The sequence below is a fragment of the Oncorhynchus nerka genome, linkage group LG22 (assembly GCF_034236695.1).
Source record: "Oncorhynchus nerka isolate Pitt River linkage group LG22, Oner_Uvic_2.0, whole genome shotgun sequence".
Taxonomy (NCBI): Eukaryota; Metazoa; Chordata; class Actinopteri; order Salmoniformes; family Salmonidae; genus Oncorhynchus; species Oncorhynchus nerka.
Window position 1 is genome coordinate 28436291 of NC_088417.1, and position 72089 is coordinate 28508379.

Genomic DNA, 72089 nt, shown 5'->3' on the forward strand with positions numbered 1-72089 from the left:
GACCAAAAGTATGTGGACACCTGCTCGTCGAAAATCTCATTCCAAAATATTGGGCAACAATATGGAGTTTGTCTGCAATAATAGCCTCCACTCTTCTGGAAAGGCTTTCCACTAGATGTTGGAACATTTCTGCGGGGACTTGCTTCCATTCAGCCACAAGAGCATTAATGAGTTCGGGCACTGATGTTGGGCAATTAGGCCTGGCCACAGGTGAGGCTGAAATAGCCAAATCCACTCATTTGAAGGGGTGTCCACATACTTTTGCATATATAGTGCAGGCAGTAAAGACAAAGAGAGGAAACCACAAGACACATTTGTCAGACCAACCACATCTACCGTATGTCTTACAGGCCATGCTAGTGAGAGCCCCTTGCTCTGGCTCGATACCCCAATAAAGCTCTGTTTTCAGATGAGACCAGTGGGACCACTCTGCTGGTGGTGTTCTCTACTGCCATTTAGACAGAATAATACGAAGAAAGAGGACCATGTTACATAGAGAGGAGTGCGTTTGTGGATACAGTAGCTAGCTGCCCATAGAGAAAAGGTGTCATTGCACGTACAGTGCAATACAGTACAGTACATGTGTCAGAAGGTGAACATTGACAGGTTCTTTAGGATCTGGGTTGAGCAGGCAGAGTGCAGTAGAGACAAAACACAAAAAAGAAAAAGCATATACAATGGACCCCTACTTTACAACTGCCCACTCTGAGGCCCAGATCTTGCCGACTACACCAAATATCACACAGTGGAAAAGTGACAGGTACCTTAGGATCTGGGTTGAGTTGGCAGTGTGATCCCAGCTTCAGCCCAGCCTTAGCCCCAGCTCAGCCAAACCCAGCCCCAACCCAGCCCATACAGCTCCTCTCCCTGCCTTGATCCTGACCTTGCAGGTCCCTGGGTGCTCCAGCATGGGTCCTGGATGGATGGGGTGACCCTGCTTGCTTAGTCCCCAATCCCCTCAATGCACAGCACAGCCCCCCTCAAAACTCGATTCAGTGATTAATGAGCTTTAAGGTGACAAATCGCCCCTGTGGCTCAGCTGTGGGATCGAGCACTAGGGCGCTTCATGCGTTGGCCATCGCCACCCATGCAATCCATGCTGCAATGTTTCTTTTTTTTTATCCTCATTTTCTCTCTTTGTTTCTCTCTCTTCGTTCCACTTTCTCTATTACCCCCCTCTCTCTGTCTGTCTCCCTCTGTCTCTCTCTGTCATTCTCTCTTTCTCTCCCCCTCTCTCTCAAAGTGACATCACAACAAAGCAGAGAATAAAATCTCATTTTTCAACACTTTTGACACACTAATTTCATCTGACAGAATGCAATGTACTCGTGTGCAGCCTTTATGCTTTCCCATTAAGTGTTTTTGTGGAGGTTTTGTGTTATTTCAATGTACTCAACCCATTTTCAGCCCAAATGGAAAACTCACTTGACTAATATTATGTTGGCCATTGAGGATGTAACGCATAACCCCTATGCGTTATCAAAGCAATAACCTTGATATTTACACTTCCCAACCCTTGCCATAATATTCTAATATCCTGGTTCTATTTGCTCTCTTAACGATGGACGTATTTTAATAAACAGAGTGGGTGGAGAGGTGTGAGCTGGCAATGGGGACATTAAAAGCTATTCGCACAGTGGCAACGAGGATGTAATCAGAGTGTACACAGACACATATACACACACAAACACACGCACGCACGCACGCACGCACGCACACACACGGGCAGAGGCGATTCGCCGGGTAAAGGTTAGATCTGAGAGAAAATTGGCTTTTCTATATTGAATAATTAATGTGATCATCTTCTCTCTGATGGCCCTGCTCTCATTCGCTGGGACACTGCTTCATGTTAAACAAACAGGACATCTGATTGGTCAGGGGGAGAACTTAGGGGTTCTACGATATGCTGTCAACATTATACAAGCTCAGGGGACTCCAGTGACACGTAAAATGTTTGCCACTTGGCTAGCTGAGCTAAAGACATAGTTCTTTCACCTGAAATGAAATAGGCCACAAACAGACAACATCATTATTTGTGAGACTTTTAAATCAGTGCCAAGGTTTCAGCTTTGTACTGTAACAAAACTCCCTCTTTCTCTCTTGAGATAGTCCCACATATGCTTCCAGGATAAATGTCATATCTCTCTCTATGTGCAGCCGGGCTGGGCAGCAGGCAGCCTCAGAGACAAAGTTATTACAGAGGCAGAGCTGCCAAAATGGATGACACTGTGGTGGGTAGACCACTTCTCCCTTTTATTTCTTAATAAAAGGATTTCTCTCACCGACGGCTGATAGATTTCTGCCTGTTTCTGCCTGGAGAGAAGCAGAGGAGAGGGGAAACCCGAGGAGGATATGTTTCCTGACAGTGGGTCTGTCTTCTTAATGACACAGACTTCAACATAACCTTCAATAGCCGCACGCTGCACATGGTGCCCGGGCAGAGCCGCCCTCTTCACTGACAGTTTACCCAGGTCCCCCGGCTCCAATAAATGTCATGCACTCATCACTCTCTGACCACCGGCCAATTTGAAACCCCGACTTAAAGGACGAGTCATAAATCGGAACATACAGACCCCATTTTTCGCTCTCTCTCAGGTCTATCTATGTGTGTGTGTGTGAGTTTGGCCTGAGGAATCTCCACCTCTCCACCATAATATTCCATATGTTCATTCTAGCTCCCTCCCTCCACCTCCTCCTCCTCTTCCACCTCTCTCTCTCTTTGTCTTCTCCTTCTTTATGGCCAGCATTTAAAGCCCTGATGGTCTCACTAAGCTAGCATTTGTCTGGAGGGCTTATGGGGTGTTGGAGGGGGTGGGCAGAGGTAATATTTACCATGTGTGAGGGACTTCATAACTCACCACTGGTATAGGCAGTTTTCTTAGAGTTGATGGGGTGATATTAGAGGCATGGTATAGGCAGTTTTCTTAGAGTTGATGGGGTGATATTAGAGGCATGGTATAGGCAGTTTTCTTAGAGTTGATGGGGTGATATTAGAGGCATGGTATAGGCAGAGTGAGACACTCTTTAGATAAGGTTGAGGGGAGGTTAGGGGCATGGAGGTATGAAGAGGTTACCGCAAATGACTATTTCCCACTGCAGGAATGACCTGTGAGATAAACAAAGATGATAGATTATTTGAGGCTGCCAAATATAATAAAAAACAAGAGCAGTAAAACCTGAAATCTGTTTTCTTGATGAACGATCCACACACTGGTGACCTTACTTATAGAGATCAAAACTACATTTCAAGGAGTGACACTTGTTACCCATAACCCTCCGTTTAACTTTCCATGGCTACGTCCAAAATGACACCTTATTCTCTGCACAGAGTACTACTTTTGACCAGAGCCCTACTTCCATGTAGAAACCTGTACATGGAACCCAAAAGAGTTCTACCTGGAAGCAAAAAGGGTTCTACCTGGAACCAAAAAGGGTTCTCCTATGGGAACAGCCGAAGAACACTTTTGGTACCCTTTTTTCTAAGAGTGTAATGAATAGGGTGTCATTTCTTCCCCAGTACTCTCTCCCCATGCTCATTTTCCCTGGTCGTCAGGACCTTGGCTGTCAGAGGGTTGTTGGACGAGTGCAGCCTCTCACAGTGACAGGTATTCATGTGTGATTAATGGGCCAGGACCAGCTCTGTGTGGGTGAGGCAGAAGTCCTATCAAACCAGAGAAAATCACAGCAATTAGTGACTGACTGATGAGGTCACTCACCATGCTGTTTCCTGCTGGGGGTTTAGAATATCCTGTTCACCCTGACACTACTCAGAAGGACTATAATACACCACAGAGACACATAGATAAAGGCTTTGTCCATCCTGTTTGGCTTGCATGTGTTTCCTGCAAAGCTGAAGACATTTGTTTAGTCTCTGAGTCATTCAATTATAAGAACCCAGCATTCAAAATGCAACACAAGCAATTGACAAAATGAGAGATCCATCCTATTCTCATCCATAGGGATCAGGCGTGTGGGGGGGTCGACATGGGAGCGTAAGGTGTTTTTAAAGAGGAACCAAAGAGCAATCTCCATTCCTGTCACCTGTGTTCTGACCACCCCAGAGGGCAGGGGACACGGGCGGACCTGGACATCTGACCCACAGATTTAAAATGGAGGCTTGAACAAGGCCCTTCTATCACCAAGGGTCCAGAGTGATGAACTACACCCACACCTCCATGAGACAGCAACAATACATCCCTTCAATTCCTCCCTCCCTCTGTCCATACCTTCCAATACCTCCTTCTCACTCTCTCGCTCTCTCTCTCTCTCCCTGCACGAGTGTCCAGCCTTCACCTAGGTTTACCCATTCGACTCACCCCCTTCAACTCTCCACCCCTTCACCTCTCCACCTCTTCTCCGATCCATCCATCCCTCCACCCAGCCCACCACCTCCTCAACCCCTCCTTAAAGACATCGCGGAGATGCAATCATTTCCAAACTCCTTGTGAGTGATCCCCCAGCCCGAACGTATGCGTGTTAGGGTGTTAGGGTATTCAGGCCTACGGGTGGCAGATGACTGATAGCGCTGTGTCTGCGAGGGGAAACTGAATGATGGCTGTTGGACCACATGGTAACAGAACAGAGGGTGTGTATTTAGACAGAGCTGGGGAGAGGAAGGATAGAGCAGCAGTCAAACCTACCCTGTCCTGCAGCTCAGATCCTACAAGCACAAGCAAGATTATTAGACTTATCTAACATTATCATACCTTGTATCATACCTTTCTAAGGCTGATATGTCATTATTTTGTAGAATCACTTCATGCAACGTACATTAAATCTGACCTAATTAACACATTATAAATGCATTAATAGAACACCATAAGATTTGCACGGTAGGTAGTCTAGTGGTTAGAGTGTTGGGCCAGTAACCAAAAGCCTGCTGGTTGGAATACCTGATCTGACAAGGTAAAAAAATCTGCCGATGTGCCCTTGAGCAAGGCACTTAACCCTCATTTGCTCCAGGGATGCCGTACTACTATGGCCGACCCTGTAAAACACATTTCACTGCACCCATCTGGTGTATGTGACAATAAAACATATTTGTTGTTAGTCGGTATAAGTGATCCAGTATATCTGAGTAAGTTGGGGGAGAAAATGACTATGAGTACTCTGAGTAGTCTTTTGCCAACTCACACCTGGCCCTGGCCATTGTAGCAAACCATTTCCTTCCAGTTGAAGTGATTCGGAAGAACCTCCTGTGTGCAATCAGGTCCGCCCACACAAACAAACCACAACAGACTGTTTACAGGACAATAATCATACTCACATATTGGTAATTAGGTGTCAACGGCACCCTCAAGTCTAGCAACCCTCTGGAAGGTATTGATCCCTAAGCTGTGGTAAACAACACAGAGTTAAATGGAAGACACAACCACCAGTAGTCATAATAGCTTTAATCCGCCTTAAAATTCGGGCTGGACAGTTATCAACCAGACGGAAGGGGGCGGGAGAGGGGGGGTTCTGACAGCGCTTTTGCCGATGACGACTGACAGGCGAAGGTTTTGGAGCACTGGTTGTGGTGTTGGGGAGGAGTGAGGCATTGTCTCCTGGGTAATGCTGGCCTACGGTAATGAGTCCTCAACGTGGCTGTCTCCCAGGCTCCCGGCTTGTCTGGAGGAGGAAAGTTTATTACAGGGGCCGTATGTATCAAACATCTCAAAGTACTGTAGAAGTGCTGATTTAGGATCAGTTTTTTCCTTTGAGATCAAAATTAATAAGATTACATGGACAGAAAGAACCTGATCCTAGGTCAGCCCTCCTAATCTGAGATGCTTGATACATACGACCCCAGCCCAGCTTTGCAAGGTGGCTGTGGGATTGTTGTTTTTGAAGTTGTGCTGTTGGGTGCACTACAGCACCCACAGAGTAAGGCCCCCATTTGGGTTTCTCCCAAAGAATAGACACGCACACATATGCACATGCACACACCCCTCCCCTGCCACACCCCCTCCAATAGGGTTTTTAAAATCTCTGCCTCGGCCCAGCCCTCCTCGATTTAATAAGGAATTACAATTATTTGTCATTCTAATCTGTCTAGTCAGACAGAAGGAGACGTAAAGACGACGGTAAGGCCATGTTGGACAACAGGGCGTGTGTATGATTCATCACTCTGTCCTCCGGCCCCAGATTAATATTTGAATGTAATTATTACTTCCCTAGCCATTAGCGTACTGGCTAAATGAAATCATGTGAAAGAGGTATTTCATTAAAGTTACCACAGATGGGGAAAGGAGAAATCACTGGAGAGGCGATCCCAGTCCTAGATGACCGATGGGACCCTACAGACAGACATGGAACACTCAGGGTTCTGGAATGCTGTTCTGCATTTTAATGTGGAACTGGTATGATCGTTGCAGTGTAGCCATGGCTATAAAACATTCAGAAGGACATCCCTTTATTATTTAGGCCACAATAAGCAAGACATAAATCAATGACTAGATCGAAATGTTTGGATTGAATTGGATTTTATACAAACACTTCTAATGTGGAAATATTGAGTCATTGAAAGGGGTCAGCGGCTTTATAAATAGGCTGAATGAAATACAATGTACAAGGTGAACAGGTGTTGAGAGCCACAAAAAATGCATTATAGTTGAAATATTAGAAGACCAATATAACTTATTTTAAATAAACTTGATTCATAAACATTTTCTAAGGAATGTATTACTTTATTTTTCTTCTTTAAAAGGACAACAAATTGTATTTAAAACTGTTAGCCTTTCAGACAGACTGTTACTGTACCTATAATACATACGGTAGATATTTTTTTGAACAGAGCTGCAGTTCAATCAATTACAAAGCTGGCACCCCCACCACTGTGTGTGTGTGTGTGTGTGTGTGTGTGTGTGTGTGTGTGTGTGTGTGTGTGTGTGTGTGTGTGTGTGTGTGTGTGTGTGTGTGTGTGTCAAACACACTCAGTGGAAGAAAGCCAAGTGGTGTTAGCTAGCTGGAGGTGACAGCTTAAACACTGTCAGGTATGTTTGTGTCCCACTGTGTTAAAGAACACACACCACGCTGCATGGCTCTATACTCACATATCATTTGCACTGCTGCTATAAGGGCGTCAAAAGAACGAAGACATTTTGTAAATGAGAGGTTTGGGGAGGATCATATCAATAAATAGATCCATACCAACTCAGATGGATCTCAAGGGGCATTAACACACACACACACAAACACACACACAGAGAAGCCGTCACAGTATGAATGTGGTGATCTGAGGCAGGGTGATCCTTAATGCTAGTGACTGGGTCACATGGTCATATGTAACGGAACCCTCCCGCTCTAGAACCATACTAGCTCCATTCTCCACTCCTCCACTGAGCTAATGTTCTGTCACAGCTAATGAGAGTGGTGGAACCAGAGTGATGGATCCGCTCTGGCATCTCCTCACAGAGAACTAGCATACACTCAGTGTAGTGGAGATAGAGATCTCTGCTCCTTAGACTCCTATAGGGAGGTGTTGTGTGTCAATGTGTATAATACAGGGAGACACATTCGCTAATTACTATTAGCTTGTGTCATGTTAGGTCCTTTCTTACTTTGAGCCAACGGTTTGTGAAAGGAACCTAGTTCTCTTCATATACTGTAAAACATTATGCATCAACTATATTTAATTGTGAATTACACCAAAACAAATCCTAACAGTTTAACCATTAAGGCAAGGTAGTATGTGGGTTACAGTCCACAACAATAACACTGCCTTGTATAAAGCGAGCAGACACTTTTTACAAGGTTGGTTCCCTTCCGGCTAGAGGGGACAGCCTGTTTTGTCCTTGAGATCCTGGACCCAGCGTGGCTCTCATACTCTCAATGGTGATTTATAGATGGTATTGTTGTGCTTCTCAATATTGTTCAATACACAGCCTGTGATTACCTTGTCCCCCTGCCACTCTGGACCTTGTCATGGCTTCCTTCCAAATGGCACCCTATTCCCTATGTAGTGCACTACTTTTGATCAGGGCCCATAGGGTTCTCGTCAAAATGTGTGCACTATATAGGGAATAGGGTGCCATTTCGGACCTAGCACCAGGCAGACATCTCAGACAGGGACTATAAGGCCCCTGATGGCCCTGGGGCCCCTTGTCAAACTGATATGTTCTGTTTTAATGGTGAAATTGAGCATATCAGTTTAGATTCCAGGCTATGGGTTTTTGGGGTCATTTCAGTTTTAATAAGAGGGAATTCAACACTGTTTGTGTTATGTGGGCAGGAAAAGGGAATGCACTGTCATGGGCCTGTCCTGTCTAACCATGTAAAGCACCCGTTGAAAGGGCACATACAACAACGTACACATGAAGATATGCACACAGCGTAGGAGCATATGCACTCCAAAATACTGATGCCACAGGGAAGGAGTCGTAATACAATCCTGTTCCCCAAAAAAAACTTAGTGAACGAGAGTTTGGCCATGCTTTCAAATGATCTGTAACTTGACACACCTAAAACAAAAACTATTTGCATGTGTTACAACATACACATTAAATAAACAGCTGTTAAATTGGACTGGATGGACTATGAAGTGGAACCGCGTTCATCCACATTTGGATGGAGGACAGGACGATGCTAACTGTCAGATGGACATAAAACTGTCAATTAAAAATGATCTCTCAGAGCCTATTCATTTTGAAGTCAGTTCCACGACCACTATCCCAATTTAAGCCCTGATATTACCGTAGTGTCCGTGTTAGCTGAAGAGCTGTTTCAATTCAATCATTATATTGGATAACACAGTCACAGAAAATAATAGTCTACTTACTATCAGAATGAAACAATTCGTTGATCTCTTTGAGTACACATCATTCGGTTATGTTACACTTCTTCAGAAAGCAGGGAAATCTATGCCCTTAAGCTGTGAAGCGTGGTGGTTCGTATGTGCTGGAAAAATGAAAAATCAAAGCAATAGTCTTTATGCAATGCCTGCTCTCTTCCTAGTCCACTTTCTCTATCCATAGTGAAATGCATACGACTTTTCTTTGAAATATTGGAATTGCTGTGGTTTAATGATAATAAAAAGTCCATTTGTGCAGATAACCGTAACAGGACAAAGGAGCTTGCAGACACTGCCACCTATTGGCAAGAGAGGAAAGCTATATGGCTAAACTAAAGCATAGATTGTCTAACTCCCAAATGGCACCCTCTACCTATAAAGTGCACCCTGTGGGCCTATGTCAAAACTAGTGCACTATATAGGGAATACGTTGACATTTGGGATGCAGACATAGACATTGATGTCCGTGGCAAAGTGTCTTCTAGCAGTGATCTGAAAAGCCTTCGCTGTGATGGATGGCAAAGCCCAGCTGACCATATTGCTGTGCTAATAAAAACCTGCCCTGCAATTCACATAGCTCACTGTGTTTTTTTTTTTTTTTACCCAGGCACCATTGCTTTTAAGAGGAAAACTGGTTTAGGTGTCAAAAAGAACGATGCCCCTCAGAACGCGACTCACCTCAAGAGGTATAGAATGAAAGGAGAACTATATTTACAACTACGTTTTCTCCCGGCTTGAGACAGCAGGAAAGACCTTACAGATGAAACTTTTACCTCACTACTCCTTACTTAAACCTTTTTGACTTCATTGCTTCATTACAAGATGGGCAGTTACCGTACAATAACAATCATTTTAAATCGATAAGTAAAAAAAAAAAAAAATAACAAGAATAAAAAGATACAGCATAAGAATGAATGGATCAAATAAAAAAAAGAAGACCTTTAAAGAAAACAAAAGCAGTGTGTGTATAAAATGTGGTGCTGCTAAACACTGTCAGATGATGAGGAATATGATCTGACGGTGAGCAAGCTGTTGCCATGCAATATGAACCATGGGCCATCATGGTGTCAGTATACAGTGCAGTCAGCAGAGGACCGCTGGGTACACAGGAAGTCACTCGTTATCTCTTTGTATCCAGGGGCATCTGTAAGGCCACTTCCTGTTTTAATTACAAGGAGAACGATTAGTGACAACATTTTATAATTCATGTGCAGATGATCCAATATATGTATTGGAGTTAACCATCTCACCTTCCATGAGATTATAGAGGTTGCAGTAGTTTGTGCCGTGATCTCTAATGGCATACCAGCTCTCCGAGACAGACATGGCCTGCAGAGAAAGAACGATTCTGGTTAGAAGAAGTGTTTAAGACCAGAGACATGTTACGGTAGTGTTAGCTGCAGATAACCCACAAAAAGAGATGTGATCCCTAAATACGCCTAGACATTATATTATTGTCCTTATATGTCATATGGATGTATAGAAATGACAACAGGATCAGAGAATATCCCTCCTACCGAGACATGACAGTGGGTGAAGAACTCAAAGGAGACCAGACGGAACGTCAGGTCATCGACAGTCTTCTTAAATGGTGTGGTGTGTTTGGCTGCTATGAAGTGGATAGAGGCTGCCTGGAGCTGTGGAGCAGAGAGAAAGAGAGAAACAGAAAGAGATAAAGAGAAAGAGATAAAGAGAAAGAGATCAAGAGAGAGAGAGTAGACGGGTCATAGTCTGCAGTCGGAAATATGCAACACACATAGGGTTGTAAAACTACCAGTATTTTACCAAAGTTACTGGAATGTTCTCTACTTTTGGTCATTAACAGGTAATCTATGGTAATCTATGGTAACTTTGGCAATTTATACTTAAATAACTGAAAATATATATTCATATAAAATATGAATTCAAGAGAAAACAGCTAAATTAATTTTAAAAAAGCATCTAAACAATGACAATTTCAAATGAACTTTTCCAACAACTTACTTTTTTTGACAACTGCCACCAGTTTGGCACCAAAACATTTACAACAATCACATATTGACAGAGTAAATAAAGTTGAGTAAAAATATAAAGGATAATTCATGGCGAAACCCTCACATTAAACACCAACGGTATTCACTAAGTTGATTTATTATATTTAGGCTACAGGTGGTTGGTGGCACCTTAATTGGGGAGAATGGGCTCGTGGTAATGACGGGAGCGGAATGGTATCAAATACATCAAACACACGGTTTCAAGGTGTTTGATGCCATTCCATTTGCTCCATTCTGGACATTATTATGAGCCGTTCTCCCCTCAGCAGCCTCCACTGATTTAGGATCATGTTTTACAGCTTTGTTACAATGTTTTAGATTCAAATAATCTCAATTTATGATTTTATATATTTGACATGTTTTGAAAATTCCATAAAAGGCTTGTGAACGTTTCAACTTTGAAAGTTACCAGTAATATACTCTTCTTTTGCAACCCTAAACACACACATACGATTAAAAACACACACACACACCATACCTTGTAGAGGCACCTCTGTCCCCCCATCACACAGCTGGACATGGTCCTCCAATGCTTGATCTGAGTGACCAGACCTTCATAGACCTGTCTACAGGGGATCCCAAAATACCTGTAGTAGGACCCAGAACATAGAAACACATCGATGACGAGGCTTAATACTTAGTCTCGTCGGGCCATCAGCTTGTCTAGTTGAGAAGCTTGGGCCCCAGAAGCTACTCATTACTAGTGTCCACCACAGTCATTTCAGGTAAAATGGCACTGGCACCATCTTGTGGATACAGAGGGTAGTGTTCAACTGGGCCTAACAGAGCTGCTAATTCAATTCACAAGTGGTTGTAATAAATCAGCACTTTGTAAAGATATAGATTTTTATTTGGAGCCATTTAGCACAGAGAGCTATAATAAATTATTAGTCATCATGAGGGGCATGTCCATGAGATCATATGTTTGTATTTATTTTATTTAACTAGGCAAGTCCATTATGAACAAATTCTTATTTACAATGACAGCCTACCCCGGCCAAACCCGGACGACGCTGAGCCAACTGTGCGCCGCCCTATGGGACTCCCAATCACGGCCGGTTGTGATACAGCCTGGAATCGAACCAGGGTCTGTAACGACACCTCTAGCAGTGCCTTAGACCGCTGCGCCACTCAGGTATGGGTCAGACCATAAAACAGCAAGAGTGAACAACAGCAACAATTTGTTTTACTAACATCCTGCACCGCAATAAAAACAGCATGCACCATCTGGTCAAAACATAGACATATAGTAATAGCATAGTAATGGTCAAACAGTAGCTTACCATTCTACTTTGCATTGTGCATGGAGAGGTCCCGCGGATGTGATCTTGAGATTTGAGGTCCCAAAAACTAGTGCCACCGCAAGGATCCACCCTGCCAAATGCATCTTGTGAAAAGTAATATTTTTTGAAGCAGTATCCAAGTAACACATTCACAACACCAACAACGAAGTTCTGAGGCCTGTTTTGGGAGACGGATAGAAAATCACAGGATGGTCATGTGCGTTTAGAGGAAAGGAAACAGCCTAAACTCAATTAACTTTAGAAAAAAGATCCATCATTCTACAGAGCAGAGAGAGAGCTACAGAGGGCAAGACTAGAGAGACATCTATGGGTCGTTGAAATGAAAGCACCCACTGTGAACTTGTAAACTGCTTCATCAATGAACATACATTACAGCCATACATTCCAGGCAAGTGCATGTTCAGGGTTCAATAATGAATTGGAGACTCTCCAAAAAGGAGAGGAAAAAGGTTATTCAAGTTGTTGTAAGAGGATGAATAGGACATTCAAGATACAGTGTGGTTGTTGAAAGCTTTTTTGGTGCAAATAAAATCTATTTTCTATATTGGTTAACTCAGTCTTTAGAATATAATATAACTTGTTTTATTCCTAGAGGTGTCTGTATGTGTTCGTTGTTCATGTTTGCCCATGTCTTCTAGAAGGAACTAAATATGACAGAAATTGTAAACACACCATTCAAAATTATGTGGCTGTGAATTGTATCCTAGACCCGCCCCGAAATGTCGTATTCACTCCGCCTCACGGGCGTACTTACCTATCCTTGCCCAGAGGTGTGTAATATATCACGCCCCTTCCAAATCCAACTTCCAATCCGTGGACAGAATTTGCCAGACCCCCTCCTTGCCGCGGTCCTTTCACTATAGAACGCTCAGTGCCCCACGTCCGCGTCATTTTGAAGACACGTAGGTTGTTGAGCTTTTAAATAGATGTAGCCCGAGCCGCGAGCTCGTCACTTCTCTTCATAATGTAAATAATTATCCCCGTGTCCTCCACAACTTTCATCCCTTTGGACCCGTCCATCGGCAGGATAAATATTTGTAGATGACCTAAACTTCCAGTAAGTCACTGACATAACACACATACAGTAGGTTGACAGATTGTCCACATTTATGCCATTATTTGCTTTTACTAATGCTATTTGCGCATATGTTCTCTGGTAAGGATTTTATAGACACTTTTTTTTAAAGTTACAACGAAATCTTCAAGTAAACCAATAAAACATTTATACAGGTATAACATTTCCATATTTGCTTTCTACTTTAGTAGGCTACACTGCACTATACTAGGCTACAAATGTAATACTGTTTTTCTTCCTAATCTATTTCTGTCACAATTATGTTATTGTGTTGTCTTTTGCCAGTCGTTTTTTTCCTCTGGTATTAATGGTTTCGGTTTAATGCCGTGGGAATGAAAGTCATGTGGATTCTGCTCTCAGATCTCGAGTTCTTCACATTCCATTTTGTGAATTAAACCCAGGAGAGTCTGATTGGAACGGGCTAATTATTCACAGATTTCACGTCCGTCACTCGGTCGCGTCATTACATTATTATGAACGTTCTCCAAGCCGCCCTCTATCGGTGGTGGTATAGTGGTGGCCTAAAGAGGTTACAAACCCAGTCAGTCATTCTGGGTGAAGGTAACTACTGTTTTGTCTAAATTACTCTATAATTCCTGGAAATACGATGATATTTCAACATTAGTCAAATATTTAGTAGGAAACCACTTCGTCAGCATTATCATGTCGTCAAATTGACTTGAGACAGATGGCAACGTTGTCATTAGCTAGCAAAGTTTGTCAATACTGCATATACAGTCAATTTGGTTTTTCAACAAATTATTTGCCTCCATGTGAATGCCATTGTATTTCCAAGCAACTGTAAAGTTTGCAGTCAAGAGTTTAGTATAACTGAAGTCACTGCACTATAACGCAAATACTGCATCCAAAATAACCTTTGTTTTTTACTGCAGTACATTGCAGTTGTTCTGCCATTATTGCATCCAAAATACCACAGCCGACTGGAATTACGGAACTTTTACTGCTGTTTCAAAACGGCAATATTTTTTTGTAAGCGCACTCATTGACGATGCATTGAGTAGAATGCTCATCAATCGGTTCAAAACAATAATGTGACAACATACAACCCACGATATTCACGATAGTTGCGTCTATTATAGGCATTGGTTGAAGCTCGGTGTTAAATTTAAATATCCGTATCATATCTAAGCCAATATGACACCAGTATCGATGAAAATTTGCAAAGCAACTTGATTGGAGGTCCACAACACACTCCACGCCCATCGTCATCAGCCGTCCGTCATTTACCGAGAACCACATACCAGATTTGTAATAGGGTCTTTAGCAACTGAGTTAAGAGTATTTCTTGCGCCTATCTAGCTCAAATTCTAGAGGTCAGATTAAAACTGGACTATAGCGTCCATAAAGTGACCATGCGATTTAAAATAAATACCGGATTGACAAAATCAGCTGCTTGCCCCATGCTGGCAGTCATAAGAAGTGTTTGCGAACAAACCTAGGCTACTGTGTGTGTGTGTATAAAAGCTAGCTATCTATATTTTGCCAAGTAAGGGTTTTCCTCTCATAAGGCTGAAGTCATCATGTGTAAACTGCTGATGTAGACACTTGCGTATAATCGGAGTACAACAACTAGCGAACGTCCTTGGCTGCTATGATATCCAATGAACTTTAGCTAGCTAAGTAACCTTAGCCAGCGTAGATTTGTAACGTTAGTTAACGTGTATGGCCAGTTCATGCGCCACAATATATTATACTTTCTTACACAAAACATAACTAATGTTAACTAAGTTTAAAACCAGCACATTTTGGGAAACTGCCACGCTGATCACGTTAATTTGCATTGCACAGGCCAAACTACAGTAACGTTAAAACGAGGTAGCCAGATTTCAGACGGGACAAACACTGCAGTTAGCTGCTATATTCCCTTGACTAAGAACATCCAAGAACACAACACAAACCGTAGCCAAGAAAACAAATAGCTTTGTTAATACGAAACAGTAAATGAGATGTTGAACTGCATATAGTAAATGGTTGAACCCAAAACTAAACTAACAAGTGTAAACACAACTTTAAGCTACACATTATTTTGTCAAGAGGTAATGCACTGTCCATTGATCAGCAAATCAATTGATAAAACAGGACCATGTTTAAAACATGTTCCTGTTGTATCAATTGCTGTGCTGATCAATGAGCTTATGTCAATATTACACAGATAAGTTAACAGTTTCAGAAATGCAGACCGTCTCGATCAATCTGAGCTACTGTGTCCAACACACCACCACGTGTGTTTATGTTGGGTGCCTACTGACCAAAAAAAAAAGTATGTTATGATTTTTTTTGGGATAAAATAAAGGTTTAAGGAAATGCACCACATGCGGTACAACTCACACTATTGTGGAAGCACCTCTAAGATTATGAATTAAGCTGTTTGAATAGGTTTGAATCATAAGCAACCTGCCTACCAATAGTTTGAAGTACAGTACCAACATAGCTACTTTTGTAGGTGAAAGCTAGGTGCTGGAAAACCTTGGTAGAGCATTGTGATGCACGTGTGAATTTCCTGACTTTTTTGGCTTCAGACCCATGCCTCTTCTCACTTATTCCCACTCACTTGTTTTTAATAATGTTCTATTGATCAGTAAGACCACATAGTCAACTCTATAGGAGTACTAGCCAAACTATGCACTACAATTAAGAGGAACTACCAAGGGTGTTTCCAGACGTGTAATCCCAGGATGTAGAAATGCCTTAATCTATGGTGATGTCTCTGTTGCTGTCTACCCAGTCTCTGAAATGATGGAGGAAAGACAAGCGGATTCAGAGAACACTGTGGTGGAGGACCAAGACACATGGCATGAGCTAGCTATAACGGACCCAGTGGACAAACCACACCTGGTACACAAGGTAAAACACACCCATTGCTCATGTCAGTGAATCAGGCTAAACTCTGGTGAGTAGGAAAAGCATTTCCAGAGGGGAAATATGCCGTGTGAATAGGGGCACTTGTTTCATTAAAAGTTGTCCTGCTTACCCTGTTGCTGTTATTATGTGAATGGGAACCGTTTGTTTGCATTTAAGCTACCAGCACAGAAAACCAACTATATAGTCAGTTAGTTGTATGTCGGCCATACATTGCTGTTGTATTACTGTGCTTTAGAAGAGGAAGCTTATAGACACATTTCCCGGCCCATTTCCCAGAATCAGAAAGCTCTTTGTTTCCCTAGCAGTTGATACGATCACATGCAACTTCAAATGCAGCTCATGACAGTTAAAAAAATACGTAATCAAATGGTTATTGTCTACAATATTGCAGATGTCATCAGAGGATTGATTACATAGCAAGCCAGCGAAGCAAGGTAAAATATCACAAATAGAGCTAGATAAAGCCAGAAGAATAAAATACATGTTGAACATAGCTTTGGTTGTTTTCATGGTCATCACTCACTCACTGTTAAGTTTGTCAAGGTTCCGACTTTAGCGTTAGCTATTGTTCTACAGAGATTTTTGGTCGGGGAATGCGTGCGTATCACTCGAGCGTGACGTTGCCTCTCCTCTCCTTCCGAAGGACTCAGAGGACCAGGAGGCTCTGTTGTTGAACGGGGCTAAACATCCTGAACATCGCCCTCTGTTGGTCTCCTTCGCCCTGGAGGAGTTTGAGTTTCCCTCCAGCGTCTGTTTAGAAGAGATGCCCCTCTTCCCCCAGTGGCACCTACCCCTCAAACTGATGGCCATCTTGATGGCGCTGACCTTCCTGTACACTTTTACAAGGGATGTGCTGCAGCCCTTTGTGTCTCAGAGCAGGAGTGACTTCTATAAGATCCCTATACTGGTGATGAATAAGACCCTGCCATGGACGGCCATATCTCTGCTTGCTCTGGTCTATCTGCCTGGGTTACTGGCTGCCCTGCTACAGCTGCACAGAGGTAGGCTACACACGCATACACATACTGTATGTATGGAGGCAGGGACAAACACACACACACACTCGCAGGCATGGGCACACACACAAACATGCAGGCAAGCACATACATATATACCTAAGTATGCTCAAAATCCTAAACTTAAATTTGCCCATTGCTATGTGCTACACATGGTGGTTTTCCTTTGAGACTTAAGGCGTCTGCATGCTTCCCAGCCGAAACAGTTCGGAAGAGTTTGTGCATGTATTCTGATGACATTTTGTGACGTTTTTGTTAGTTTTGGTCTGTTCTGGCACACAACCTGTTTTCTGGAGGCAAGCCGAAGTCTATGCCCCTTCATCGATGATTGGTCAAGAGTAGCGATTCTTCAATAGAGTCTTAGTTATCATTAAAAAAAAAATTGTTGTGGAATAATGCACCAAACATCTTAGTTAGATTTAAAATTACCCGACTAACATCTCCTCTGCAAAAACATCAATATTAATGACAGAATTTTTGAGTTATCTTAGATTCCTTCTCAGTCTTTTGAGGAATAGTCTGGCTACGGCGTCTCAAAATGGACAAACGATTGCTGCTTTTTTCTAGTTTTTCAAGCGAAGGTCTTTTTAAAGGAGTATGCGAGCATACTCGTTCAGTTCGGCTAGCCGCCAACCAAAGCATGCTGATACCTTTCCCCCCACACAACTGGGCTGCCAGTGTTTTATGTTAATGTTACCTCTAGTCTTATTATATCAGGAGTGTGCCATTAAAGACCTATGGCAAGCAGAATCAACAACCTCTGCATCATTCAAGACTGTTGCTTTGTGAGAAGGTGATAAAGTTCACACTTGGCAATTGTTATGTAAATGACATGAACAGTTCGAATCAAAGTTTATTCGTGGTGAACACATTTGAAGATGGTATCACAGGTGCAGCAAAGTACTTTTGTTTCTAGCTCCAACAGTATAGTAATATCTAGACAAAAAAACATTCAAACACAATACACAAATAATATTAAAATCCAAACAAGCGTCTACATTTTCTAGACACTCTTATCCAGAGCAACATGCAGTAATGAGTGGACACATTTTAATATTTTGTTTATACTGGTCCCCCACGGGAATTGAACTCACAACCCTGGCATTGCAATTGCCATGCCCTACCAGCTGAGCCACACGAGATGTCACAGAAGTTAGAGCAGGTCTGCCAGAGCCATGAGACATGGGTGCTGGCCTGCATAGATGGAAACTGAACATTTGGAAAGTGAATTGTCAATGGAAATGCTCGATTAGGCCTACTACCACAAACAATTGGATTTGAAAGTCATTGGAGTGCAAAGTCGTACACGTACTCCCACAAATACACACTGACATGAAATCAGTGCAGTGAGACACACAGTTTGCATAAGCGCAGTCAGAGTGGATTTATTTACTTATTTAAGTTTAGAGAATAAATTAAATCCTATTTATAGTTGTTATGAATTAGCCCAAGGTTATCTTCCCCTGCAGGAAGGTCTACTTTTTCTTGCCTGGCAGAAGAACCTCAACATATTGTGTATCATTGGGTCAACACCAACACCCTAGTCAAAAAAAAAATCCCGTTTGACCTTACTAACCCCCCCCCCCCCCCCCCCCCATCCTTGTCTGACCCTTCCCCTCAATCTCCCCTCCCCCTCTTCATCTCTCTCTCCCTCTCTCTCTCTGTCCAGTCACTATTCGTAAGGGTAATTGGAGCCTTGCAGTGTATAAATATAGGTTGAGGTTCCCTCAGTGCAATGCAATTATAGGGGGTTGAAAATATGCAGCCAGCCACAATGGAATAAGCTTCATAGATAGGATAACACATGGGATTTTTTGGGGGGCATCGGTTTCTCTACAACAAAGGTTGATGGATCATATGAAAAGTACTGAAGTTAGTCTATATTGGGGTTCCAGTGAGAGCCACACAGCCAGGATGTGGCAAGATGGTGTCAAACCAGAGCTAGGGTGTTGGTTTTGACATGATGACACACATTATCTTGAGGTTCTTCTCCCAGGCAGACGAGATGTAGATCCACCATGTAAAAACAACGTTCCCAGACAACTGTAAGCCTTTTGTAGCCTGACAGTTTGTCAGCCATTTTAAAAATGTGTTGGGAAGCACTACTAATCCCCCCCCTCTCTCACACACACACACATCTGTCAGGTACCAAGTACAGCAGTTTCCCAGGCTGGTTGGAGAGGTGGATGTCTATGAGGAAACAGCTGGGCCTGCTAGCTTTCTTCCTAGCAGCACTCCATGCTATCTACAGCCTCTGTTACCCTATGAGACGCTCCTACAGATACAAGCTGCTCAACTGGGCTTACCAACAGGTAGATGGCTACTGGCTAGACCAGGCTTGTATCAAAAATGGCTTTTTTTTGTATAACTTGATATACTATGCGTTTTATACTATGATGAACAGATGGTTGCTTATTTCAGCAGTATGGCATATATTCAATCAAACTCAATCAATCAAATGTATTTAATAAAGTCCTTTTTACATCAACAATTGTCACAAAGTGCTTATACAGAAACCCAGCCTAAAACCCCAAAGAGCAAACAGGGCAGATGTAGAATCACAGTGGCTGGGAAAAACCACCTGGAAAGAGAAAGGACAACTGACTAGGTATCCCCCTACTGAATATATTCAACTGAAATGTGTCTTCCCGCATTTCACCCAACCGAAAGGCAGGAACCTAAAGCAGAAACCTAGAGAGGGACCAGGCTCCAAGGGGTTGGCCAGTCCTCTTCTGGCTGTGCTGGGTGGAGATTATAAGGGTACATGACCATTTAGGCCAGATCGTTCCTCAAGATGTTCAAACATTCATAATGACCAGCAGGGTCAAATAATAATCACAGCGGTTATAGAGGGTGCAACAGGTCAGCACCTCAGGAGTAAATGTCAGTGGGCTTTTCATAGCCAAGCCTTCAGAGGTCAAGAGAGCAGGTGCAATAGAGAAATAGAGAGAGAGAGGGTTGTATATTGGTATAACATTTCAGGACAGGGTAAACCAATTCTTACATGACAAATTACGGTGCCAGGTTTCTGTTGGTATTGAGGTGTGGGAGTTTTGGTATGTGCTGTATGCAGGCCAGAATAAACAGAACAACCTGATCGTTGTGTACTTTTCTGAGTGTGGAATCTAATGTGAATATGAAGAACAGCTATTATTGAAAGCCAACTTTATATTGACTCTGTTGCCCATCTCAATGTGCCAGTTCACAATCAGGCATAGTTGTCAGATGTGACTTTGATACAGTTGGGCAAAAATTATTTAGTCAGCCACCAATTGTGCAAGTTCTCCCACTTAAAAAGATGAGAGAGGCCTGTAATTTTCATCATAGGTACACGTCAAAAAATCCAGAAAATCACATTGTAGGATTTTTTATGAATTTATTTGCAAATTATGGTGGAAAATAAGTATTTGGTCAATATCAAAAGTTTATCTCAATACTTTGTTATATACCCTTTGTTGGCAATAACAGAGGTCAACTGTTTTCTGTAAGTCTTCACAAGGTTTTCACACTGTTGCTGGTATTTTGGCCCATTCCTCCATGCAGATCTCCTCTTGTGCAGTGATGTTTTGGGGCTGTTGCTGGGCAACACGCTTTCAACTCCCTCCAAAGATTTTCTATGGGGTTGAGATCTGGAGACTGGCTAGGCCACTCCAGGACCTTGAAATGCTTCTTACGAAGCCACTCCTTCGTTGCCCGGGCAGTGTGTTTGGGATCATTGTCATGCTGAAAGACCCAGCCACGTTTCATCTTCAATGCCCTTGCTGATGGAAGGAGGTTTTCACTCAATCTCACGATACATGGCCCCATTCATTCTTTCCTTTACACGGATCAGTTGTCCTGGTCCCTTTGCAGAAAAACAGCCCCAAAGCATGATGTTTCCACCCCCATGCTTCACAGTAGGTATGGTGTTCTTTGGATGCAACTCAGCATTCTTTGTCCTCCAAACACGACGAGTTGGAATTTTTACCAAAAAGTTATATTTTGGTTTCATCTGACCATATGACATTCTCCCAATCTTCTTCTGGATCATCCAAATGCCCTCTAGCAAACTTCAGATGGGCCTGGACATGTACTGGCTTAAGCAGGGGGACACGTCTGGCACTGCAGGATTTGAGTCCCTGGCGGCGTAGTGTGTTACTGATGGTAGGCTTTGTTACTTTGGTCCCAGCTCTCTGCAGGTCATTCACTAGGTCCCCCCCGTGTGGTTCTGGGATTTTTGCTCACCGTTCTTGTGATCATTTTGACCCCACGGGGTGAGATCTTGCGTGGAGCCCCAGATCGAGGGAGATTATCAGTTGTCTTGTATGTCTCCCATTTCCTAATAATTGCTCCCACAGTTGATTTCTTCAAACCAAGCTGCTTACCTATTGCAGATTCAGTCTTTCCAGCCTGGTGCAGGTCTACATTTTTGTTTCTGGTGTCCTTTAACAGCTCTTTGGTCTTGGCCATAGTAGAGTATGGAGTGTGACTGTTTGAGGTTGTGGACAGGTGTCTTTTATACTGATAACAAGTTCAAACAGGTGCCATTAATACAGGTAACGAGTGGAGGACAGAGGAGCCTCTTAAAGAAGAAGTTACAGGTCTGTGAGAGCCAGAAATCTTGTTGTTTGTAGGTGACCAAATACTTATTTTCCACCATAATTTCCAAAGAAGTTCATTAAAAATCCTACAATGTGATTTTCTGGATTTTTTTTCTTCTCATTTTGTCTGTCATAGTTGAAGTGTACCTATGATGAAAATTACAGGCCTCTCATCTTTTTAAGTGGGAGAACTTGACCAATTGGTGGCTGACTAAATACTTTTTTGCCCCACTGTATGTGCATGTGAAATTCTTATTTGACTGAATATATGCCATATTTATCAATCCAAAGTATTTTATGAGGCCTTTTTTTACATCAACAGTTGTCACAAAGTGCTTATACTGATACCCAGCCTAAAATCCTAAAGAGCAAGCAATGCAGATGTAGAAGCATGGTGGCTGGGAAAAACTCCCTAGAAAGGCAGGAACCTTGGAAGAAACCTTAAGAGGAACCAGGCTCTGAGGGGTGGTCAGCTAAGTTCCCTGCCATCCAGGGCCTCTATACAGTGTCGGAGGAAGGCCCTAAAAATTGGAATAGATTCAAGCCACCCAAGACATAGACTGTTCTCTCTGCTACCACACGGCAAGAGGTACCAATGCACAGAGTCTGGAACCAACAGGACTCTGAACAGCTTCTACCACCAAGCCATAAAACTTCCAAATAGTTAATGAAATACAGTACCTTGCAAAATAATTCATGCCCCTTGGCGTTTTTCCTATTTTGTTGCATTACAACCTGTAATTTATTTTTATTTGGATTTCATGTATTGGACATACACAAAATAGTCCAAATTGGTGAAGTGAAATGAAAAAAAAGAACTTGTTTCAAACGGAAAATGAGTGCATGCATATGTATTCACCCCCTTTGCTATGAAGCCCCTAAATAAGATCTGGTGCAACCAATTACCTTCAAAAGTCACATAATTAGTTAAACAAAGTCCACCTGTGTGCAATCCAAGTGTCACATGATCTGTCACATGATCTCAGTATATAAACCTGTTCTGAAAGGCCCCAGAGTCTGCAACACCACTGAGAAAGGTGCACCACCAAGCAAGCGGCACGATGAAGACCAAGGAGCTCTCCAAACAGGTCAGGGACAAAGTTGTGGAGAAGTACAGATCAGGGTTGGGTTATAAAAAAATATCAGAAACTTTGAACATCCCATGGAGCACCATTAAATCCATTATTAAAACATGTAAAGAATATGGCACCACAACAAACCTGCCAAGAGAGGGCCGCCCACCAAAACGCAAGGATCAGGCAAGGAGGGCATTAATCAGAGCGGCAACAAAGAGACCAAAGATAACCCTGAAGGAGCTGCAAAGCTCCACATTGGAGATTGGAGTATCTGTCCATAGGACCACTTTAAGCCGTACACTCCACAGACCTGGGCTTTACGGAAGAGTGGCCAGAAAAAAAGCCATAAGCAAACACGTTTGGTGTTAACCAAAAGGCATTTGGGAGACTCCCCAAACATATGGAAGAAGGTACTGGTCAGATCTAAAATGTAGCTTTTTGACCATCAAGGAAAACGCTATGTCTGGCACAAACCCAACACCTCTCATCACCCCGAGAACACCATCTCCACAGTGAAGCATGGTGGTGGCAGCATCATGCTGTGGGGATGTTTTTCATCGACAGGGACTGGGAAACTGGTCAGAATTTAAGGAATGATAGATGGCGCTAAATACAGGGAAATTCTTGAGGGATACCTGTTTCAGTTTTCCATAGATTTGAGACTGGTATGGAGGTTCACCTTCCTTCAGGACAATGACCCTAAGCATACTGCTAAAGCAACACTCGAGTGGTTTAAGGGGAAACATTTAAATGTCTTGGAATGACCTAGTAAATCCAATTGAGTATCTGTGGTATTACGTAAAGACTGCTGTACACCAGTGGAACTCATCCAACTTGAAGGAGCTGAAGCAGTTTTGCCTTGAAGAATGGGCAAAAATCCCAGTGGCTAGATGTGCCAAGTTTATAGAGACGTACCACAAGAGACTTGCAGCTGTAATTGCTGCAAAAGGTGGCTCTACAAAGTATTGACTTTGGGGGGGTTAATAGTTATGCACGCTCAAGTTCTGTTTTTTGGTCTTATTTCTTGTTTCACAAAAGATATTTAGATTTTCAAAGTGGTAGGCATGTTGTGTAAATCAAATGGTACAACCCCCAAAAAAATCCATGTTAATTCCAGGTTGTAAGGCAACAAAACAGGAAAAATGCCAAGGGGGTGAATACTTTTGCAAACCACCGTAGCTACCCAGACCATCTGTATTTTGACATTTTCCACTCTTTTAACTCATCATATACGCTGCTGATACTGTTTATTATCTATCCTGTTGCCTAGTCACTTTACCCCTACCTATATTTAGATTATCTACCTCAATAACCTGGTAACCCTGCACATCGACCCGGTACTGGTACACCGTGTATATATCCAAGATTACGGGAATCTTCCAACAATGTTTTTTTTTTTTATGGGAATTTTTGGGAAAGTTACTGGAATTTTGCAACCTTAGACAATCACAATTATATGAATCAATCAAATGTATTTATAAAGCCTGTCTTAAATCAGCTGATGTCACAAAGTGCTGTACAGAAACCCAGCCTAAAACTCCAAACAGCAAGCAATGCAGGTGAAGAAGCACGGGGGCTAGGAAAAACTCCCTAGAAAGTCCAAAACCTAGGAAGAAACCTAGAGCGGAACCAGGCTATGAGGGGTGGCCAGTCCTCTTCTGGCTGTGCCAGGTGGAGATTATAACAGAACATGGCCAAGATGTTCAATGGTCATAGATGATAATATGATAATAATCACAGTAGTTGTAGAGGGTGCAACAGGTCAGCACCTCAGGAGTAAATGTCAGTTAGCTTTTCATAGCCGATCATTCAGAGTATCTCTACCGCTCCTGCTGTCTCTAGAGAGTTGAAAACAGAAGGTCTGGGACAGGTAGCACATCTGGTGAACAGGTTAGGGTTCCATAGTCGCAGGCAGAACAGTTGAAACTGGAGCAGCAGCACGGCCAGGTGGACTGGGGACAGCAAGGAGTCATCAGGCCAGGTAGTCCTGAGGCATGGTGCTAGGGCTCAGGTCCTCCGAGAGAGAGAAAGAAAGAAAAGGAGAGAGAATTAGAGAGCGCACACTTAAATTCACACAGGACACCGAATAGGACAGAAGTACTCCAGATATAACAAACTGACCCTAGCCCCCCCCGACACATAAACTATTGCAGCATAAATACTGGAGGCTGAGACCGGAGGGGTCGGGAGACACTGGGGCCCCGTCCGACGATACACCCGGACAGGGCCAAACAGGCAGGATATAACCCCACCCACTTTGCCTACCCGGACAGGAAGATCACGTCAGTGACTCAACCCAATCAAGTGATGCACCCCTCCTAGGGACGGCATGGAAGAGCACCAGTAAGCCAGTGACTCAGCCCCTGTAATAGGATTTGAGGCAGAGAATCCCAATGGAGAAAGGGGAACCAGCCAGGCAGAGACAGCAAGGGTGGTTCGTTGCTCCAGTGCCTTTCCGTTCACCTTCACACTCCTGGTACAGACTACACTCAATCATAGGACCTACTGAAGAGATGAGTCTTCAATAAAGACTTAAAGATTGAGACCAAGTCGACATCTCTCACATAGGTAGGCAGACCATTCCATAAAAATGGAGCTCTATAGGAGAAAGCCCTGCCTCCAGCTGTTTGCTTAGAAATTCTAGGGACATTAAGGAGGCCTGCGTCTTGTGACCATAGCGTACGTGTAGGTATGTTCGGCAGGACCAAATCAAAAAGATGGATTTAGTGCTTTATCCGGGTTGCTGGAAAGTAGAGCATTGCAGTAGTCTAACATAGAAGTGACCAAAAGCATGGATACATTTTTCTGCATCATTTTAATTTATAATATGGTAATCTCTCCATCAGGTCCAGCAGAATCAGGAGGACTCATGGGTAGCAGATGACGTGTGGCGTATGGAGATCTATGTCTCCCTGGGTATCATGGGTTTGGGTCTCCTGGCTTTATTAGCCATCTCCTCCCTTCCCTCCATTTCTGACGCCCTCAACTGGAGAGAGTTCACCTGGATGCAGGTGAATCTTTTGACTCTGGAAAAATAAATAATGATCTGTCTGTCTGTATGTCCTTCCATCCACCCGTCTGTCTTTCTATCTATGACTTAAGTGGTCAGGGTTTCCTCTCCAGTATCTATTTATCTCTGTGTCAATGACCCTGTATTTCACTGTCAGTCTGTCTGTTTGGTAGTACCTGTGGAACTGTCTCCTTGTTTACCAATTCTCCTAATGTCTGTCTCTCTGTCCGTCTGTCTTTTCTTAGTAGCTGTTGTGACAGGCCTCCTTTTTGTTTACCTATCTTCTGGTCCTTCTGTCCTGCAGAGGAGTCTGGGATATGCTGCCCTGGTCCTGTGTACAGCCCATGCTCTGGTCTATGGCTGGAGGAAGTGGGTGGAGCCTAAGCACTACGTGTGGTACACCCCTCCATCCTTTATCCTGGCCTCGCTCCTCCCAGCCACCATCCTATTGGTCAAGGCTGTGCTGCTGCTGCCTTGCCTGGACCGGCGACTGGGGCAGATTCGTCGAGGCTGGGAGAGTCCCCGCCCCCCAAGGGGAAGGGGAGTGACTGAGAAAGACTCGCTCTGAAAGATGACGCGTCAACCTGGGATGCAGCAGTGACTATTGATAAATTGTTTCAATTTTGGGATAAGACCGGAAGCTTGGTCTCTGGACCTCAAGGAGAATCGGTGCTGGTTGATGGGCAACATAAAGTGGCCACTGCACAGTTCCACTCTTCTGCTTATTATACAGATATCTGAGGTGACATACTCTGTAGTCTACACACAGTGTGTGCTTACTGAATTGATGTCCTGAGAACATAGCCTGGTTAAGCAGACTGACCGCTGTGCTCATGTTTTGTTTAATTGAGATATTGCAAGATCAGACTGGTTTCACAAGGCTACTGAGGAAGATCAGTTGAAGGTAAAAGTAAAACGAATGACCATCTTGTGGTATGTTTGCACCTAGTCAGGGAAACATGGAGAAACCAAAGCCTGCTCCTCTTAGACATATATTCTATAAGTAAGTAGTTAGTGCATAGTAATGTTATTTAATGTCAGACTAGACAATGGCTGTAGACAATCCCTGTAGACAATGTTAAATGTAGTGCACTATATAGGAAATAGGGTGCTGTTCAGGAAGCAGCCATTGAGAGCATCATCATAATTCCGATTTAAGTAGGCCCATGATAATTTGTATGAATGATTTTGAAGATTACTTTGTGCTTGTTGTCAACTGTATTTTCTCTGGCGCTAGAATGTCCATTAGAATATGTTGTATCAAGACCGCAGCAAAAAGTGCTGAAATATCCCAAAATGCAGTTGAAGGTAGAGGAACTACCCTCAGTTTCAGTCTGAAATAAAGATTTGAACATGATGAGAGTTCAACTGCTTGCCCTTTCATGAGTACAGTTCACTTTTGACATTCACAATTGTTTTGTTTTTTTAAACGCATGACTATAGTTCTTTGTCTGAGTACCAGAGTCAAAGAGGTGATTTAGATGAACGTGTGACACTCTTGTTTATAATTCTTGGTCTGTGCCCTTCCTCGTTCCACTTTATTTTGTTCCACTTTATCCTCAGACTCTGGATAAACATGATGGAGATGTTGGAGAGAGAATACATATGCAAGTCATACTTTGTTTATAATTACTTCTGTATTCTTTATCATTTCTAATGTATAAAAACGTGAGTAATGTTGACAAATATGACTATCCTATTCTAACTGGGACTTGGCCCGTTTTTTGTATGAAACGGTTTGATCTGAGGATGCTCAACTGGTCCTTTTCTTTCATCAAAATTCAACCTCACATGGGATTTAGCCTTTGCAAATGAATGATGCTACTCCAACACGAAAATCCTAAAAGGATATGACCTGTGTCCCTAACTGAAGGAGACCTCGTTTTGAGGACTACCTGCGTTGCATTAGTGCGTGGCGCTACCTCCCCTTTGTGCGTGGTGTGATGCTCGTCGCTGGTACGTGCTCTGCCTGCAAGACAGGAATCCGCTCATTGTCTGTATGCATGACATCGCTGCTGAGCCGAAGCACAGCCACAGCCAGATCCACCTAGGAGAGAGAGGGAGGGGAGTCCGACAGACAGACCTGTGGCGATCAGCTGGCTGGATGTGTGTTATTCGTGCAGTGGTGTCCTTACCAGCTCCATGAAAGGTATGGCTGTAACCTTGCGATTAACGCACGAATTTGCACACACTTGACACGCAGCCTACAATCTATGTGCATACACCTGTGAGCTTCAGTGGGCTGTATTTGTAAAGCGTAATGATGTATTACATTGTATAGTGGAGTCTGAAGCTAAATAATTCCTCTGCGATGTGGAGCCTGGTTATTCTGCACTAGCAGCAATCTATTCTGGATGAGATGAGTCATGTTGTCTAAACCTCGATTGGCGGGATTATTTTTCTAACATTAGGAATACATGGTTTACTGTGAATTATTTTTTAGCATATAGTAAATTGTTTAGTAGCAATAGTTCTACAGGTTAATAAATAGCACATTTTACGAGAAGATATTTCAAAGTCACCAAAGGACATATTGTGACATGCTAGTGCCGTTCAAAAATGTTGAATGTGTAGATTATACTGTATTTCACTAAATATGTCATATGTTAGATAATTTAATATAGTATGATCTCTATATGATAAGATTACAAAATATGGTGACATATTTTGAGAATTCTTTTTTTTATAACCTGAAAGCAACCTATAGCCTACTATACTAATTTAATGTCATGTTGTAGTTGGTAGTCTAATAGGTTAATATAATTTTAATATGAATTAGACAACATATTATCTCATTTGGCTGGTTAGACATACAGTACATCAACTACATATATTAGATTCCACCCTGATGTATCTCATTTGATTGCATCTACAATTTGCAGGCAGTTTGACAATTTAATATAACCAATTAATGTCCCCAAGCTTTGCATCATCATAATGTGTTTCCAGTATTAAAATGTCCAGACCACCAAAGAAGGAACAATCAGCATCCCAAACTAATAACACTCTGCAATGAATGTCTCCACTGTGACTGTGCTTGGCCTAACAAGCTGTTGCTGCATCCTGCAGAGTAAAAGGGAGGAATTCCTTCTTGATAGGCTAGGGAGCCAGGCAGCTGGGTGGATAGATGTTACCAAGGGTACTTCCTCTCTTCTGGTCAGAGAGCAAGCAAACCGCAGTTGACACAGTTGGAGGCAATGTACTACACAGTGAATATTCAGTGTACTTGTATTCTTATAATGTAAAGTTATAGCCAGACACCATCGATCTCTATGCTCAAATCAAGTACTGTACATAACTAACTGACCATATTCCACCATCCTAGAACCTGAGACATCCTCCTAAAGGACAGGAGAGGTCTGGAGCCTAAGGATGGACACCATCTCCATGCTGGGCAGCGGCTGCAGCAGCCCGGCTTACACCGACACAGCCCACCCTACCACCCCCTCCCTGTTCCTCCCCAATGGGGTAAGGAAGAATGGCCCCAGGGACCCTCCTCCCCACGGCCCCCTCCCCAAGCCTGTCGTAGCCATCCTGGGCTCGGGTGACTTCTCCAAGTGCCTGACCATCCGTCTGCTCCGCTGTGGCTTCCACGTGGTGGTGGGGAGCCGCCAACCCAAACGGGCCGCTGAGTTCTTCCCTCATGTTGTTGATGTGACCCACCATGAAGACGCTGTGGGTAAAGCTTCTGTGGTTTTCCTCGCTATCCGCAGGGAGCATTATTCTGTTCTCTGGGACCTCAAGCATCTGCTGGCAGGGAAGGTGTGTGTGTTTGTGTGTGTGTGTCAGGGGATTGGGTTGTGAGCAAAAAGACACATTTCCATTCTTCTTCTTCTTCTAAGGTTCTGGTGGACGTGAGCAACAACCGGCGTGTGAACCAGTACCCTGAGTCCAACGCTGAGTACCTGGCCTCCCTGCTCCCAGACTCTACAGTTGTGAAGGGCTTTAATGTCATATCTGCCTGGGCTATGCAGTCTGGACCCAAAGATGCCAGCAGGCAGGTAAGATGGAAGAAGAGGTCTGTGTCCCAAATGGCTCCCTGTGTCCCATAGGGCTCTGCTCAAAAGTAGTGAAGTATTTAGGGAAAAGGGTGCCATTTGGGACACACAAAGGTTAATTTCAGGAGTTACTTATTCAGAATTAATTCAGGATCAAACACTGTCCCACTCTTTAACTCATTGCACAGTTAGTCATTCATTTCTAACTTATAAATATTGTATTGCATAAACCACGCAGAGCGACTTAGGACTAAATTAGTATTTTTACATAAATAGAATGTCTCCCCTTGTACAGACTTGTTGCAGGTAACAAACCACTCAGTCTATTAAAGTTGGACCCAGAGCTGAATCTGCTGAAATAACATTGTTGGCAGCCAAGGCAGTATAGATGTTGACCTGTCTGTCTAGCATGGTTCCAGATCTCTTACCGCTGTGGTGCCGAACTGGCAAGACCGCACAAACAGATCTGGAACCAAGTTAGGCTAACATCCGTCTACAGAGAAATTAAATGGCAGCATCAGACTCTGCAACAGGATCAGCCAAATGGCTGCTGATAGTCTCTAAGCATCTATTGTCCTAAACACTCGTTTGTTGTGATCTTTTGAACAGCAGCTACATCTCTCTACATCATTCTCAGTTGTTCAATGTCAGTTGTTACAAACCATTGTTGTTGACACAATCTGATTGGCTGACCTTTCAAAGAGGTGCACTGACATTCTCCTCAATATATACCCTCCCCCTACGGCATGATGATGTCATATGCGGGGGACAGATCAAACATGATTATGACATATCACATCTCAGGGTAAAGTCACTGCACCCTCGTCTTTATTCCTATGATATCCTCACTAGAAGGAGTGTAAGGCAGGCTACTGAGCTGGTTAAAGCATTAACAGTCTGGTCTGTGCTTGCCTGGGAGGGAGACTAATTCCTCCAAATATTATGCAAGGATTATAGTGAGACTCTACAACTGAGAAGAACATTTTACGCTGCCATCCTTCTTCAAATAAAACCATTCTAGTCACACACACACACACACACACACACACACACACGCACACAGTAAATGCACACAGTAAATTCAATTAACACAATTGGGAAAATGAAAAAACAAGCTCAATATTATGAACCAGGGAATCAGATTGTGTTTGTCTCAGTCACAAGGGGTAGAAACAACCACAACCATGTTTTCCTTTAACATAATTATATCTGCTAATTATTTGTTATTTCATGCCTATGATTGACAAGGTAAGCCTTCCGTGAGGTTGTTTAGAAAAAAATGTACACATTACATCACATTCACAATACATGCAATGCACATTGACCATGTCATACATATTAGATTGACTGACTGATTGACTACCTTGATTTATTATTGCTTGATTACCCATTCCTCAAGGTGTACATCTGCAGTAACTCTGTAGAGGGCAGACAGCAGATCATGGAGCTGACCAGGCAGCTCAACTTCACCCCAGTGGACATGGGAGCCCTCTCCTCCTCCAGAGAGATTGAGAACATGCCCCTGCGCCTTTTCCCCGACTGGAAAGGCCCCGTGCTAGCCACTGTGGCTCTCTCCATCTTCTTCTTCGCCTATTCCTTTGTCCGGGACATCATCCACCCGTATGTGAAGAGCAAGCAGAGTGATTTCTATAAGATCCCTATAGAGATGGTGAATAGGACTCTGCCCACAGTGGCCATAACACTACTCGCTCTAGTCTACCTGGCGGGCCAGCTAGCCGCGGTCCACCAGCTGTACTATAGGACTAAATACAGGAGGTTCCCTCACTGGCTGGAGGGCTGGCTACAGAGCAGGAAGCAGCTGGGGCTCCTGAGCTTCTTCCTGGGTTGTGTCCACGTTCTCTACAGCCTCTGTCTCCCCATGAGGAGGTCAGAGAGATACCTGCTCCTCAACATGGCCTACCAACAGGTGGGTGATGGACAGAGGGAGGGAGGGTGTGTGTGTGTCAAATCAATTAACATTTTATTGGTCGTATACACATGAAATGCTTGTGTTCCTAGCAACAACAGTGCAGTAATATCGAACAATAAACTCTAAAAGTAAAATAATATAATTAAGAAATATGGAAATATTAGGACGAGCAATGTCTGAGTCCAGAGTATAAATATATATACTGGGTGTATATATACAGCACCAGTCAAATGTTTGGACACACCTACTCATTCAAAGTTTTTTTTTTTTTTTTTTTTTTTACAATTTTCTACCTTGTAGAATAATAGTGAAGCCATCACAACTATGAAATAACACATATGGAATAATGTAGTAACCAACAAAGTCTTAAACAAAATGCATTTCAATTAACAGGTGTGCCTCGTTAAAAGTTAATTTGTGGAATTTCTTTCCTTAATGCATTTCAGCTAATCAGTTGTGTTTTGACAAGGTAAGGGTTGTATATAGAAGATAGGCCTATTTGGTAAAAGACCAAGTCCATATTATGGCAAGAACAGCTCAAATAAGCAAAGAGAAACAACAGTCCATCATTACTTTAATACATGAATGTCAGTCAATCTGGAAAATGTCAAGAACTTTGAAAGTTTCTTCAAGTGCAGTCGCAAAAACCATCAAGCGATATAATGAAACTGTCTCTCATGAGGACCGCCACAGTAAAGGAAGACCCAGAGTTACCTCTGCTGCAGAGGGTAAGTTCATTAGATTTAACTGCACCTCAGATTGCATCCCAAATAAATGCTTCACAGAGTTCAAGTAACAGACACATCTCAACATCAACTGTTCAGAGGAGATAGCTCAAATCATGGTTGAATTGCTGCAAAGAAACCACTACCAAGAAGCACGAGCAATGGACATTAGACTGATGGAAATCTGTCCTTTGGTCCAAATTTGCGATTTTTGGATCCAACCACTGTCTTTGTGAGATGCAGAGTAGGTGAACGGATGATCTCCGCATGTGTGGTTCCCACCGTGAAGCATGGAGGAGGAGGTTTGATGGTGTGGGGGTCTTTGCTGGTGACACTGTCAGTGATTTATTATGAATTCAAGGCACTCTTAACCAGTATGGCTACCACAGCATTCTGCAGCGATACGCCATCCCATCTGGTTTGCGCTTAGTGGGACTATCATTTGTTTTTCAACAGGACAGCGACCCAACACACCTCCAGGCTGTGTAAGGGCTATTTGACCACGAAGGAGAGTGATGGAGTGCTGCATCAGATCTGGCCTCCACAATCACCTGACCTCAACCCAATTAAGATGGTGTGGGATGAGTTGGACCGCAGAGTGAAGGAAAAGCAGCCAACAACTTCTCAGCAGACAGAGGCTTGTGAAAGTATTCACCCTGTTTGGCATTTTTCCAATTTTGTTTCCTTACAACCTGGAATTAAAATATATATTTTTAAGGGTTTGTATAATTTGATTTACACCACATGCCTACCACTTTGAAGATGCAAAATATATTTTATTGTGAAATTAACAAGAAATAAGACGAAACAAAACTGAAGACTTTAGCGTGCATTTTTGCCCATTCTTCAGGTAATTGCTTGCACCACTTCAGGTAATTGGTTGCATCATCTTATTTAGGGGCTTCATAGAAAGGGGGGTGAATACATATGTACGCACCACTTTTCCATTTTTTATATTTAAAAAAATAAAAATGTAAAAAGTCATTTTTTAAATTTCACTTCACCAATTTGGACTATTTTGTGTATGTCCATTACATGAAATCCAAATAAAAATCCATTTCAATTACATTTTGCAATGCAACAAAATATGAAAATGCCGAGGTGGATGAATACTTTTGCAAGGCACTGTATGTGGGAACTCCTTCAAGACTGTTGGAAAAGCATTCCTCATGAAGCTGGTTGAGAGAATGCCAAGAGTAAAAAAATAAAATAAAGAAAAATCCTTGAATGAGTAGGTGTGTCCACACTTTTGACTTGTACTGTATGTATAATGGGAAAAATAGACAATATGGACAGTAATATGGATAGAACATTTAGTATATCTGAAGAATAGTGTTTGTGTCCGGTCAAAGACACCCTTCATAAATGCTGTTGTTTATGTAATTGAGGTCTGTAGATGTTTTATCAGATTTAAGTTCACTTTGGAATCGTGAATCAGCAACAGTGCAGCAACACTGTAACCGTTATGCAGTTTATTCTCCTCTATAATTCTAATCTTGAGAGTGACCCACATGGAAATGATTGGATGTTTGGCCTCAGAGTGACTCATCTATTTGTGCTGTGGCTCCTGAGGCATGGCCATAAACAACACTTACGACAGCCAGCCAGCTGCACTGGGAAGACCACAGAGGGACAAACATCATGCACATACTGTAGATCCTTCGGTTACCATATAGTACACATCTTCTTCTTCACAAACTAATTGCAATGCATCTTTTCCTGATGGTGTTTCTTCTTGTTCATATAAGTGAAACTATAAGCTATGTTCTCATTCCAATTGGGTATTGTGAACAACATACATCTTCCAGTATATGTAACGGTTGTACATCCAACATTTATCTACTGATCTGTGTGGCATACCGTAGTGTGTCATATCTGCCTCTTCACTGGTTTAATCTCAGTTTATTCATTCACGTCCTCCTCTGACCTTCATCTGTCTCTTACCGCAACCCCCGTTTCCCAGCATCCTTCATTCTCACGCACACACAAACCCTTCTAGCTGTGTGTGTCTGACGATCTAGGCCACACAATCAACTGCACTCTCAAGCACATCTCTCGCTGTGTGTTTTGCTTCTCAAACACACCTCTGGCTGTGTGTTTGTGTGTGTGTGTGTGTGTGTGTGAATCCAGGCCACCTCAGCCTGTCCTCTAGTTCAGGCCTGTTACACCCATATGGCCTCTGAGGTGCTCCTGCAGTTGTATTGAAATTGCTTGATATGCCGCATGGGGTTTTTCTTTATTTCACCTTGTGTGGGGCACACACACACACACGCGCACACACACACACTGACACAGCCAGTGGACTGTAGAGGCTTTTGTTAATGAATGAACACTGCCAAATTTAGACCGAAAACTAGGTCTCCTCATTTAGATAAATCAGGCAGCAGCATTTTTGAAGGGATGATATTTAATTTTCTTTGTCATTTTTACTCGTGTGTGTGTGTGTGTGTGTGTGTGTGTGTGTGTGTGGTTGTGAGAGTTTATTTCATGTTAAGTGTTTATTTGTGAATACACTATGCTTGTGTGACTTTGTTTTCTATTCATACATTATGTGTTTACTGAATGTATGTGTGTCTGTGTTCTCCTCTCTGCAGGTCCATGCTAACGTGGAGAACTCGTGGAATGAGGAGGAGGTGTGGAGAGTAGAGATGTACCTGTCTTTTGGTATCATGAGCCTCGGGCTCCTTTCTCTCCTGGCCGTCACCTCCATTCCTTCTGTTAACAGCGCCCTCAACTGGAGGGAGTTCAGCTTTATTCAGGTACTCAGACAGACACTGTTCATGATGATAATAATGGTGATGGTGAGGATGAAGATGGTGACGAGGATGATGAACATTCTTATGGAAAGTTCTCTGATTAATAATACTGACTAAGAAATAATAACAAGCTTTCAACATCTGGGTAAAACATTTGTTTGTTTTCTGAGTAGTCTTCTTCATGTTGTTTGTAATCATGTTCTTACTGTAGATGTAAAAGCTGTGATATAATCTATTGTTGATGCATGCATGTGTTTCTCCCGCTCTCCATCTCCCCAAGTCGACGCTGGGTTACATCGCTCTGCTTATCGCTACGTTCCATGCTCTGCTGTTCGGCTGGAAGCGGGCCTTCGAGGAGGAGGCTTACCGTTTCTACCTACCCCCTAACTTCGTGGTGGCCCTGGCCCTGCCCGTGTGTGTCATCCTGGGGAAGGTGTTCCTGCTGATCCCCTGTGTGGGACGGAGGCTCCACAGGATCAAACGGGGAGCTGAGAGCAGCCAGTTGCGCCAGGACCCTGTTGGGGCAGCAGCACACGTCTCACCAGAGAGGGTCACTATCATGTGAATGAATGGGTGGAGGGGTGGATTGATTGATGGATGGATTGGCTGGATGGATGGATGTATGGATGATAGGTGGATGTGTAGATAGACAGGCAGACGTATGACTGGATGGATCAATGAATGAATTAACTTTATTGATCCTCAGAGGAGAAATTGGATTGTGGAACTGGACTGTGAAGCCAGAGTCCTGGGTTGGTTGGGCCACACAACCAGACTGGGCCAGACTGCAGCATAGCCTATCTAGCTATCGATATTCTGCCAGTGCTCTAGCTAGCTACCACTGCCCTGCCAATGATCGATCAGACATACGTCTTTGCTCTTCAGTGACACTTCGATGACACGCTGCCATGACCAACCATACTGTAACATTTCCAACAGCATTTAATGAGCCCCTAGTTCCAGACGATATATATTAAGGATAATTAGCCTATATGCTATATGCCCTTGAATCTGTGGTTCGGTCAGTGCTGCAAAAGGCACAATGTGGTTCTGTGACTTGTCTGAGTATTGTCTGCAAATTGCCAATTTCCTTGTTGTAGAATTATAATAGTCATCATGGAATTATGTTCAGCCCAAGTACCATGTATTTTTAGATATGTACTTTTAGGAATTATGATATATGTGAAGATAGTATTATATGTGGAATCAATGTAAGAATGTTGACTGAGAATCACACACTTGAGAAAACATATTTCGATGATCTGTGTCACTGTGTTCAACAGACAGAAAAATGTGCCAAAAAAAAAAACATGTATTTTTTACACGGTCAAAAGAAATGATGTAGCAGGTTATTGTTGAATCAAGCTATTTGTTGTCAATTGAAGTCATGTAATTATGGAACAACATTCATGTATACTGTGTGTGTATTGATAATGCAGTACTGTATGATACACATGCATCCTAAAAATGATCATTTCATGACACTATGGTATAAAATGTATTTACTAGTAGTCATACTTCACAACCATCAGTAGTGAATAATGTGACAATCCACAAAGACTTGATCCAGGTGTTTTTATACTATTGATAAGTTTATTTCCTAGTTCTTCTGCTTGGATTAAGAGAGCCTAGTCAGTAGGAGAACATATCAGCTATCAACATGCCAAACAATCTATCAAATTGTCATCGAGTCTGTCCCCCTGTATTAGAGTATGTTGAAAGAGCATGTGTGACAACATGTTTGAAAATACACTGAACAAATATATAAACGCAACATGTAAGGTGTTGGTCCCAGCTGAAATAAAAGATCCCCAAAATGTTCCATACACACAAAAAGCTTATTTCTCTCAAGTTTTGTGCACACATTTTATTTACATCCCTGTTAGTGAGTATTTCTCCTTTGCCAAGATCATCCATCCACCTGACAGGTGTGGCGTATCAAGAAGCTGATTAAACAGCATGATACTTGCACAGGTGCACCTTGTGCTGGGGACAATAAAAGGCCACTCTAAAAATTTGCAGTTTTGTCACACATCTCAATGCCACAGATGTCTCAAGTTTTGAGGGAGCATGCAATTGACAAGCTGACCTCAGGAATGTCCACCAGAGATGTTTCTAGAAAATTGAAAATGAATTTAGTTTTAGAGAATTTGGCAGTACGTCCAACGACGGCCTCACCACCGCAGACCACGTGTATAGCATTGTGTGGGCAAAAAGTTTTCTGATGTCAAGGTTGTCAAGGTTGTGAACAGTGCCCCGTGGTGGCAGTGGGGTTATGGTATGGTTAAGCATAAGCTACGGAAAACAAACACAATGGCATTTTATCAATGGCATTTTAACATGACGAGATCCAGGGGTGCATCTTTCACTGGGGACGGGGGGGCATGTACCCCCTGAAATTCCATTTTTGTCCTCCCCAGTTTTATCATTGGAATGTGATACAAAACTAGGAAATGTTGTGCCTCAGGACCATGTGGACGCCTCCGAGCAGTCGGGTAGTTGTTTGGAGTGTTTATCTGACAGAAGATAATTATATATGTCCCCCCACTTCTAAAACCAATTACGATCCTGACAAGATCCTGAGCCCCATTATCGTGTCATTCATCTGCCGCCATCACCTCATGTTTCAGCATGATAACGCACAGCCCCACGTCGCAAGGATCTGTGCACAATTCCTGGAAGCTGAAAATGTCCTAGTTCTCTGGATCGACTTGACGACAGCGTGTTCCAGTTCCCTCCAATATCCAGCAGAATCACACAGCCATTGAAGCCTCTACCTTTTTATTCAAGGTATCTGTCACCAACAGATGCATATCTGTATTCCCAGTCATGTGAAATCCATAGATTAGGGCCTAATGAATGTATTTTAATAGACTGATTTCCTTATGTGAACTGTAACTCAGTAAAACATTTGAAATTGCTGCACGTTGCATTTATATTTGTGTTCGGTATAAAAATGATTTACTGTGCATTTCTCTGTGTTCACTGTCTTCTGCCGTCTATTACAAAATGTTGCCGATTGTTTAATATATTGATGAATAACCACCTACTCTGAAGAGAAAAGAGGAGACGGAGAGGAGCGCAGAGGAGAGGAGCGTTGCATGCACTCAGGCCAGTACTTCACCTTAACCACTAGGGGTCAGTGCCTAACAACATTGATGGACTTGGTACATCTCTTATGGATTCCCACCCTCTAAACAAGTTATCTCTAACTGGTTTCTCACAGAAAGCAGTCAATTTATTGATACCAGCTATCCTGTCCCCGCTTAGAGCGTCTCGCACACATGCTTAATTCCATCTCCTTTTGATTCACGCCTGAAAAGCAGCTTATCTTTAGAGGCTGGTAAATTCTACTGGACAGCAGTGGAAACAAATGCCCCTCTAAAAGCAGCTACGGCTAATGATTGTGATAATATGTTTTGTATGCATGCTATTCATAGCCTGCATCTTAACATAAAGGAATGGTGAATGTAGGTCATGGACCAAGCATATACATGTGTCCCAATGGAACCCTATTCCCTATATAGTGCACTACTTTGCACTACTATTGTTTAATGTGTAATGCACTATAAAGGAAATTGGGTGCCATTTGGGACAAGAACTATATGATTCTGGTCATGGTGTCAAGTACACTTGACCTCAACCCCCTGCTAGCAGTTGTACAAGCCTAAAGTCTACGATCAGAGGCTGTGTGTTTGTAATACCTTCGATCGTCACCATCAACAATTCGACAACCAGCTCTCCAACTCATCCACCACACACCTCCAGTGTTCTCTCAGTCCTAGTGGAGCAGCTCCTCATGTGAAGTGGGCTGGCTGTACGAGACATTGTCATGTCATTGTGCTTTAGCTATACCAGCCCCAAAGTGAATGCTACTTTTCTATTTCCATTTGTCCCATAATTCCTCTACAAATAATGAGGACGAGTCTGTGGGTAGAGGAGACACACACACACACACACACACACACACACACACACACACACACACACACACACACACACACACACACACACACACACACACACACACACACACACACACACACACACACACACACACACACACACACACACTAGAGGAGCCGCACTTCTACACTGTGTCACGATTTGGGAGAGCGGGTTGGATCGAGCGGGTTGCCATGGACACAAATATGCTTCCTGTCGCCGCGCAGAGACGGGGGAAGAGATTAGTCTTAATTAATGCTTGTGATCAACAAACAACAAGAGATGGGCCTCCTCTTATCCTCCGCCGCAGGTTAGCAACACAAACCCCTAATAACGACAATAATGGGCCCACAATGAAAGCCTGGATGGGTGCTCAACGTTACAATGAAATAACAAGATGCTGCGTTTCAATGGAACTCTGAAAACAAACATTTTTTAGATATATATTCTTCTTGCCAAGCCCTAACCCAGGAGTGCGCTAAAAATAGCATACAACAGTTTTAATATGAGCTCTGCAGTGCATGGCTTGACTCAAGTCTCGGGCAATTCTACACAATTGAAAGCTAATTTCCTGCAATTCTAGCCATGCTGCCTGGGGCAGCGAGATCATTTAGCAGTTTTAAAGCTAATTTCTTGCAATTCTGCACATTTTGCTATGGCGCAGAACGTTTTTAGGCTTAAATTACAGTGCTTTTAAGTTTAAAAAAACGACATTTTGGGGGAATACAATAAAAAATGTAGCATTGATCGAGTACTCTGGATAACAATATCCCTGTGAGCCTCCCGGCCCATGTTGTCCATGTAAGAGGTTAAGAACATACATTGTGGATGAATAATGTTGCATTATATTGCACCCTAAACCCATTCAATGGATCCCTTGTCCAAAATGTGTTTAATCTGTTGTTGCTAGCAATATTCATACAAAAATCTGTTGTAATTATTATAATATTTTTTAATAACTATATTGAGATCTGACCTCTGACCCGAAACCCCTGCCCTAACTAACTGAACAATACTTTTTCCTACTTTTTCCTGATAGCAGGCCCAATGATCAAGTGCAATGACAGGAACGTTTGTGGTCAGCACAAAACAAAGGGTTGCATTCTTCTGATACAAACACTGTTTCCCTGGCTGAAGCGGTACCTATTGGACACAGCTCAAATGGAAGCCATCAATGCCCTGTTGACTGGTCATATTGTGGACTGCCATACCAAATACATTAGCAAAACAATGCAAAACTTTATACTTCATTTTAAATGATCAGACCTTGCTGTGCTTTGTGGATGTTGATTTGCGGTCTTGGACTGCAAACAACTATTTCACTGTAGAGTGACTGTGGGTGGAAGGACACTATTCTGAACAATGGCTCTCTTTATTATTGATGGCTGGCCGTATAGCAGTTCTCACCCACTGTCCACGTAGAAAAGAGAAGGCAGATTATTCCTCTAATTACTTAATCTAGTTACTAAATCTACTATCAGCGTAGTGCCACACATTTTATAGAGCATCTTTGGTATTGTTGTACTCAATCCTCCTCTCTTTCCCTGTCTGTCTGTCTCTTTCTCTTTCTCTCTCTCTCTCTCTCTCTCTCTCTCTCTCTCTCTCCCTTTTTCACTCTCTTTCTCCATCGCCAGATCACTCTTTACAGCCTGACTTCATTTCCCATCTTGTTGAAGTGCGTGGTGTGTCTGCAACAACCCCTGCTCCTCTCTGTTTAGCTGTGGGTGGTTGGAGCGTTGTTTTTTCACTGTTTCCCTCCCGCTCTCATCACTCACTATGCCATGACACAGTTTGTACCATCAGCCCACACAATGTAGAGGACAGCCTTCCTCCTGTACTCAACTGACAACTCCCTCTTTGTCTTGTTCCTCTGATTTTGTTTTCTAGCTCACACTCATCTTGGCATCCATTATGTCTGTCTGTCACTCTCACGTTGTCTTTCTCAATATTTAACTACTTAAAAAAAAAAAACATTTCTCTTCTCTCTACATCTAAACCAACCGTAGTTTGTTGTGCAATTGAGTTCTTGTTACAGCAAACTACATTTAGCGGACCCCACTATACCCCCTCAAGCAGGGTCCATTTTGGCCATGGAGGGTGTTTTTGTTCTGATCTTTTGCCCATCCTCTTAATGAAAATAAAACTGCTTTGCCTAATGTTATGTGCAGATCCATCTTTATCATGCAGGGCATCAAGAAACTTGCCTGCATCCCACTTCTGAACAACTGCCAATAAAGGCAATCAGAGCGTGTAAAGGAGAGGCCCCCGGATACAAAGAGAAAAAGACAAAGAGATGGGAAGAGAGAGAGAGAGAGAGAGAGAGAGAGAGAGAGAGAGAGAGAGAGAGAGAGAGAGAGAGAAAGGGGGAGAGAGCATGTCAAAAAGACGGTCTCAGAGAGGACATCCAAGGGTACATTGTCCCTTCTAGACACAAAAGCATCACTCATGGAAAGTGCTCATTTCAACAATAGACATAGACCCTTGTGCTTTTTGACCCTATAGGCAGTGAGAGCAATAGCAAGCAAAACACCCATTAAAATGTATGCGTAGACAATCAAGCATGGAATATTATGGATATCTGTTGGATGCTAATCTTCAAAACAGGATGTTTGTCACTTTGTGACCAAGCCATCAGACTATACTGCAGTGGGAGGGAGTGGCATTTGAAAGGCTGTTGCTATGTGTGACAGAATCACTGTGACAGTTGATCAGGCAGAGGAGTGGGAGGGTGGCAGCTGCTCCGAACAGCCTGGTGATGAGTAGGAAGGGCTGACCCCCCTGCTACTGCACTAATTAAGATCTTATGAGGATTATTAAAGTGTGCTTTATGGACGTGAGACTAATGTGCTCAAAGGTAACACAATATATTTTGTATAGTAGCTTTAGTTTCAACTATGGCTTTTCTTGGTCTATTTGCTGTCAAGCCCATTGATGGATGGTGTCATTTTAGGAAGAAGGAAATAAACCGCGGTATGCTTCTACTGCTTCACAGCGACTCTTTTCTAAAATATCAAGCATCTCGTGATGAAATGACATAAAATCACTTTCTAGCAAATGGTCTCAGTCGAAAGTAATCTGGCTTATATGTTACAGCGGTCAGATACAAATGCGACTCAGCGTTTGTCATTTCTTAGAGCGGTATCTTAACTACTATTTGGCATATGGAGCCGCTGAGTGGAGGCAGCCAGTGTCGGGTCCAACCCGACGTACCTCCTGAAGAAAATACAACTGGTGTTTTTATTGGAGCACATCAAAGACTGCTAGTTGAGAAAGGTTTGCATGTGATGTATTGGTGCCCACGGTAAAGAGCTCCATCAAATCATCACCCTGAAACAGTTCTATTTGTCAAACTGAAAGCTGTGTGTGTGTGGTTGGTTGGGTGGGTGGGGGGACGAGTGGGTGGGGGGACGGGTGCGTGTTGGGCAGACAAAGAAAGGGAGAGAAAAGCCTACCCCACACACACCTAATATACACAACATTTTTCTAATCACAACCACTAACCCTATAGCATCACCTTCATCCTAATCCCATACCTCAACACTATACTCACCACCAGCTCCTTTCGACAAACCCCCGAATGATTTGTCTGTGTCTGGGTTTATCCAGATCGACAGCCAGTGGAGATAATAATTTTACAAAGTCGGCAAACCATATCAGATCCCCAACTAAAAACATGCAAGTTTTGTATTCTGTTATCAAAAGATAAGCAGCTAAATCTATTTCTGCAAGCAAAGAGATGCCCAACGAGGGTTGTTATTCCACTCTGTTTAAGCTCTTGTTAGTTTAGGCATTCTAGCCAGACTTCATCTCACATCTAGATGTGTGTGGTAAGTTTCATTCTCTCTCTCTCTCTCTCTCTCTCTCTCTCTCTCTCTCTCTCTCTCTCTCTCTCTCTCTCTCTCTCTCTCTCTCTCTCTCCCTCCCTCCCTCTGGGGAACTGTGGGTGGTAGAAATGTTGTTCCGGGCTGTTCTCTTCCTTCTCTCATCAATCGCTGTGCTGTGCCACTCTAACCCAATTTACACCAGCCCACACAAGGAGAAGGACAGGCTCTGCTACTTGCCTGGCAAACTCTTTCCACTCTATCTTGTCCTTTCTCCCTCACAGCATCTCTCTGTTATTCTCTCTCTGTGTCTTTTGGTCTTCCGTCGTTCTCTCACGGTTTGTTCTTTCCTTCTTGGCTGTCTTTTGTCATCTCGTTGGAGACCGTTGGACACAACAGTGCAACATCAGTTTACAACAGCATCAGCCACAACACCTGGGAATTTGTATTATGGGAGTCTTTGGGTTGCAATAAGTGGGAGATGCATTAACATAGCAGTTTCTATTTCAACCAGAGAGGGCAGTGCAGTACATCAGTTACTTTCAATGTCACAAAATGCAAGTGTCAATGTTCTACAGACTTGGTTGGTGCTTCTGATGTGGTGGTCAATAGCCCAGTCAGTGAAAACTGACCCTGGTTAGGGGCAATACACCCCAGAGAGTGTTGCTAATTTAGACATGCAGATGTTGGTGGTGGATAGACTAAGCAGGGAAGACAGAGACACCATTTAGGCCCGCGACTGGGCTTGGGAGGCTTGGGGAGGAGGGGGGTCTGTCTGGAAGCCTCATACGTGTTACTAAGTGAGTCACTTCCCTCCTCAGCCTTATTGACCTTTATGAAAACGTGTAATAAACACCTCAAAGACGTCAATAACCACCACATGAGTCACTGTCACTGTTACCAGTTGGGCTCAGACTGGAGAAATGTATTCTGAACTGAATCAGAAAGAGCAGAAGCAAGTGGCTCTGTGTATAACTCAGCTAAAGTTGAGTTTAACGTCCCTTTCTGGTGTATTCAGTTTAATGATTAGACAAGAGAGAGTTCATAGTTTCAACTCTTCAAACCCTGCTATGGTCTATTTGGACTGAAGAAACACAACTTAAAATTAGCTGATGCTAGATGGCAGTATAAAAAGGTGGGCTCATTTTGGCCAATTCAACTGATGGGCCATGTCTAAAGATTGTTGTGTTTGAACAAAGAAAGAAAGTTTTCTATACTAACAAAACATTTGTACAGGATATTTCAACTATACCTTAGAAACTAGGGATGTGAGTCTTTCCCTTTCAAGACGATTCAATACGTATCTAGATACATGGGCTCCGAATTGTTTCATCATAAACACATTCATTTTTCATTCTGAGCTGGGCCTGTGAACTGGATCTGTCTGAGCTGACCTGTGTGTGTGTGTGTGTGTGTTTGTGCGTGTGTGTGTGTGTGCGTGCGTGCGTGCGTGCGTGCGTGTGTGTAAATGGTGTATGTCCGGGGTGGCAGGTAGCCTAGTGGCTAGAGTGTTGGACTTGTAACTGAAAGGTTGCTAGATTGAATCCCTGAGCTGACACGGTAAAAATATGTTGTCCTGCCCCTGAACAAGGCAGTTAACCCACTGTTCCCCAGTAGGCAGTCCTTGTAAATAAGACTTTGTTCTTAACTGACTTTCCTACCAGTTAATTTAAAAATATATATTATGTAGGCACCTGAGCAGGGCCTTAAGGGAGACTAGGCATCTACCACCAGTACAGCTATCAGACTAGGGGGGTTAATGTAGCCTTTTTTTGTCCATTCACTTTGGAACTGAAATCACCATCACCCACTAATTAACTTGTTATTTTTGCAGATTAAATATTTTAGCTCGTAATGTATCAATATGTATTATTTACAAATGAGCTATGACATAGCCAGTGGCGACCCGTCATTCAGGGCAGGTGTGGCTTGTTTTGAGCCCCACATTTTTTGTAAAAATAAAATACATTTTTGGTGGGGAGGGCTTGCCTGTTTTGCATGTTATTTTGGCATTAATACATATCACATATCGGTTTGCAAATCATGTAAAAAATATATATATCATTGAGCTGCATAAAAACAGACAGGTGTTTCAGCCTAGCTCAGTGCTTTCTGTGGTGGTAGGGCAGGCCAGCAGAAAATAGGAGCATTGCACTGTGATTGGCTCAGTGTTCTGTCAATCATTGGGACACTACATCACCCGCCTTTAGTAAGGGTAGACATCACTGCACCTGTACATAGCTCATCTGTAAATAGCCCATCCCCATAATGTATTTATTTATTTTGCTCCTTTGCACCCCAGTATCTCCACTTGCACATTCATCTTCTGAACATCTTCTATTCCAGTGTTTATTTGCTATATTGTATTTACTTTGCCACCATGGCCTATTTATTGCCTTACCTCCCTTAACCTACCTCATTTGTACACACTGTATATAGACTTTTCTACTGTAGGATTGACTGTATGTTTGTTTATTCCATGTGTAACTCTGTGTTGTATGTGTTGAACTGCTTTGATTTATCTTGGCCAGGTCGCAGTTGTAAATGAGAAATTGTTCTCAACTAGCCTACCTGGTGTTAAGGGATTTTTTTAATCAATAATGACTAATTATGTATACATTTCAATCAGGACTGACTAATAAAGAATACTATTATGTTACTGTATAGATGTATGAATTTTATTTTAATCCCAGTACTGAATATAATGTGTGTAATTATAATCAAGAATTAGAACAATGACTGTCTGTTCCTTGGTAGAAACGAATGAACTTATCGTCAGACTGGCGAGAATGCTTATCTACACAGGGAGGCTTTGGCTTGGTCATAAATGATCTATACTGGTGGTGGTCGATGTAGGAAGGCTTGAGAACTATACTGCCATTGTACCGGAGTGGAGGAGGGACGGGACGGGACAGTTTGAAACCTAATGACGTCATTTTCAGTTTATAACATGTTGTAAATTGTATTATGTTCAGTACTCTCGAGAATAAACGCTAGTGCTTGATTTTGAGACTGGTCTACGCCCATTTTATGCAAATACGTTTCTTACAAATCCTTAGAAATGGGCTGAGTGTATTAATTGAATTGGGTAATAAACATATAGGAATTTAATTCCTCTAACACCTGGTTAAATAAAGGTGAAATAAAATTAAAATAAAATCAAATCAAGAATGTGAGCCCTTTGGGTGCTGCCATAGAGTTACATTAGAAGTACCCTTCCAAAAAGGCTCAAGGTCATTTGACACAGATAAAATGACGTCAATCACGTTATGTCTACAGTAGCTTTGATTGGAATTTTACTTTCAAAATCTTAGCTAGCAGTCATCATCATTAATCAAGTAGACAATCTACTGGCAAATCCTTTTAAATCCTTGTCATATGAAGAGAAATAATGAAGATAAATGACAGATAAAATGTATCGGTGCTCATCGGCCATTGGACATAAACATTGCACAACGAGTTGGAAATCACAAATTCAACAATGAGTTGTTTGGAAGGAATCGGTGACAGTGGCAAACCGCAAGCATCGCAACTGGGAAGTCAGACTGGGAAAATACATTTTGAACAGTCATCCAACTCGGAATTGGAAATCTTTTTCTTTGATGACAAAATTTGACAAACAAAGGAACGCCGCGCACAACAAGGTGAGTCCAAAAATGTCATATAACCTGCTGCATAAATGATGTAATATGCCAGGGAGATATGGTCAGCTATGGTCAGCTATGTTTTGTTTGAATGAATTGAACTGAATGAATTGTTTCGCTGCCAGACAAGGCTCCGCTGATAGCCAAGTGTAGAGGTGGTAAGGATTCCCTCCATTGTGCTGGAAAGAAATCTCTGCTGTTGGGAAAGCTTTATGTCGGCCCTAACACCTCGCAGTGCACCTCGCAAAAGTGATTGCTGTCCTCATTAATATATCAACTTTACCTTGTATATCTAAAAATGACCATATACATTGATCGTTCAAAGCAAAACTACCAAAACTATTGTTGATGCTAAACCTGGACAATCAAAATAAAATATATTAATTGTATGCCCTGTTCAGCAGGTATAGCCAGACGAGAGTTGTGGTAACTTATTTTTATTCCGGTAAAACAGCATTTTCAACAGCAGATAAATAACAATAACCTTTCAAATTACACGGGTTATCACTTAACTAATGAAGCCTAATATCACGCAAGTCATTTTAGCATTTGAATGATAAAGGTGCTGTGCAGATGAGCAAAATCAGGAACAGGCCGCCCCCCTTGCGTTGGTCAGCGCGCGAAGCTGGGTACAGTGCAGAGTTTGACTAGGCTACTGCTATTTGCCTGGGGTTATTCGGCATGCCATAATATGGACTTGGTCTTTTACCAAATAGGGCTTTCTTCTGTGTACTACCCTTACCTTTTCACAACACAGCCGATTGGCTCAAATGCATTAAGAAGGAAAGAAATTTGACAAATTAACATTTAAAAAGGCACACCTGTTAATTGAAATGCATTCCAGGTGACTACCTCATGAAGCTGGTTGAGAGAATGCCAAGAGTGTGCAAAGCTGTCATCAAGGGAAAGGGTTGCTACTTTAAAGAATTTCAAATATTAACATGACACTTTTTTGGTTACTACATGATTTGATGTGTTATTTCATAGTTTTGATGTCTTAACTATTATTATACAATGTAGAAAATAGTAAAAAATAATAAGTAGGTGTGTCCAAACTTTTGACGGGTTCTGTAGGTCTTGAATGGCAGGAAGCTTGGCCGCAGTGATGTATTGTGCCGTATGCACTACCCTCTGTAGCGCCTTATGGTCAGATGCCGAGCAGTAGCCGTACCAGGCGATGATGCAACCAGTCACGATGCTCTCAATGGTGCAGCTGTATACATTTTTGAAGATCTGGTGACCCATACCAAATCTTTTCAGTCTCCTGAGGGGCAAAAGGTGTTGTCGTGCCCTCTTCACGACTGCCTTGGTGTGTTTGGACCATGACAGTTTGTTGGTGATGTGGACACCAAGGAACTCGAAACTCTTGACACGAACCACTATAGCCCCGTCGATGTTAATGGGGGCCTGTTCGGCCATCCTTTTCCTGTAGTCCACGATCATCTCCTTTGTCTTTCTCACATTGAGGGAGAGGTGGTTGTCCTGGCACCACACTGCCAGGTTTCTGACCTCCTCCCTATAGGCTGTCTCATCGTTGTCGGTGATCAGGCGTGATATTAGGCTCCACTGTTGAGTTGTCAGCAAACTTACTTGTTCATATAAGGAACAGTTATAGTTCATATAAGGAAATCAGTCAATGGATATAAATTCATTAGGTCATAATCTATAGATGTGACATGACTGGAAATACAGATATGCATCTGATGGTCACAGATACATAAAAAAAAGGTAGGTGCATGGATCAGAAAACCAGTCAGTATCTGGTGTGTACATCAATTAACTCATGTAGCGCAACACATCTCCTTCGCATAGAGTTAATCAGGCTGTTGATTTTGGTTTGTGGAATGTTGTCCCAGTCCTTTCCAATGACTTTTGCTGTATATTGGCGGGAACTGGAACATGCTGTCGTACACATCGATCCAGAGCATCCCAAACGTGCTCAATGGGTGACATGTCTGGTGAGTATGCAGGCCATTGAAGAACTGGGACATTTTCAGCGTCCAGGAATTGTGTACAGATCCTTGCGACATGGGGCTGTGTATTATCATGTTGAAACATGCGGTGATGGTGGAGGATGAATGGCACGACAATGGGCCTCAGGATCTTGTCACGGTATCTCTGGGCATTCAAATTGTCATCAATAAAATCCAATTGTGTTCGCTGTCTGTAGCTTATGCCTGCACATACTATAGCCCCAATGCCACCATGGGGCACTCTGTTCACAACTTTGACATCAGCAAACCGCTCGCCCACACAACGCCATACACACTGTACACGCCATCTGTTCAGTACAATTGAAACCAGAATTCACCTGTGAAGAGTACACTTCTTCAGCATGCCAGTGGCCGTCTAAGGTGAGCATTTGCCCACTGAAGATGGTTAAGATGCCGAATTGCAGTCAGGTCAAGACCCTGGTAAGTACGATGAGCGTGCAGATGAGTTTTCTGATACGGTTTCTGAAAGTTTGTGCAGAAATTCTATGGTTGTGCAAACCAACAGTTTCATCACCTGTCTGGGTGGCTGGTCTCAGACGATCCCCCAGGTGAAGAAGCCAGATGAGGGGGTCCTGGGCTGGCATGGTTCCATGTGGTCTGTGGTTGTGAGGCCTGTCGGACGTACTGCCAAATTCTCTAAAATGATGAGGCGGCTTATGGTAGAGAAATTAACATTATATTCTCTGGCAACAGCTCTGGTGTACATTCCTGCAGTACCAAATGTACTCTCCCTCAAAACTGAGACATCTGTGGCATTGTGTTGTGTGACAAAACTGCACATTTTTTAGAGTGGCCTTTTATTGCCCCCAACACAAAGTGCACCTGTGTAATAATCGTGATATGATATGCCACACCTGTCAGGTGGACGGATTATCTTGGCAAAGGAGAAATGCTCACTAACAGGGATGTAAACACATTTGTGCAAACAATTTGAGAGAAATAAGCTTTTTGTGCATATGGAACATTTCTGGTATCTTTTATTTCAGCTCATGAAACATGGGACCAACACAATGTGTGTTACAGTTGGATCTGTTTGGCTCTGCTGCGGACCGATGCACTTGTATTGTAGCTACCCTTTTCCTGCAGTCAAATGACCAAATTGCCTTATAGTGGCCTCATGGGTGGAATGTTATTCATATTTTTCATAATTTTATAATTGATAAACAATCAAAAAACATCCGGTGTTTCTATATCAAAGAGTTTTTTATTATAGTTCAGTGTTCTGTGATGAATGTAAAGTGTAATATTAGGATACAAACTCAAAATTGAATACATTTCAACTCTATTTCTGACATTGTACAGGTGTCTTCTTTTTGTTAAACCATGTGTGTGAGGTGTATACTTTTGTTTCAAAGTAGATTTGCGCAAGACGACCAAGAAACCATCCTTTAGCCCACTGCAGTAAATGTAATATCTGAATTGGTGACTGATGCGTATCGATGAATCGTTACATCCCTATAAGAAACCTTTTGGTCCTTTTTCATTTTCTTTTCATTTTGCAGGCAGAAAAAAAGGAGAGCACAGGCATGAGTGAGTCACAGGTCCTCCTTTACGTTTGTCAAGCCTAATGATTGAAACCAGCAGAGCCATGTCAGGGATCACTACTAACCCAGGGCTGTGAGCATCCGGCATCATGGCAGCTCCTGTTCCCAACCATTTGATTCTCAGCAGCAGAGGGAGGAGGCAGAGCAGTGGTGTTAATGTGATTTCAGAGACAGATGTCTTCCTGTGTCTTACACACACGCACGCACGCACACACGCACGCACGCACGCACGCACACACACACACACACACACACACACACACACACACACACACACACACTCCTCCTCTACCAGCCAGGTCACACAAGATCAACTTCAATATTCAACGTTTGTCCAGGTCTCTAGGACGTTGGGACATGACTTCAATACCGTCCACCACTGTTAATTTTGGCAGCTATTTTAGTTTTAGTCTTAAAAATACCTTTTTGTCTTAGTCACATTTTAATAATTTCATCCTTCGTTAGTTGTAGTTATTATCAGTTGACTAAATCGCTGGAAAATGTTTGTCTAGTTTGAGTTGCAGCCATTTTAGTCACATAATATTGTCCGTGAATTTGTTTATATTAAATGACGAATATTTAGGCTACCCCTAACTTCCATCATGTGCACATCAGTGGAGGCTGCTGAAGGAGGGCCCATAATAACGGCTGGAACGGAGCGAATAGAATTGCATGTATTTGACACCATTCCACATATTCCGCTCAGCCATTACCACAAACCCTTCCTCCCCTATTAAGTTTCCACCAACCTCCTGTGATGCACATTCAGATAGTCTTGTCCAACTAGGCCTAATATCCCCTCATATAGCTTACCTGGCAACATTGATATTGTGGCAGATTGTAACCAAAACCAGCCATAATGATCCATATAGGCTACATGTTAAACATTTACTGCTCAGATTTTCTCCCGATTATATCTGTCAAGGGTGGTCAATAAAAGTGGTTTCCTTGAAAAGGGGAGAATTTAAGATGCGCAAAAACGACAAGTATTACTGTACTCCTAATATTTAGGAGTACAGTAATGTAATATAATAGCATTTGTTTTTCCTATAGGAAAAAAGCAACCACAACTGGCATGTGCGGACTGCAGTGTGAGAGCGGCAACACAGAGGAATGGAAAACAGCGCACATGGGAAAATAGAGCTTCTGATGCGAGAAAAGCAAGACAGAGAGTAAACATTGATTCCAGTTGAGGTTAGTTACAAGTCAAGTGTCCTAGCTTCGCGTCAGATCAACACATTGACGAGTGACTGAAGCCTGGGAGCTGTGTGGGAGAGCTGGACAGAGCAGCTCAACCAGACCATGCCACTGAAAGATGTCAACTCTGCCAACGGGAGGATTGCATGAAATATTCTGCTCCTTAGGATTGGACAAAACAGATGAGACGAGGGTTCACGTCAATATAGTTATCATTTTATTTAAATCCAGGGCATCTGGTCTCGTTATTGTCATAGTTTTAATCAGGAAAAAAATAGGTAGTTGACAAGTATTTTTCATCATAGTTATTGTTGACAATTCAACATCGCCGTCCACTAAGGGCAACGTGAGCACCTATTACCATCCAGTAGGCTGGCGGCTTGCTAGGACATTGTGGAAGGGGATAGAGGAAGGGCTTAAACCACATGCTCCAGCTTGGAGGATTGCAGGTTCAGTGCCAAGCACTCATCTGCCCTTATGTTTTTACCCTACCCCAAACCTTAACCCTTAACTAGTCGGAATGAATGCCTAAACCTAACCATTGAATACTGAAATGAGACTGTGAGATCTTGTTGCCTCTACGGCAGACAGCCGGTCACTGGAAGGCAAACGTTTTGTTTGCCATGTCACATAAATGTAAAATACCGGACCCATAATAAAGGCAGACGGGTAATTTAATAAGTGTTTGCGCGTGTGTGGCTGCGTGCAAGCGAGCATGTGGAAGGGGTGGGATGAAGGGCCCTTTTGGCGTTTTCTCTCTTCCAGACTCTCTCTCTCTCTCTCTCTCTCTCTCTCTCTCTCTCTCTCTCTCTCTCTCTCTCTCTCTCTCTCTCTCTCTTGGCATGGGAAACATATGTTTACATTGCCAAAGCAAGTGAAATAGATAATAAACACAATTTTAATAAACAATAAAAAATGTATTTAAAAAAATAAGTAAGAGTAAGCATTACACTCACAAAAGTTCCAAAATAATAAAGACATATTATATGTCATATTGTGTGCAAATAGTTAAAGTACAAAAGGGAAAATAAATAAACATAAATATGGGTTGTATTTACAATGTGGTTTGTTCTTCACTGGTTGCCCTTTTCTTGTGGCAACAGGTTACAAATCTTGCTGCTGTGATCTCTGTTAATTCAATTCAAGGGGCTTTATTGGCTTGGGAAACAAATGTTTACATTGCCAGAGCAAGTGAAATGGATAAAACAAAAGTGAAATAAACAATAAAAAGTGGACAGTAAATATAACACTCACACTATTTCCAAAAGAATAAAGACATTTCAAATGTCATATTATGTCGACATACAGTGTCGTAACGATGTGCAATCGTTAAAGTAAAAAAGGGAAAATAAATCATATAGGTTGTATTTACAATGGTGTTTGTTCTTCACTGGTTGCCCTTTTCTTGTGGCAACAGGCCACAAATCTTGCTGCTGTGATGGCACACTGTGTTATTTCACTCAATAGGTATGGGAGTTTATCAAAATTGGATTTGTTTTCAAATTCTTTGTGGGTCTGCGTAATCTGAGGGAAATATGTGTCTCTAATATGGCCATACATTCTCTCTCTCTCTCTCTCTCTCTCTCTCTCTAAGGAAATGAGTGCTCTGGCCCAACAGTCTGAGAGCAGAGAGGGACTGTAGTGCTGTATACTGTACCGTACCACAGCCACACCTCCTTGGCCTGCACCTTTCATATTCAGGCTACGAGCAAATGTGCGGTCTCTCTTACACTCTGAGCAGGTTCAAACTCCCTGTGCTGTTCTCTCTTTTCTTCTGAAGGTCAACACATGACATTATATCAAACATTACATGTTTGGCATGACAAGAAGTTGACATTATAGCACAAACAGATCTGGGACCAGGCTATCAAAAGGATGCCTTTTTCCTTCCATCCCTAAAGTAGAAATCAATCCCTATCAAAACTGACATAATTCAGGAAATCATTTATCAGTCCCGGTATAACTTTCCCTTCCTCATTTCATTAATGTTTTCTTTCAGGCTTAGGCAGTGTTTAAAGAGCAGTTCCTCCCCGGCTTCCAGTCCACAGCAAACGCCAGCTTTCTCTCCCAGATGCAAACTCTGTCTGACCCACCAAGCCGTTTCTTCTATCGTTGGCATCCGCAGATGGCGTCGAAATAAACTCAAAACCTGTTGCTTGTTCCTCTCACCCAGCGCCTCTGATCTGCTGAACCAATGCCTGCCTGTCTGCCTGCTTGTCCTAATATGGAAGAAGAGACAAGGTTGGCATGTTATTGGCAAGGAGAGGAATCAGAAATGTAGAGCAGCAAACCCCATGCAACTGGCCACATCTCTGGTCCTGGAGTGAATCTTCATTTCAGTATTTGTAATGACACTGTGGTGTTTGTGTTTTTGTTCTTACACAAGGACAGCAAAACAGCCTTGTGCGCGTGTTTGCATGTAGGAGAATTTGGAATAACATCGTGTTTCACAGCAACACGTCCAATGTTCCATGATATATAGATTCATCATCAAACAACCAGGAACACTAACCATTTCATTTTCTCCTCTGTTTCCTCTTCAGTAGACAGATGCATAGTGTCATGACTTGGCCCTTTCTGGGTGTAGACCGTGGCTTCCCCCTCTCTCTCACTCTCTCCTACACCCAGGTTCTGTTATCTCAGGTCGTAAATTCCTGGCGGAGACTCTCCCCCCTTTTCATGCAGAGAGAGAGACCACAGAGTGAACAAAGGATTTGCGAACTCCTAAATCCCCAAAATGGGAGAATGAAACAATATGCCCACTTGTGAAAATGTGGGAATGGTCTGTGGACACTTAAGGGACAGTTATGTTGAGTGTCTTTCATTGGTGACCTCATGAAGGACAGGAAACACACATAACTATATCACTGAATGTGTACATTTCTCAATTATGGGGTTTGCATCTAATTATTGTATAAAATGAATGAGTAAAGATGAAACTATTTGTGAAATTATGTAATGTGATGTTAAACTTTAATTTTGAGACAATTGTATTCCCTGTAAAGTTTAACTAGTCCGCGGTGACCCCGTGAGCACAGACATGATCTGACGTCATGGAACCGCCCTTTTCTATTGTTAGGAATAAAACTCCCTCCTGAGGAAATCCTCTTCAGATTAAGCAAACCCCCAGCGTGAGCTGTGATTGGGAATAGTTGAGTACCAAGACTAGAAAACCATACCACGTTGCGCATTGGCTACACAGCTGGAAATGGTTAAACTCTGAGACTATCGATCCCTAAAGAACAAGAGCAAATCTTAGATACTAATGACTAGTCTGCAGCTAGAAATGATGTAAACCTGGGATGCGAATACTGACAACCGCCTAAGCATCTACTCTAAGAACAATGGACGCCTGACGTATCCATTACATCAGACACCATCGGGAACCGCAGATAGAGCTACCTCCATAAGTAACCAGACTCTCTGATGAACTGACTCTCCAGCAGACGGACCGGCGATTTAAACAAAGACAACAACGACATATGGGTGTAAATATATTGATTGCAATTACTTCTCAATGAGCGAGCGTTCATGCGCAAAGGATTAGCATTTCAATTAATATAATTATGAATATAATTATCCACTGTGTAATGAAGCCATTTAGTCTTTCCCGCTCCTTTATCGGTCCACACCCCCTTTCCTTTGTCCACCAAGCCGTCATATTGGTTTAGCCCACTAGGGAATCTTCCCTATCATTGTTAATAACCAATAGCTACTGTTTGTTTGGTATGCATTTCTGTGATTCTTTAGTTAGTTAGTAAATAAACGATTAAGCCAATCGATGTATGGATGGGTTTGTGCAGATAACCAATAATTCTAAGATGTTTGAAGTGAGACTGACGTGAGGTAAAGAATAATTCATTAATAGAAGACTAATTGATCAGATATTCAAATATCTGAAGAGTTACATTCGGAAAATTATAACTTTGTAATCTGAAGATTTTCCTTGGTGCCCCGACTTCCTAGTTAATTACATTTACATGATTAGTTTAATCACGTAATAATAATTACAGAGAATTGATTTGATAAAATAACAGTCTTCACCTTTAATGATACTAAAGACACGACATTAGGATGGATGTATAGTTGTATAGTCCATATGATCCTATACATTATTACTGCATTTTTGTGTTGCAGTCAGACATGCATGTGATGTACACTACCGGTCAAAAGTTTTAGAACACCTACTTATTCAAGGGTTTTTCTTTATTTTTACTATTTTCTACATTGTAGAATAATAGTGAAGACATACAAATTATGAAGTAACACATATGGAAAAGTGCTAAACAAATCAAAGTATATTTTATATTTGAGATTTTTCAAATAGCCACTCTTTGCCTTGATGACAGCTTTGCACATCCTTGGCATTCTCTCAACCAGCTTCACCTGGAATGCTTTTCCAATAGTCTGAGCACCAGTTGGCTGCTTTTCCTTCATTCTGAGGTTTGACTCATCCCAAACAATCTCAATTTGGTTGAGGTCGGGGGATTGTGGAGGCCAGGTCATCTGATGCACCACTCCATCACTCTCCTTCTTGGTATAATATCCCTTACACAGCCTGGAGGTGTGTTGGGTCATTGTCCTGTTGAAAAACTAATTATTGTCCCTCTAAGCCCAAACCAGACAGAATGCTGTGGTAGCCATGCTGATTAAGTGTGCTTTGAATGCTAAATAAATCACAGACTGTGTCACCCGCAAAGCACCCCCACACTATAACACCTCCTCCTCCATGCTTTACGGTGGGAAATACATATGCAGAGATCATCCGTTCACCAACACCGCGTCTCATAAAGACACGGCGGTTGGAACCAATAATCTCCCATTTGGACTGTAGACAAAAGGACACATTTCTACCGGTCTAATGTCCATTGTTCGTGTTTCTTGGCCCAAGCAAGTCTCTTCTTCTTACTGGTGTCCTTTAGTAGTGGTCTCTTTGCAAAAATTCTAACATAAAGGCCTGATTCACACAGTCTCCTCTGAACAATTGATGTTTAGATGTGTCTGTTACTTGAACTGTAATTTCTGAGGTGGGTAACTCGAATGAACGTATCCTCTGCAGCATAGGTAACTCTGGGTCTTCCAATCCTGTGGCAGTCCTCATGAGAGACAGTTTCATCATAGCACTTGATGGTTTTTGTGACTGCACTTGAAGAAACTTTCAAAGTTCTTGAAATGTTTCGCAATGACTGACCTTCATCTCTTAAAGTAATGGTGGACTGTCATTTCTCTTTGGTTATTTTATCTCTTCTTGCCATAATATGGACTTGGTCTTTTACCAAATAGGGATGCCTTCTGTATACCCCCCTTACCTTGTCACAACACAACTGATTGGCTCAAATGCATTAAGAAGGAAAGAAATTCCCCAATTATCAAGGCAAAGGGTGGCTATTTGAAAAATCTCAAATATAAAATATATTCTGATTTGTTTAACACTTTTTTGGTTACTACATGATTCTATATGTATTATTTCATAGTATTGATGTCTTCACTATTATTCTACAATGCAGAAAATAGTAAAAATAATGAAAAACCCTTAAATAAGTAGATGTTCTAAAACTTTCGATCGGTACGTACAAAGGAATGTGTGACAGCCAATGTCATTCACTGACACTCGAGACGGATTGTGCCTCTGCAATAAGCTGAAATCCCTCATAGGGCAGCCAGAGGTCAGAGTTGTGATCAGGGGTCATGCTTAATGCAGCTTTCCCTCATCCGTTAATATCCCATAAAAAGGGACTGCCTTTAACAAGCAATGGATCCCTTTGAAAACGGCCTATGTGGCATCGATATGAGTCATAAACAGTTATTCTAGTGTTAAACTTGACTACCATGTGTAAATAGGATAATTTTGGTCATAAAGTCAGTCTCGTCTAAAACGGAGTTGTGAACATCTGTGTGTCACAACGGGTAAATTAAGGTTGGGTGTTGATTTGATGATGCCAATTTGCCCACTAACATGGGGTTAACAGCTGCAGTGACTGCTCTAAATCCAATAGCACAATGAGACAGACCTGCCCAGCAGCCAGACTGTATTTTGTAACTTGAGAAATACTGTACCAAACACCTAGGATAGATGTAAAATGAAGCAACTTAAACATCCTGATCATTACTGACTTCTTGTGTTATCCTAGATTCATTCTGGGGATTTTGATGCATTGAAATAGGTCAGTAAACACTCCTCCAAGACTGAAATATTGTTTTTCTAATGAGTAACAGTGTTCAGTGGCTCTGTAGCCCTTTCCTGCAGTCAATGACCAAAAGCGCCCTCTTTGGCCTCATGTTATTCATATGTATCATAACTTCATAGTTAATCAAGATTATATGTGTATATGTTTTTTTTTTTTAAATCCTGTGTTTCTATCTCAAACATGTTTGTTATATTTCAGTGTTCTGTGATGTATATAAAGTGTAATGTTGGGATGCAAATTCAATATGGAAAACATTTCATCTCTATATCTGACATGGTACAGGTGTCTTTTTTCTTTAAGACAATAACCATTTGTGTGAGGTATATACTTTTGTTTCATAGTAGATTTGTTTAAGACCACCAAGAATCACCCCGTGTGACCATGATTTTGCCCACTGCAGTAAAATGTTAACATTGAAAACAACCGACACAAAACAAAACAAAACAAGCTCTCATCCCTCCCATCCCTCCAAGAATCCTCACCCCTTTTTCTTCCCACTTCGTCCCTGACTGTTAATGACCAAAGCATATTGCTTTGCGTGGGGAGTGAGGATGACTCTCACTCAAGCCTGACTACAGTAGCAGGGAATCAAAGTTGTGCCAAGCTCTCTGAGCTCTTTCCCTTCCAAGACGTTTGCCCACCCAAGCTCAACAAATCACGATACATCCACAACCAATCCACTGCTCTAGGTTGTCACGACTGCCATCCGCCCGCCAGGATGCAGCAGTCAGTATGCTTTCTTCATTCAGCTCAGACACATTTCCATCTTCTTCTTCTTCTTCTTCTACTTCACTTCAGACCTGAAATCTGGGGCTCTTCAGTGCAACACTTATACATCATAATAACACTAGCACATCATATTGAAGGGAAATGAAAAGCTGCAGGTGCAGCTGCTCGGCTACCTCTGCACTCTTGGCTCTGCCTTCTACTGAATGTGTCTTTTCAGTCTTTATTCATGGCTTTGTAACGCGGCCAAATGCTGAGTTGTAATGCACTAGTTAAAGGCCTGGCCTAATCAAAGGAGTGTGCAAAGCAGAGAGGGGTGTGGTTACTGCAGGGTAAGTGGCTGTGGGCCTAGTTTGTTCTTACAAGCCTGGTAACGATTATTAAACAACGCTTTTAAATCTATTGTAATTATTCTGTAATTAGACAAACTGTAATCTAGTAGTAAAGGAATGTTTCATTACCTCCTGTGCTTAGTGAAATGTAACACAGACCCTTTTCTTTGATCTGCTGCTACTGTACTTTGGCTGTATTTAAAGCATGATATGATTTATTTAGTACCATGCCTGCTGAATATAGATATACAATCATGATATAGGACACTTCATATAGTATATATGTTCAGTTATATGTAGTGTGTAGTTAGCCTGGTTCCAGATCTGTCTGTGCTGTTTTGCCAACTCCTGTGGTAATTGTCAGGCCAAGCACAAACAGATCTGGGACCAGGCTAGTGTATCGTGTAATAGTAAATCAAATGTGTGAACAGTTTATTGAGTTTGAACCTGTATCTTTCTGTCAGAGTGGTGTTGTGGCTCTCAGTCTATCAGACCACAGGGTTAATTTAGCAGAAAGAGAGCTGATATTTTCTTCATCACTGACACGGTCGATTTGATGGTATGCCAGTCTGTTCAGAGCTAGAGGCTGCATTACAAATGGCGTCCTATCCCCTGTATAGTGCACTACTCTTGACAAGGGCTCTGGTTAAAAGTAGTGCACTATAAAGGGAATAGGGTACCACTGGGACACACCCATAGGAGGATGCTGATGCCACAAGGTTTGTTATGATCTTAATCCTTCACTGGTCCTAAATTCTGACAAAAATTAGATTTGAGTCTGCTGAAACATATGCCCAGCTGGTCCAATACTCGTAATAACAAATCAAAAGTCAAAACACAAATAGAGTACAAATCAGGGATTACAGCACAATATAGAAAATATTTTCTTCATGGAGGTCAGGCCTAATCCATTTTGACTTAATATCTCTTTATTTTACACACTTCCATACTCGTTGTTTGGAGATTTGAGGTGAAATGTAAATCCCCTGCTGCATCAGAGAGTGCTGGTTGTTTTTCTAGGGCAAAGGGATAAGACGGTGAGAGTGGCACGATCAGGGTGCAGTTATTGGTAAACATTCAGTCTCCCTTGAGTATCCCACTTGTGAGTAACTGCGTGCGGTTGATGCCATTCCATTTGCTACGTTACAGCCATTATTATGATCCATCCTCCCCTCAGCAGCCTCCTGTGACACACACACTGTACTTCCTCTTTTCTCTCCTGGACAAGGTCCCTACTCCAACGGGGGGAGAGAAGAAGAGACAGGGAGAAGGAGGAGAGGAGGAGAGGGTAATGATGAAAGAGAGGAGAGTGTGTGGGAGACATATCACTTTCCTCCAACTCAGCCGGCTACATACGCAGGCCCACCCACCCACACACATAGGCCACAATTAACAAAGGTCATCGAGCATCACGTCTCTAAGGGACTGATGGTTATGTAACAGCCCTATGGTTATTCTGCCTCATAATTCAACCCACTGTACAGACAAAGTCCCAAATGCCACACTGTTCCCAATATACTGTCCTGCACCACTTTTGACCAAAGCCCTATGAGCCCCCCTATACGCGTAAAAAAGATCCTGCGTTAAAAACAACCCAATTTGGGTTATTTGGTAACAACCCACATTTTTGTTTTATTGTGAAACAAACAAGAAATAAGACAAAAAAACTGAAAACTTGTGTAACGAACCTCGTCGTCCTCTTCCGAGGAGGAGAAGCGAGAAGGATCGGAGGACCAAAACGCAGCGTGGTAAGTGTCCATAATGTTTATTTTAAAACATAAACGGAACACTACGAAATACAAAACAATAAACGTGAAATGAACAAAACAGTCCCGTGTGGCGATAAACACTGACACGGAAGACAAACACCCACAAACCAAAAGTGAAACCCAGGCTACCTAAGTATGATTCTCAATCAGGGACAACAATTGACAGCTGCCTCTGATTGAGAACCATACTAGGCCGAACTCAAAAACCAACATAGAAAAACAAACATAGACTGCCCACCCCAACTCATGCCCTGACCATACTAAACCAAAGACAAAAACAAAGGAACTAAGGTCAGAACGTGACAACTTGAGTGTGCTATTCACCCCCTTTTACAGCAATTACAGCTGAAAGTCTCTTGGGGTGTGTCTCTGTAAGCTTGGCACATCTAACCACTGGGATTTTTGCCCATTCTTCAAGGCAAAACTGCTCCAGCTCCTTCAAGTTGGATGGGTTCCGCTGGTGTACAGTAATCTTTAAGTCATACCACATATTCTCAATTGGATTGAGGTCTGGGCTTTGACTGGGCCATTCCAAGACATTTAAATGTTTCCCCTTAAACCACTCAAGTGATGCTTTTTCAGTATGCTTAGGGTCATTGTTCTGCTGGAAGGTGAACCTCAGACCCAGTCTCAAATCTCTGCAAGACTGAAACTTGTTTCCCTCAAGAGTTTCCCTGTATTTAGCGCCATCCATCATTCCTTCAATTCTGATCAGTTTCCAAGTCCCTACCGATGAAAAACATCCCCACAGCATGATGCTGCCACCACCATGCTTCACTGTGAGGATGATGTTCTCGGGGTGATGAGAGGTGTTGGGTTTGCTCCAGGCATAGCGTTTTCCTTGATGGCCAAAAAGCAGCATTTTAGTCTCATCTGACCAGAGTACCTTCTTCCATATGTTTGGGGAGTCTCCCACATGCCTTTTGGCGAACACCAAACGCGTTTGCTTATTTTTTCCTGGACACTCTTCCGTAAAGCCCAGCTCTGTGGAGTGTACGACTTAAAGTGGTCCTATGGACAGATACTCCAATCTCCACTTGGAGCTTTGTAGCTCCTTCAAGCTTATCTTTGGTCTCTTTGTTGCCTCTCTGATTAATGCCCTCCTTGCCTGGTCCGTGAATTTTGGTGGGTGGCCCTCTCTTGGCAGGTTTGTTGAGGTGCCATATTCTTTACATTTTTAATAATGGATATAGTGGCGCTCTGTGGGATGTTCAAAGTTTCTGATATTGTTTATAACCCAAGCCTGATCTGTGCTTCTCCACAACTTTGTCTCTGACCTGTTTGGAGAGCTCCTTGGTCTTCATGTTGTTGCTTGCTTGGTGGTGCCCCTTGCTTAGTGCTGTTGCAGACTCTGGGGCCTTTCAGAACAGGTGTATATATACTGAGATCATGTGACAGATCATGTGACACTTGGATTGCACACAGGTGGACTTTATTTAACTAATTATGTGACTTCTGAAGGTAATTGGTTGCACCAGATCTTATTTAGGGGCTTAATAGCAAAGGGGGTGAGGTGAATACATATGTACGCACCACTTTTCTGTTTTAAATTTTTTTGAATTCTTTTGAAACAAGTTATTTTTTAGAATTTTACTTAAACAATTCGAACTATTTTGTGTATGTCCATTACATGAAATTCAAATCCAAATCCATTTAAATTACAGGTTGTAATACAACAAAATGGTAAAAACGCCAAGGCGGTGAATACTTTTGCAAGGCACTGTAAAATGGGTTTTTATTCACTCTCATGCTGACTTGACCCAGCAACTGAGTGTTTTTTCATGTAATTCATAGATTATTTTCAGGAGGCCTGGCTTATTAGGGGTGTGGCTTTCAGCTACTTATTTTTGGCCCCCATGAGAGTAAATGTTATTCTTGTTCATCCTGTTAAGTTTGTACACTTCAAATGTACATGTTCCTTGAATATTTATGCATATTACATATTCTAATATAATAAATAGTAACATTGCTGATTACTGATTGCTTATTGTAACAGTAGTAACTATCCTAACGTTGGTATATGCATAGGTTATTGAGGAACTCATTCACTTTATAAGTCAAACTAAAGCTACAAAAGTGTCGGTGTTCAACCTTAACATGTAACAACAATACAACAGAAGAGATGAACCAGGAATAACATTTACTCTGATGGGTGGACAAAAATAACTATCTGAAAGCCACACCCCTACTAAGACACGCCTCCAGCCTTCTGACCCAGCATCAATAACCCAGCATTAACAACCAAAATCGTTGTGTACTTTTAAAGAAAATAACACAACTAAGCGACCAATTCCATACAACCAAGCAGTTTTTAGAGTATAGGTTGCCATTTGGGACGCACAAGACTGTAGATAGTTCTCAGTAGCATTTGGTACTGGACAGTATCTATACTGTCAGCTTTCAGTTGCCTATGAGAACTGATATAAGAGGTAAAGAGGTCTGAGGTATTTTGAATTTGACATTCTGTGAATGAATCTGGGTTGAGGAGGATCAGAGTGGGCATTGAGCAGGACATGTATCATGTGTCCCTATTGGGTTGTTGTGCTTAGAAGTTGCAGTATCAAGCTTTCCCAGAGGGATAAAGATGTGCCCAAAGGGGCTTTGGTCAAAAGTAGGGCACTACATAGGGAATAGGGTGCCATTTGGGACACACCCCTAGACTTTAAATCCCTTTAGTCACACCATTAGTCTTTTGACGATATCACACTCTCTCACTTCACTAAAAGTCAGAAGATTGCAAACTAAGACAATAACAATAAATATATCCTATGAATAATACATGTATTTTATAGCTTTCTTCATCTTTTAAAAGTGTGAGTACTTGTGTTTGAATCCTATAACATACTGAGGCATATAAAGTGCTCTGCGAACAAAGACAAAGTCCAAGAGATGTACTACAGACGATAAACATGACAGACACAGAGAACAGACCAAGCAGATTAGCATTTCAGAGGGGATTTATATCAATGTGTTTGGGAGTCTTCTGCATGCCCATCAACAAGACGGGTCTACATTCCAAAGGGCACCCTATTCCCTATTTAGTGCACTACTTTTGCCCAAGGCATAGGGCTTTGGTCAAGAGTAGTGTACTATATAGGGCATAGAGTGCTATTTGTGACACCGAGGGATAACAAAACAATACGGCTGCTGTGTAGAATGCCTGATCACTTCTTAGAACGTTACTTCACTGAAGCATAACAATGCGATAAAACAAACAAACGATGGCGTAGCTATCAGGCTATATTTCAAGAAATTCCGTAATATGGGCTACCTTTGAATAATACATTTTTAAAAAATAAGTCCCCAAGTCACATTTCAATAGCTTTTCAAAATAGTCTGTTTTTAATTGGCCTGTTTAAGCTTCCAACAACAACATGTCATTATCCTGACTTCAAAAGTGGATTAGTGCCAACTAATGTTATCAATACTACAGGTATGTAAATGATTTAGATGCTAGTTACCCCTCTATCCTTCTCAGCATAGGATGATGTATTTAGTTGTTTTCATATTCTCCCCTGAAATGAATCATACTTCCACTTCCACTCAAACCCACTAGAACTGACCTGGATGATGATGTTAAAGTAGTGAGCCATCATTTTGCTTTGGTCAATTGTAGTTCACTAGGTAGTGAAAAGGGTGCCAGTTGGGAAGTAGTGATGATGCAACTCTTTCCTATAGGTCGATGATCACTGTGCTCATAATGTCATGATGTAGTCGACTTCTCCACCAAAGCCTTGGTCAGTTGACCTTCAGGCCAGCGATGAGTCATTCGTACCCACAATTCCAGTTAGTCTAACCTAGATATGGGTAGAGGGGAAGGCAGTGTGAGTCACAGACTGATTCTAGCTTAGATGTAAGAAATATCAGATTTCAACAACGCATTAGAGTGTGTGTGTGTGTGTGTGTGTGTGTGTGTGTGTGTGTGTGTGTGTGTGTGTGTGTGAAACCTCCACATTAATGTGGCTCATTACGGTAAGTGAAAGCCAGCGAGGGCCTGTGCACTGATCCATGACTCGCCCCTATCTTCATCTCCATGGCTACAATAACAGAGCTGGTATTTGGGTGGGAATCGATGCTAGAAAGGTCAGGCTCGTGCTAGCGCTACTTAATATGTGGCGGAAGGCTAACCTTTTCTTCCCGCCTCTTTCCTTCAGTCCGTCAGTGAGCAAATGGTAATTCTCATTTGGGGCAAATAGACCTGTAACCTTTCAAGAAAAGGTGGATTTTTTTTGAGTCCACTCTGGTGGTAGTATTTTCCTTGAATGAAATATTTGAAAAATGTCAATGTCTGAAGGGTTTCAGACATGAAGGGGTGATTTTAGACATGTAGCTAGTGTTAGGGTCCGGATTTGGGTTAAGGCTAGGGTTGAGGCGAGGGTTAGGATTGAACCAGGATATGAACATGAAGCTTAAGTTAGGGTTAGGGTTGAGGGTTCGGATTGAACCAGGATGTGGACATGAAGCTAGGGTTAGGGTTAGGGTTAGGGTTAGGGTTAGGGATCCATGCAATACTGAATGATTTCACTTACTACATCATATATATGTTCTGGACTCTAACATGCTCGTTCCGATCCTGCATATTCTGATATTTCTGATGTTTGTTATTTGTTTATTACTATTGTACTGTTAGAAATGTACCGCACTGCTGCACCTGCTTTAACATCTGCTAATCTGGGTACTCGGCAAATCAACTTTGATTTGATTTGATTTATATGAGCACTTCAGATCCGTCCATGGTAACTTTCCAAGAATATTCCCTAAAGCCTCATCTAACATGTTCCCAGTTAACTTATAGCATCATAACTTCTCTGTTAGTTATGCATCACTTCTCACTCTCTCCAGTGCTCTCTCTCTTTCCTTTCATTCTTCCCTCCCTATCTCCCTCTCTCATCTCACTTTATGGAAACTCATTCTGCCCTTCTATTCATCCTCCCATTGTTCTTGTCTCTTCCTATTACGTCCTCTCTGATCTCTCACTCCACTCTCCTTTTCCCAGCATGCCTCACCTCCTCCCATTGATTCGTCATTTACTCACTTTACCGACCCACACATGGAACATGATCTAACCAGGTAATTACATCATGTAATATGATCTTGTTAGATTAATGACATCATCATATGGGGACAAATATGCCTTGGAGTGTTTGAGTGGACATGAGGACCAATGTATGAGGACCGTGCTTCTACACCTGCATTGCTTGCTGTTTGGGGTTTTAGGCTGGGTTTCTGTACAGCACTTTGAGATATCAGCTGATGTACGAAGGGCTATATAAATCGATTTGATTTGATTTGATTTGTATCCTTTGAAAGTACATGTACTCAAGTCCCACCACTGGCATTGACCATAACCTCAATCTATACCTATACCAAAGAGTCCGGACGGTTGTGAATTTGAGTGGACAGATGTATAGCCTACAGATCATAGCCACAGTCTCTCTCTTGCCTCGCCTGAGTTGCATCACAGCTTTATTTCAGGATTTGACCTCCTTTGATGACAGCCAGCCACATGGTCCTGTTAAATATGTATGCATTTATAAGAGAGTAAACATGTAAAGTTGTTTCCCCATCTTAAAATACTCGGGATAGGCAAAGATTGAGAGTCATGCGTTCCCCCCGAAACACGATCCTGCTAAGCTGTACTGCTTCTTGACGCACTGCTTGCTTAACCCGGAAGCCAGCTGCACCAATGTGCCAGAGGAAACACTATACTACTGGGGACTGTGTCAGCGTGCAATCAAACCCTGCCCTAACCCAGACGACGCGGCCGGCCTGGACACAGCCCGGGATGGAATCCGGTTCCGTAGTGCCGCCTGAAGGCTCTTTTCTGATTAATTGTGATTATGTCAGGAAGCATGACACCATTGGCTCCAAGTCAATACAGGGGACTTTCCTATGCTCCGATGTACTTTGACTCCTCTTCACAAATATGTCTAACATACAGAAACATGTATGACATCAGCATGTTGACTTCCCACCACACGGAAACAGTGAAAGCCATGTGTGGCTTAGGGCCTGTGGCTTAGGGCCTGATTCCAAGTATTTTAAGATGGGGAAATAACTTTACATGTTTACTCTCTTATAAATGCATACATATTTAACAGGACCATGTGGCTGGCTGTCATCAAAGGAGGTCAAATCCTGAAATAAAGCTGTGATGCAACTCAGGCGAGGCAAGAGAGAGACTGTGGCTATGATCTGTAGGCTATACATCTGTCCACTCAAATTCACAACCCTCCGGACTCTTTTCTTATCCACAGTAAAAATAAAAAAATGTTCATAAGCAGATCCAATCTTGTAGGACGACACAAAGCTGTGTGCATTATGCACTTGGTTCTAAATCAATGTTAATATGTTTACGTTGTCATGTAACATTTCTATCCAGAATGAAGATGTTTTTTTGGTTGCAAACAGACTCAATTGCTCACTTACTCACACATGGGGTACACAGGGGCACACACATGCACTTGATGCAGGCCACACACACACACACACACACACACACACACACACACACACACACACACACACACACACACACACACACACACACACTTCTTCCATTATCCTCTTTGAGCAATCTCCCCGGTCCATTCCTTTGTGAACAATTTGCAGCTCCAATCACCGCTCACTTCACACACTCTGAATGCATCCCAAATTGCCCACTATTGTGCACTACTTCTGACCAGGGCCCATGGGGCTCTTGTCAAATGTAGTGCACTACATACAGAATAGGGGTCCATTTGGGACACGCGATCTGTTCAGCTCGCTGCACCCTGGGCCAATGAGAAGTGATCTGAAATGAAAATGGAATCACGGCTGCTCTGCTGTGGAGGTAACAATGCCAGACCGGGGCTGTTTATTCCCAAACGTGTGTGTGTGAGCGTGAGTGTGGGTGTGTTTGTGTGTGTGTGTCATTTCCCAAATTTGTAGTGAGAGTATGTGACGGGGTAATCTATTGGTTACCGTGTGTCTCTCCCCCAGCATGTTCTTTAGGGGTCAGCTCCATTTTGGCTCCATTTCAGCGTCAGTCACTTATTTAATTGTGTTGACAGCCCTTAGAGAGCCCTTACACAATGGAGGTTTCTCACAGATTGTTTATGTCACAATCATACCTCAGTCCGCTCAATTTCAGGGGGGGGTTGTATGTGAAGATCTATTGTCTTGAATTGTGTTGAACATGCATTTAAACACACACACACACATACACACACACACACACACACAGAAGCGCATGCCCCTCCACCCCTGACCCACCCTGGTCTATACCCCTCCTCTGTCTATCCATCACCTCTCGTGCCCATGCAATGTGATGGCTGACTGGATGGCTGGGACAGAGCCATGTGCCTGATATTCCTAATGCACCCTATGCTTGATGCAGAGGTTATAAATTAGGTTCAAATACAAAGCAGCCTGCCCGTGCCAACCTCATCTGCAAAGTGAGTGTGCTGCTTGAGTGGAGAGAAGAGAAGAGCAGCGCTGGTCTCTTATCCTTCATGCTGCACGTGTCTGAGGCACAGGAAATGAGGCACAGGGCCTGAGGCAATGGACCTGAGGCACAAGCTGGACCATACAGAGAGCGAGAGGTCTGAGGTGGCCAAGGCTTTGACCGAGTCATGTATGCACTGTATTTATTTTATTTTATTGAACCTTTATTTAACTAGGCAAGTCAGTTAAGAACGAATTCTTATTTTCAATGACGGCCTAGGAACAGTGGCTTAACTGCCTTGTTCAGGGGCAGAACGACAGATTTTTACCTTGTCAGCTCGGGGATTCAATCTTGCAACTTTTTGGTTACTAGTCCAACGCTCTAACCACTAGGGTACCTGTTGCCCGTGTATACAGTATTTACACGATAAAGCATTACGAAGATAACATCAGTGTTACCCAAAGTTCTATCCATCAGGTAAAGTAATAAAATAAACTATTGCTAGGCTAGTTTACTTCTATGTCATTTAGGGTAGACTATGGTTAGTGTTATTAAAGTGTTATGCTAATGAGTATAGTTAGCTAACCCTAATCTACCCTAAACCTAACGCTGTAATCTATGCTGAACCCTAACACATATGTAGAAAAGTTCTCTCATTTTAAATCTTCAAATAATTCATGGAGAGCAGGTCTGAGCAAGACAAGTTCTATATACATATTCGTATTCATTTGAATTTTTACGAGTAATAAAATATGTTGCATTCCAATATTATGGCGAAGCAAAGATAAGGACCTCAATTTACTCTGAGATAACATTTTCTTTGGAAAGGCTCTTTTAAAAGCCCTTTAACAGTAGATAATTGAATATGAGATATGTTAGAAGGAAAACAGTCTCGTTTTATTTTCACAGTAATTTCATTTTCATGCCCTTTGCTCCATTAAAGGATATTGAAAATTATTACATTATAGAGCAAATGAAAACTTTATTTCCCTCCGAAGAACTACTTATTATCCAAAAAATGTCTTCACTAAAGGCTAAATTGATGCCTGCTGTCGTCACTTAGTTTTGTCGGACCATATTTGGCCATCACATTATGGATACAGTTCTCCCTTGTTGAAATATCCCTGTCAGAGTAGTCTGTACCAACGCCCTGTGAATCTTGACATATTTATCCATGACAGCGGATACTAGACTGACCCATCCGGTCCCACTATTAAAACGAAGTACAACTTATAAAAGCTGTATATAGCATACATAAAGCTTTTTTTGGTATGCTATTTAAAGCCTTTAGAAATTGCACTTTGTTTATTGTGGGACCACTTTTATTTTATATTTTGGTCTTGATATTTTTGGTCTCTGCCTTAGGGTTCACATGAGGGTTTTGCCTCAGAAGATGACAGGGCAAAAAGCAGACGTTAAGACAAAGTCGAACGGTAAAGTAACCCTGTCTCAACACAACTCCACCACTCGACACACTGGCCGCAGCTGAACACTTAAGATAATGAATTGCTGGAGGAGGAGAACAGAGATCTTTACAACGCCCTCTATAAGAGAGCACTCTCTCGTCCTCTGGTCCCAAGAGGAAAAAAAACCTGGGACAGAGGCTGGTTGGTCAACTCACTCAAGGACAATGATTGACAATGACTCTACTCTATAAACCGCATTGTGGTTTTTATGCTTTCTCTTTGGCTGTGAACTGAGTGTTAAAAGTTCCCTTAAGGTCACCTACAGGATTTAAAATGGATGGGGATTAATGGTTCGGAGAAAGTCATTGTATGAAAACAAATCTCTACCGTCCATATGAAGCCATATGGATTGTAACACGTCATTTCTAATGTCAAACAATACAAAACATGTCACCGACCAAATCATAGACTGTTGACCATTATTGCATATTCTATTCTAGATTTTCTTTTACATAAGAAGTATGAAAATAGTCTGAACTAATGCTTAATAAATAGGTCAAGGATTGAGAGGGGATTTGTGAAATGCAAGATCCATTCTATCCCTTTTTTGTTTTTAGAAGAGAATGGAGGGGAGTGAATCTGAACCAGAACAGGTGAATCTCCCAAATGGCACCCTATTCTCTATATAGTGGACTACTTTTGACCTGGACCTATAGGGCTCTGGTCAAAAGTAGTGCACTATCTAGGGAATAGGGTGCCATTTGGGAGATATCCATGGTCTGTTTTGAGTGTCTGGTGATAAGAGTAGCTCAGGATCAAGTGGGTTATTGGAATGAGGTCAAAAGGGATCATGCCCACCTCTACGGCCATAGTTTAGCAGGTTCTATAGAGCAGCAACAATACTGTGAGATGTTCCCATGAGACCGATTTGAATAGCTATTGCTCCAAAGCAATTTAGTTATGTCATGGCCTGGCCTGGTTTGGGAAGTTGCTTGCATAATGAGAGTCTGACTCTTTGTAAAGCACTTTACTGTTTTGTCCTGATTGGACAGCAGGCGGCTCTGAATAAGTGTAGCTGCTGACTATTATATCACTTCGTAACATTGCTAAACCCAGATCATAAGGGGAAACTGGTGCTTCTTATTTCTCTGTCTAGTAAGGTCTATTATGTCATTTTGTATATGACCATTTCAGATAGAAATGTGAGTTATAGATATATCATTCTCATTGATAGCAATGTTTTCTATGTGCAATATTTCAATACTTCCTCTCAGTAAGTTTTATTTTGGTTTATTTTTACTCCCAGTTATGTACACTTACACTCTACCAGTCTATGTTTCCAAAGACCCGTAAATTTCACGACACTGCATTACATGATGAAATAGGTCAATCTCACAGCATTTCACCACCATTTATTGGCCTGAACATGCTCCTCTATGAATTACCTGGCACTTGTTAATGCAACCAGACAGACAGTTACACTTACAGTACAACGAAATGTCCTCAATGCCCACTGGTGGAGTAGACAGTGATATACACTCACTGTGCCTCTGAGGGATGAAGATATGTTTTGTTCCTGTGTCCGACTGAGCACATACACACACACACACTGACCCTGACGCACATACACAGACAGACACACAAGCACACAGCGAGAGAACCAGATGGAGAAGCCGCATGGGCATTTGGCCTTTCACACTGTGGCCACACCACTTCCTTTCACTCACATTGTCCTCTTTTTATTTCTCCTCATTGGACTCTCCATCTTCACTCCAAATCTTCCTAACGATCACCTGCTATCTTCCCTAACAGATTCAAATGTGTGCCTACCTCTCTTTCTCAAAACATTATCCACTCTGTTTATTGTCTTTTATTATGGTTCTATGGAAACTTGGTGCATGTTCATATCAGAGCAAATGTCCAAATGCAGGGGTGGGTGGGGGTGGGGGGGGCCCATTCTGAAATAGCATTTAAAAACATTTAAATAATAATAATTTGTCCCTCCCACTTCTAAAACCAAAGTTGCGCCCCTGTCCAAATGAATTCTACTCTCGCTTCAAAACAATTCACTTTGAGCCCGTCTTTTCCTCAAGATGTATTTCTCTGAGCAGACTGACAAACAAGAAGAGCCATGTCAGAATTCAGACCAAACCTGATGTAGCAACTCCAAAGCTATAACATGGACGTGATCCACCATTCCAACTGAGCCTTAATCCAATTAGAGCTTTGGAGATAGAAATGCTTAGTCCTCTTGCCCCTCCTGTTGGAGAGTGCTCCGTAAATATTGATTATAGCTTAAAGGCAATTCAAATAATGGAGAAAAAACTTGAGGACTCTTGCCAAAGTGTTCTTGGCATTGCGACAGTCTGTAGCACAAAGTCGTTGGATGAATAGCGAGCAAGCTATAGCATGGTCCTGATTTAAAGACATGGGAGTGTCTTACTGGAATAAGCCTTTAATTCGTCTTGGGGTGGATAATGTGCATTATACGCAACTGACAGACAGACAGAGCCTGAGCAAGGGAAATCTCCTGCCAATGCCCCAGAGCTTAAGGCATCCCACAGAAAGCCAAGTAAGGGTTTAAGAAAATAGCTTGCCCACCTAATTATTAAAAGTTGAATTAATAAAAACAACCTAAGTGTTGCAGCTCTTAGAGCCAACAGGATGTGGGATATGTCCTAAGGGAAGATATGTCCTAAAGGAAGATATGTCCTAAGGGAAGATGTGCTGAACTACTTTTAACTTTCCCTGTGATAGTGAGCAAATGAACCAGTATCCATACATCGCCTCATATCGACAGAGGATCTACTTGTCGCCTACGTGCTTGTTCCTAAGCTACAGATGGCAGAAACCCCAGGCTCTACACATGCCAGAGAATCATGATACATACTATACCATGTCCTATTTGTGCTGTTCATATTCTATTCTGTGCCATATACCC

The 72089-nt window shown here is 42.3% G+C and overlaps 3 protein-coding genes across 5 annotated transcripts; 2 read left to right on the top strand and 1 right to left on the bottom strand.

The window, feature by feature from the left end:
• Positions 1–6379: 6379 nt before the first annotated feature.
• LOC135563763 (uncharacterized) lies at positions 6380–12996 on the bottom strand. 2 transcript variants are annotated; one of them, XM_065007113.1, is made up of 5 exons: positions 12087–12996; positions 11282–11390; positions 10288–10407; positions 10021–10099; positions 6380–9929 (listed from the first exon to the last, which is right to left on the bottom strand). In XM_065007113.1, exons 1-5 carry the CDS (start codon positions 12233–12235, stop codon positions 9838–9840), a joined length of 549 nt encoding a protein of 182 aa, XP_064863185.1. In that variant the 5' UTR covers positions 12236–12996; the 3' UTR covers positions 6380–9837. The 2 variants fall into 2 exon arrangements, with proteins under 2 accessions (XP_064863185.1, XP_064863186.1); XM_065007114.1 differs by lacking the exon at positions 12087–12996 and adding an exon at positions 11796–12068 and having other exon boundaries at positions 6381–9929.
• A 29-nt stretch (positions 12997–13025) lies between these two features.
• Positions 13026–27104, top strand: LOC115105077 (STEAP family member 1B). Of its 2 annotated transcripts, none has more exons than XM_065007112.1 (6): positions 13026–13164; positions 15929–16047; positions 16709–17066; positions 19227–19393; positions 25584–25748; positions 26052–27104. In XM_065007112.1, exons 2-6 carry the CDS (start codon positions 15937–15939, stop codon positions 26313–26315), a joined length of 1065 nt encoding a protein of 354 aa, XP_064863184.1. In that variant the 5' UTR covers positions 13026–13164; positions 15929–15936; the 3' UTR covers positions 26316–27104. The 2 variants fall into 2 exon arrangements, with proteins under 2 accessions (XP_064863184.1, XP_029482509.1); XM_029626649.1 differs by lacking the exon at positions 13026–13164 and adding an exon at positions 13668–13743.
• Positions 27105–27738: 634 nt separating this feature from the next.
• Positions 27739–36973, top strand: LOC115104595 (metalloreductase STEAP2). Its single transcript, XM_029625954.2, has 6 exons — positions 27739–27896; positions 29073–29509; positions 29590–29748; positions 31145–31672; positions 34995–35159; positions 35437–36973. Exons 2-6 carry the CDS (start codon positions 29120–29122, stop codon positions 35719–35721), a joined length of 1527 nt encoding a protein of 508 aa, XP_029481814.1. The 5' UTR covers positions 27739–27896; positions 29073–29119; the 3' UTR covers positions 35722–36973.
• Positions 36974–72089: the final 35116 nt, after the last annotated feature.

What these genes read in the sequence shown, in the direction of transcription:
- LOC135563763 (XM_065007113.1), bottom strand. Translation starts at nt 12,235, where the DNA reads ATGTGTTACTTGGATACTGCTTCAAAAAATATTACTTTTCACAAGATG. An exon ending in GACAGAGGTGCCTCTACAAG is followed by an intron (nt 10,408 to 11,281) that starts GTATGGTGTGTG and finishes TCTGCTCCACAG; the next exon opens with CTCCAGGCAGCCTCTATCCA. An exon ending in CCTCTATAATCTCATGGAAG is followed by an intron (nt 9,930 to 10,020) that starts GTGAGATGGTTA and finishes TAATTAAAACAG; the next exon opens with GAAGTGGCCTTACAGATGCC.
- LOC115105077 (XM_065007112.1), top strand. Translation starts at nt 15,937, where the DNA reads ATGATGGAGGAAAGACAAGCGGATTCAGAGAACACTGTGGTGGAGGAC. An exon ending in AACCACACCTGGTACACAAG is followed by an intron (nt 16,048 to 16,708) that starts GTAAAACACACC and finishes CTCCTTCCGAAG; the next exon opens with GACTCAGAGGACCAGGAGGC. An exon ending in GAGAGTTCACCTGGATGCAG is followed by an intron (nt 25,749 to 26,051) that starts GTGAATCTTTTG and finishes TCTGTCCTGCAG; the next exon opens with AGGAGTCTGGGATATGCTGC.
- LOC115104595 (XM_029625954.2), top strand. Translation starts at nt 29,120, where the DNA reads ATGGACACCATCTCCATGCTGGGCAGCGGCTGCAGCAGCCCGGCTTAC. An exon ending in TCAACATGGCCTACCAACAG is followed by an intron (nt 31,673 to 34,994) that starts GTGGGTGATGGA and finishes TCCTCTCTGCAG; the next exon opens with GTCCATGCTAACGTGGAGAA. An exon ending in GGGAGTTCAGCTTTATTCAG is followed by an intron (nt 35,160 to 35,436) that starts GTACTCAGACAG and finishes CATCTCCCCAAG; the next exon opens with TCGACGCTGGGTTACATCGC.